Raw genomic sequence first — 72,089 nt, 5'->3', positions numbered from 1 at the left:
GCATTACTGTGTATGCATGATTAAGAGACTGCGGTCTCGAAACGTCGCATACCTGTCTTGTATGCTTTTAAACATTTAATAAAGAAGATTCCTTTTACTTCACTGGTGCTGTGGACAGTTTTGTTTGTTATACATTGTGGAGCTGGAGGTCGCCAGCTCGACCAATTTGCATCAAAGCCTAGGAAGGCATTGCCCTGTGCCGGTCTCATCTCACAGTGCTATACTCATAAGGGGGGATTATTGATATCCACTGATCAGTATAACATGGATCAGGCTCAGTACTAGCAACCTAAGTAATATATATGTGACTAAGCTTTAAGTTCCATCTAATAATAAAAGTTAGCGTATGTATGGAGTCCAGTCAAAATTTACCATAGTTCCACTTGACATATTTAAAGAAAAAGAAGTTAGTTAGGTAAGTCAATTACTGGTTTGAAAAGAAAATATTGGAAAAGACCTCAGCAAAACTCTGCCTAACCCCACAATCCCCTGTGCATATAAACATTAAGAAGTATCCACGTGTCTAAACATATGATTTGGTGAAAACCTTTTATAAAGCTTTTGCAAAAGTCCAGGGCATAACAGAAAATAACTTTAAACTTAAATCATATATAAACAGAGTGCAAACACGTCCCATATAAAGCAATAGTCAAATATAATTGGAATCATGTGACAACAAAGGAATAAGTAGATTAATGGAGCAAGTATCCAGGGAGGTGTAAGAGTAACCCCATTTCTTTCATGTAATTAACAAGAGTCCATGAGCTAGTGACGTATGGGATATACATTCCTACCAGGAGGGGCAAAGTTTCCCAAACCTTAAAATGCCTATAAATACACCCCTCACCACACCCACAAATCAGTTTTACAAACTTTGCCTCCAAGGGAGGTGGTGAAGTAAGTTTGTGCTAGATTCTACGTTGATATGCGCTCCGCAGCAAGTTGGAGCCCGGTTTTCCTCTCAGCGTGCAGTGAATGTCAGAGGGATGTGAGGAGAGTATTGCCTATTGAATGCAGTGATCTCCTTCTACGGGGTCTATTTCATAAGGTTCTCTGTTATCGGTCGTAGAGATTCATCTCTTACCTCCCTTTTCAGATCGACGATATACTCTTATATTTACCATTTCCTCTACTGATTCTCGTTTCAGTACTGGTTTGGCTTTCTACAAACATGTAGATGAGTGTCCTGGGGTAAGTAAGTCTTATTTTCTGTGACACTCTAAGCTATGGTTGGGCACTTTATTTATAAAGTTCTAAATATATGTATTCAAACATTTATTTGCCTTGACTCAGAATGTTCAACTTTCCTTATTTCCAGACAGTCAGTTTCATATTTGGGATTATGCTTTAAATTATCATATTTTGTCTTACCTCAAAAATTTGACTTTTTTCCCTGTGGGCTGTTAGGCTCGCGGGGGCTGAAAATGCTTCATTTTATTGCGTCATTTTTGGCGCGGATTTTTTTGGCGCAAAAATTCATTTCCGTTTCCGGCGTCATACGTGTCGCCGGAAGTTGCGTCATTTTTTGACGTTATTTTGCGCCAAAAATGTCGGCGTTCCGGATGTGGCGTCATTTTTGGCGCCAAAAGCATTTAGGCGCCAAATAATGTGGGCGTCTTATTTGGCGCCAAAAAATATGGGCGTCGCTTTTGTCTCCACATTATTTCAGTCTCATTTTCATTTGCTTCTGGTTGCTAGAAGCTTGATGTTTGGCATTTTTTTCCCATTCCTGAAACTGTCTTATAAGGAATTTGATTTATTTTGCTTTATATGTTGTTTTTTCTCTTACATATTGCAAGATGTCTCACGTTGCATCTGAGCCAGAAGATACTACAGGAAAATCACTGCCTGCTGGATCTACCAAAGCTAAGTGTATCTGCTGTAAACTTTTGGTAGCTATTTCTCCAGCTGTTGTTTGTATTAATTGTCATGACAAACTTGTTAAAGCAGATAATATTTCCTTTAGTGATGTACCATTGCCTGTTGCAGTTCCCTCAACATCTAAGGTGCAGAATGTTCCTGATAACATAAGAGATTTTGTTTCTGAATCCATAAAGAAGGCTTTGTCTGTTATTTCTCCTTCTAGTAAACGTAAAAAGTCTTTTAAATCTTCTCTCTCTACAGATGAATTTTTAAATGAACACCATCATTCTGATTCTTTGGACTCTTCTAGTTCAGAGGATTCTGTCTCAGAGATTGATGCTGATAAATCTTCATATTTATTTAAGATGGAATTTATTCGCTCTTTACTTAAAGAAGTACTAATTGCTTTAGAAATAGAGGATTCTAGTCCTCTTGATACTAATTCTATACGTTTGGATAAGGTTTTTAAAGCTCCTGCGGTTATTCCAGAAGTCTTTCCTGTTCCTAATGCTATTTCTGCAGTAATTGCTAAGGAATGGGATAAATTGGGTAATTCATTTACTCCTTCTAAACGTTTTAAGCAATTATATCCTGTTCCGCCTGACAGGTTAGAATTTTGGGACAAAATCCCTAAAGTTGATGGGGCTATTTCTACCCTTGCTAAACGTACTACCATTCCTACGTCAGATGGTACCTCGTTTAAGGATCCTTTAGATAGAAAAATTGAATCTTTTCTAAGAAAAGCTTATCTATGTTCAGGTAATCTTCTTAGACCTGCTATATCATTGGCTGATGTTGCTGCAGCTTCAACTTTTTGGTTGGAAACTCTAGCGCAACAAGTAACAAATCGTGATTCTCATGATATTATTATTCTTCTCCAGCATGCTAATAATTTCATCTGTGATGCCATTTTTGATATTATTAGAGTTGATGTTAGATTTATGTCTCTGGCTATCTTAGCCAGAAGAGCTTTATGGCTTAAGACTTGGAATGCTGATATGGCTTCTAAATCAACTCTACTTTCCATTTCTTTCCAGGGAAACAAATTATTTGGTTCTCAGTTGGATTCTATTATTTCAACTGTTACTGGTGGGAAAGGAACTTTTTTACCACAGGATAAAAAATCTAAAGGTAAAAACAGGGCTAACAATCGTTTTCGTTCCTTTCGTTTCAACAAAGAACAAAAGCCTGATCCTTCGTCCTCAGGAGCAGTTTCAGTTTGGAAACCATCTCCAGTCTGGAATAAATCCAAGCCTGCTAGAAAGGCAAAGCCTGCTTCTAAGTTCACATGAAGGTACGGCCCTCATTCCAGTTCAGCTGGTAGGGGGCAGGTTACGTTTTTTCAAAGAAATTTGGATCAAATCTGTTCACAATCTTTGGATTCAGAACATTGTTTCAGAAGGGTACAGAATTGGTTTCAAGATGAGACCTCCTGCAAAGAGATTTTTTCTTTCCCATGTCCCAGTAAATCCAGTGAAAGCTCAAGCATTTCTGAATTGTGTTTCAGATCTAGAGTTGGCTGGAGTAATTATGCCAGTTCCAGTTCCGGAACAGGGGATGGGGTTTTATTCAAATCTCTTCATTGTACCAAAGAAGGAGAATTCCTTCAGACCAGTTCTGGATCTAAAATTATTGAATCGTTATGTAAGGATACCAACGTTCAAGATGGTAACTGTAAGGACTATATTGCCTTTTGTTCAGCAAGGGAATTATATGTCCACAATAGATTTACAGGATGCATATCTGCATATTCCGATTCATCCAGATCATTATCAGTTCCTGAGATTCTCTTTTCTAGACAAGCATTACCAATTTGTGGCTCTACCGTTTGGCCTTGCTACAGCTCCAAGAATTTTCACAAAGATTCTCGGTGCCCTTCTGTCTGTAATCAGAGAACAGGGTATTGTGGTATTTCCTTATTTGGACGATATCTTGGTACTTGCTCCGTCTTTACATTTAGCAGAGTCTCATACGAATCGACTTGTGTTGTTTCTTCAAGATCATGGTTGGAGGATCAATTTACCAAAAAGTTCTTTGATTCCTCAAACAAGGGTAACCTTTCTGGGTTTCCAGATAGATTCAGTGTCCATGACTCTGTCTTTAACAGACAAGAGACGTCTAAAATTGATTACAGCTTGTCGAAACCTTCAGTCACAATCATTCCCTTCGGTAGCCTTATGCATGGAAATTCTAGGTCTTATGACTGCTGCATCGGACGCGATCCCCTTTGCTCGTTTTCACATGCGACCTCTTCAGCTCTGTATGCTGAACCAATGGTGCAGGGATTACACGAAGATATCTCAATTAATATCTTTAAAACCGATTGTTCGACACTCTCTAACGTGGTGGACAAATCACCATCGTTTAATTCAGGGGGCTTCTTTTGTTCTTCCGACCTGGACTGTAATTTCAACAGATGCAAGTCTCACAGGTTGGGGAGCTGTGTGGGGATCTCTGACGGCACAAGGAGTTTGGGAATCTCAGGAGGTGAGATTACCGATCAATATTTTGGAACTCCGTGCAATTTTCAGAGCTCTTCAGTTTTGGCCTCTTCTGAAGAGAGAATCGTTCATTTGTTTTCAGACAGACAATGTCACAACTGTGGCATACATCAATCATCAAGGAGGGACTCACAGTCCTCTGGCTATGAAAGAAGTATCTCGAATTTTGGTTTGGGCGGAATCCAGCTCCTGTCTAATCTCTGCGGTTCATATCCCAGGTGTAGACAATTGGGAAGCGGATTATCTCAGTCGCCAAACGTTGCATCCGGGCGAATGGTCTCTTCACCCAGAGGTATTTCTTCAGATTGTTCAATTGTGGGGGCTCCCAGAGATAGATCTGATGGCCTCTCATCTAAACAAGAAACTTCCCAGGTATCTGTCCAGATCCCGGGATCCTCAGGCGGAGGCAGTGGATGCATTATCACTTCCTTGGAAGTATCATCCTGCCTATATCTTTCCGCCTCTAGTTCTTCTTCCAAGAGTAATCTCCAAGATTCTGAGGGAATGCTCGTTTGTTCTGCTAATAGCTCCGGCATGGCCTCACAGGTTTTGGTATGCGGATCTTGTCCGGATGGCATCTTGCCAGCCATGGACTCTTCCGTTAAGACCAGACCTTCTGTCACAAGGTCCTTTTTTCCATCCGGATCTGAAATCCTTAAATTTAAAGGTATGGAGATTGAACGCTTGATTCTTGGTCATAGAGGTTTCTCTGACTCCGTGATTAATACTATGTTACAGGCTCGTAAATCTGTATCTCGAGAGATATATTATAGAGTCTGGAAGACTTATATTTCATGGTGTCTTTCTCATCATTTTTCTTGGCATTCTTTTAGAATACCGAGAATTTTACAATTTCTTCAGGATGGTTTGGATAAGGGTTTGTCCGCAAGTTCTTTGAAAGGACAAATCTCTGCTCTTTCTGTTCTTTTTCACAGAAAGATTGCTATTCTTCCTGATATTCATTGTTTTGTACAAGCTTTGGTTCGTATAAAACCTGTCATTAAGTCAATTTCTCCTCCTTGGAGTTTGAATTTGGTTCTGGGAGCTCTTCAAGCTCCTCCGTTTGAACCTATGCATTCATTGGACATTAAATTACTTTCTTGGAAAGTTTTGTTCCTTTTGGCCATCTCTTCTGCTAGAAGAGTTTCTGAATTATCTGCTCTTTCGTGTGAGTCTCCTTTTCTGATTTTTCATCAGGATAAGGCGGTGTTGCGAACTTCTTTTGAATTTTTACCTAAAGTTGTGAATTCCAACAACATTAGTAGAGAAATTGTGGTTCCTTCATTATGTCCTAATCCTAAGAATTCTAAGGAGAAATCATTGCATTCTTTGGATGTTGTTAGAGCTTTGAAATATTATGTTGAAGCTACGAAATCTTTCCGTAAGACTTCTAGTCTATTTGTTATCTTTTCCGGTTCTAGGAAAGGCCAGAAAGCTTCTGCCATTTCTTTGGCATCTTGGTTGAAATCTTTAATTCATCTTGCCTATGTTGAGTCGGGTAAAACTCCGCCTCAAAGAATTACAGCTCATTCTACTAGGTCAGTATCTACTTCCTGGGCGTTTAGGAATGAAGCTTCGGTTGACCAGATCTGCAAAGCAGCAACTTGGTCTTCTTTGCATACTTTTACTAAATTCTACCATTTTGATGTATTTTCTTCTTCTGAAGCAGTTTTTGGTAGAAAAGTTCTTCAGGCAGCGGTTTCAGTTTGAATCTTCTGCTTATGTTTTTTGTTAAACTTTATTTTGGGTGTGGATTATTTTCAGCAGGAATTGGCTGTCTTTATTTTATCCCTCCCTCTCTAGTGACTCTTGTGTGGAAAGATCCACATCTTGGGTAGTCATTATCCCATACGTCACTAGCTCATGGACTCTTGTTAATTACATGAAAGAAAACATAATTTATGTAAGAACTTACCTGATAAATTCATTTCTTTCATATTAACAAGAGTCCATGAGGCCCACCCTTTTTTGTGGTGGTTATGATTTTTTTGTATAAAGCACAATTATTCCAATTCCTTATTTTATATGCTTCGCACTTTTTCTTATCACCCCACTTCTTGGCTATTCGTTAAACTGATTTGTGGGTGTGGTGAGGGGTGTATTTATAGGCATTTTAAGGTTTGGGAAACTTTGCCCCTCCTGGTAGGAATGTATATCCCATACGTCACTAGCTCATGGACTCTTGTTAATATGAAAGAAATGAATTTATCAGGTAAGTTCTTACATAAATTATGTTTTTCCCTTTACTGAGTGTTCCCATTAGTAATGAAATACCAATAATAAAGAGTTAATCCACTTTCACAAGCCCATAGGGGACTAATAGGGTTTTGAGGAATACAGTCCGCTGCGTCACACATCAACAGAAAAGGTTAAACGATAATTTAAAGTGCAAACAATTAAAGCTGAGTTAGTTCAAGAGAAACCCAGAACCAGACTTCACCAATTGACTGTATTAGCCTGCTTCAAAGTAGGTCAAAGGCAGCCCAAGACCTAGCATTAGTCCTTCGCCCTGAAACACCTGATCACCAAAGCCATCTCGGTCACACAACGGAGCATAATGGAGCTGCAAGCTCCCCGGTAGCAAAAAAATGCCTTCTGTTGTCCCACTCTGTAGTAGTCGCTCATCAAGCCTATCCGAGTGTAAAGCGTAGCCTCCCCGATTCGGCACAGCTTTAGCCCCTGCAAAAGACACTGACACTTCTTGCTCGGTCCTGCCGACACAGAGCTGAGGGGAAACTGCCCGAGCATTGCTGCCATCTGTGGAGACCGCGCACATTGCACTCAAAGGTAGGTTCATCAACAAGTTCAGGTCCCTTCTAAGATATGCCGGGTCAATAATCAAGCTGGAAACAGGATTTGTAGTAAGGGAACCCCCATAACCAGCATCAGAGTTCAGCCCCTCTTTGCTGCAGTGATGATAAACGTCTTCCTGCTGTGGGAGATCAGCATGGCTGCGCGAGATCTCTGGAGTCGACGCTGTAATACAGTCATTCTGGGAAATAGTAGAAGCTGTAGGGTTCACAGTATGGGTAATATGGCAATTAGCTGACTGCATAATATTATCCTCTCTCACCACTCTACTAGCGAAGCACTCATATAAAGTCTGTTTTAGGTTGTCAAAGTGAACTTGTAAAAGCTGCGTCACAGCTAGCTGCCAGCCATGTGTAGCCTCCATTATAGCCCGACTTCTAAGTAACTGAGAACGACCATCCAAAAGCTCCAAATGTCACCATTGACGTTGCGCTTGATAGGGGTCCCTTTTATTGCAGTAGTAGTTGCTTTAAATATCGGTCATAACATATGAAAGCCAGGAGCTCTCGACACACACTTCTGGTTCCCTTGAAAGCTGGCTCCGCCCCCCAAGTGTAGTTAATTTTAAATGTACAATACATTACCATTACCCTCCCTTATTATACCAGTTTGCAGTCCAGTAGTACTGTACCATCATCCATAACACAAATATTTTTAAAAAATTAATCAAAAATAAGATATTGATCTCTATTCTATTCTGTAATTTATGTTCCCAAAAAAAGTCATTTTTGTTTAAGAAAATTTTAATTTTGTCATTCTTTATGGATGGATGCTGCTGCAGTGCAATGCAAGTATTTTTTTTTTTTTTAACATTTTTAAGAAAAAAAAATTGGAAAGGGAATTATTTTTTAATGTAAGCTGCAATGCAAGTCAGTTTGTTTTCTTTATCATTGCTGCTAGGCTAGTGCTGCAAGATTAAAAAATCATTAATGCATTTTGGTGATCCAAAATAGCATGATGCTTATATGTTCAATCTGCATTCATTGTGTCAGGTGTGCAATGCCCTATTAACCTGTCCATGTGCATTGTGCATCCACAAAATAGCAGCCCTGAATGAATTTTGCCTAACCAATTGTGTTTAAGAAATAAGAAAATAGCTAAGCTAATATAAGCCAATTCAAGTGCGAATGTTGTTTAAAATTGCATGCTCTATTGCTCTTGATTGATTCAGAACCCAAAATAAATTAATTAAATTAAGAAAAAAAGTTTTTTTTTACTTGATGTCTCTCCCAGTCCATTACTGTTTCTGTGACTGTGTTTGTTTGTTGTCTTTACAAAAAGTAGAACTTGTCTCCCCTGACCACCCCTATTTTATGTTGTCTATTTTTTCCTCCCTCCCATCACCTTATTCTAAAAATATTTCATGTTCATTGTTCAACCAACAGCAAAGACTGCCTGTGTGTCGTCTTCTACTAGTATCAAGTTTAACAAAATCAGCCAGCAGCTGTTGTTACAGATTGCAGCCTGTTTCTTCAACAACAGCAAGGTCATCCACATCCTGCAGCCTGTTTCTTCTTCTATAACAGCAAGGTCATCCATATCATGCAGCCTGTTTCTTCTTCTACAACAGCAAGGTCATCCATATCATGCAGCCTGTTTCTTCTTCTACAACAGCAAGGTCATCCATATCATGCAGCCTGTTTCTTCTTCTACAACAGCAAGGTCATCCATATCATGCAGCCTGTTTCTTCTTCTACAACAGCAAGGTCATCCATATCATGCAGCCTGTTTCTTCTTCTACAACAGCAAGGTCATCCATATCATGCAGCCTGTTTCTTCTTCTACAACAGCAAAGGCATCCACATCCTGCAGCCGGTTTCTTGTTCTTCAACAGCAAAGTCATCCTGCAAGTGCACTGCAACTCTACAAGCCTATGTCTTCTACAACAGCAAGGTGAGCCATTCAGCCAGTGTCTTCTACAACAGCAAGGTCAGCCATTCAGCCAGTGTCTTCTACAACATCAAGGTCAGTCATCCAAAGCCAGTGTCTTCTACAACAGCAAGGTCAGTCATCAAATCAAGTGTCTTCTACAATAGCAAGGCCAGTCATCCAAAGCCAGTATCTTCTACAACAGCAAGGTCAGTCATCCAAACTAAGCCATTGTTTTCTACAACAGCAAGGTCAGTCCTCCAGAGCCAGTGCATTCTACAACTGCAAGGTCAGTCTCCTCCAGTGAAAGCCAGTGTTGCCTCAGTCTCAAATAAACATGATGATGAGCAAGCCCATTGTTGTCTTCTTTATATTCAATAAGTAATTTCAAGTGTAAGCCTGTGGTCTCCTGTCTCTTCACTATCAAGATGACTGCATCATCATTAAGCCAATTGTTGTCTTATTTATATTCAAGTGCAAGCCTGTGGTCTCTTGTCTCTTCACAATCAAGGTGACTGCATCATCATTAAGCCAATTGTTGTCTTATTTATATTCAAGTGCAAGCCTGTGGTCTCAATTCAGGTGATGTCACTACATCATCAAATTCATTGTTGTCTTCTTTATATTCAAGTGCAGCAAGCCTGTGTTCTCTTCAATCAAGGTGACTGCTTCATCAAGCACATTGTTGTATTATTTATATTCAAGTGCAGCAAGCCTACGTGTGTTTTCTTCCATCAAGGTGACTGCTTCATCAAGCCCATTGTTGTCTTCTTTATATTCAAGTGCAGCAAGCATGAGTGAACACTCATTTCTAAAATGTTCTAAAATAGTTTTATTTTTGTAGGCATTCATTGTTATCATCATGTTATCAATATGTTAAGTTGATGGTAGACCTATGTGTTCATGAGTATGTATCTACACTATTCTCTATGTTTGCCATATCTTGAAAGCTTGTGGTAGTCGATATTCGCATGAATCTGTATTTATATTGAGACCTGTATAAGATTATATATTAGATTTAGAACTGGACTCAATGTACTCATGCACAATCTGTTTATGCACAGTCTCTTTCTATCTGTTTCACTTTTTTGCCTAATCTCTGTCAAATGGCTTAGCTTCTTTCATCACTGTATTAGCATTAGTCCACCTTTAGCCAAGTTTCCTATGTAGAGATCCACACGATTTATTTGATCCAATTAGATGCGAGTATACAATATAAATTCCAGTAATGTGTTAAGCAAGATCACGCTTATGAATAAAGCAATGTAGCGAAAACATGTAAGGCGTGATTTCTTTCATGTAATTAGCAAGAGTCCATGAGCTAGTGACGTATGGGATATACATTCCTACCAGGAGGGGCAAAGTTTACCAAACCTTAAAATGCCTATAAATACACCCCTCACCACACCCACAATTCAGTTTTACAAACCTTGCCTCCCGTGGAGGTGGTGAAGTTTGTGCTAGATTCTACATTGATATGCGCTTCGCAGCAGGCTGGAGCCCGGTTTTCCTCTCAGAGTGCAGTGAATGTCAGAGGGATGTGAAGAGAGTATTGCCTATTTGAATTCAATGGTCTCCTTCTACGGGATCTATTTCATAGGTTCTCTGTTATCGGTCGTAGAGATTCATCTCTTACCTCCCTTTTCAGATCGACGATATACTCTTATATACCATTACCTCTACTGATTCTCATTTCGGTAGTGGTTTGGCTATCTGCTATATGTAGATGAGTGTCCTGGGGTAAGTAAGTCTTATTTTTTGTGACACTCTAAGCTATGGTTGGGCACTTTATATGTAAAGTTCTAAATATATGTCTTTAAACTTATATTTGCCATGATTCAGGATAATCAGTATTCTTTCTTTCAGACTGTCAGTTTCATTATTTGAGAAAATGCATATGAATAAATATTTTTTTCTTACCTTAAAGAAATTTTCTAATTGACTTTTTTCCTTGCGAGCTGTTAGGCTCGCGGGGGCAGAAAATGCTTCAATTTATTGCGTCATTCTTGGCTCGAACTTTTTTGGCGCAAAATTTTGTCATTTCCGGCGCCATAGTTGACGCCGGAAGTTTACACGTGGTTGCGTCATTTTTGACGCATGTGTGTTACAGACTTTTTTTGCGCCAGAAAGTGTGGGCGTCATACTTGGCGCCAAAAAATGTGGGCGTCATACTTGGCGCCAAAAAATGTGGGCGTCATACTTGGCGCCAAAAAATGTGGGCGTCATACTTGGCGCCACTTTTTTCACATTATATTTAAGTCTCACTTTTTTGTTGCTTCTGGTTGCTAGAGGCTTGTTTGTTTTGCATTTTCCCCATTCCTGAAACTGTCATTTAAGGAATTTGATCATTTTGCTTTATATGTTGTTTTTTTCTATTACATATTGCAAGATTTTCCATAAATTATTCCTGGATCAGAACATACTGAGGGATTCCTGTTGACTAAGAAGTCCTACCAAAGCTAAGTTCATTTATTTTAAATGTTATGAATCTTTATCTTTAGCTATGGTTTGTAATAAGTTATCATCATAAACTTTTACATGCAGAATCCATTAGTATTTATGCTTTATGTATTGCTATTCTTTTTACATCTTATGTACAAGATATACTTAGAAAATTTATAAGAATATTTTTCTGATTCTAGGTTAAAGGCTTTGTCTGACTTTGCGCCTTCTATTAAAAAATTTTTGTTTTTTTTCAAACTTCTTTTTGATGAAGTTTCAAATGACCAACAACATACTGAATTATCCTTCTCTGATGATGTTTTTTCTCTTTCAGAACTTTTCTTCATCAGATATTGACACTAACAAATCTACTTTTTTATTAGAGTACATTTGTTTTTTGTTGAAAAGGTGTTGATTATTTTGGATATTGAGGTAACTAGTTATTTTTCAAAACTAGCTAACATTTTATTTCTGCTTATTTTATCTTCTGTGTCTTTAGAGGGTTTTTTCCATTCCTTCATACTAGGGAATGGAATAGGCTGACAATTTTCTTCAAAGGTTTTCAATTATATTCTTTGCCGGCAGTTAAATTCAATTTTGAGGGTTCTCAAATTTAATGGGGCTATCTCTACTCCTGCTAAATTATGCTATTGTTTCTATAGCAAAATTAGTATTTATTTTCTTTTTAAATGGTTGTATCCTATTTAAGGAAATTTTTTTATTTTCAGGTACTTTTCTTGGACCTGTAATTTATTTGGATGATGTTGCTTTTGCTCCTTTTTTTCTGTTTACTTTAAAGATCAAGTATCAGATTATGTATTATTTAGCATTGTTAAGGGACAAAGTATACTGCTCATTTGAGGTTCAGACTGGGTGCTGTTGCATTTGTCTTGTTGTCTTGCATTTTTGTTTATGCAAGTCCGGTGTGTTGGCTGGTCCCTTAACTGGATTAACATGCTAATAATTTTATTTGTTTCTTCATTTTTATTGAATATTTTCACAAATGAGGTTTAATCTATGTCTTCAGCTGTTTTTAGCTAGAAGAAATTTTGTGATTTCTAAAAAATCCTTATTTCTTTTTTTCCAAGATAATCAATTATTTGATTCATATTGGATTAAATTCTTAACTGTTACTCTGGGTTTCAAGATTAAGTTCTTAGACTAAAACTTTAAGCTTATTTTAGTTTGGTTGTTCTTACTAAAGAACAAAATTCTAAATTCTTACCCAAGTAACATGTTTTTAATTAGAAGTTTTTTTGGTTCTATTCGGTCCAAAATTCTTAGATTTTGGGTACAAAATTAAATTTGAAGTAAAACCGTCTGTGAGAAGTATTTTTCTCTCTATTATATTCCAGCTATTCCAGTAAGGCTAACACTTTCCTTAATGTGTTTCAGTCCCATATATTTTGGGTAATGTTGAAGTGCGGTTGATCACCTGTTGAGGATCAAGCGCTGCTCAGATCTGGAATCTTCTGGGGTATTTATTCCAGTTCCATTTTTAGGATCTGGGTTTTGGGGTTTTATTCAAAACTATTCATTGTTCCAAAGATAGAAAATCTTTTTATTATATAAATGTACCAACTTTTAGATTGGTATCTATATGGTCTATTCTGACTTTTTTTGGTCAGTGATAGCATTATTTGTTTTCATTAGATACAATAGATGCATATCTTCATTTCTGTTTTCATTCAGATTATTTTTATTTTCTGAGACTACGGAATCTCATATAATTCAACTTTGTTTTTTCAAGACATGGTTAGAGGATCTTTTTTATCAAAAGCTCTTGATTCCTCACACAAGGGTCACCTTTTTTAGGTTTCCAGATAGATTGTGTCACTGTCTTTGTCTCTAACAGATAAGTGATTTTTTTCTTTTTTGATTTGGGTAGTGGATTAATTTTTCAGCGGAATTGGCTGTCTTTATTTTATCCCTCCCTCTCTAGTGACTCTTGCGTGGAAGTTCCACATCTTGGGTATTTATTATCCCATACGTCACTAGCTCATGGACTCTTGCTAATTACATGAAAGAAAACATAATTTATGTAAGAACTTACCTGATAAATTCATTTATTTCATATTAGCAAGAGTCCATGAGGCCCACCCTTTTTTGTGGTAGTTATGATTTTTTGTATAAAGCACAATTATTCCAATTCCTTATTTTTTTTATGCTTTCGCTCCTTTTTTATCACCCCACTTCTTGGCTATTCATTAAACTGAATTGTGGGTGTGGTGAGGGGTGTATTTATAGGCATTTTAAGGTTTGGGAAACTTTGCCCCTCCTGGTAGGAATTTATATCCCATACGTCACTAGCTCATGGACTCTTGCTAATATGAAAGAAATGAATTTATCAGGTAAGTTCTTACATAAATTATGTTTTTCTGTTTTAAAAGTGACTCCAATAAAGACTCTGCATTTTAACCGAAAGGGTGCCGGCTATACTTCCTTGTGATTGCATTTTCAACTTTCCCTAACAGCCAGGCAGCTTTCTGTTCCTTAGTGGTTCAGCCGTTGCTGATTGGAGCGTGACCCGGCATTTGGTGGAGGAGTGTCTGTGACGTCATCAAGTACCGGGAAGACAGGGCACATGGAGCAAGCGGCTGATTTATGCCGCTAGGGATGAGGTGTACCAGCTGTGGAACAAGCAAGACTTCCTCTCTGCAGCACGGATGTCCAGCTACAAAGGGCGTTGAGTAAACGACCTGGTTCTAAGGGTATCCTGTTTTGCTGCTGATGGGGAACCGGATTACTATTTGCTGTGTTTGCGGGACTGCCCTCAATTAACCATAAAACTCATTTGTGGACACTGTGTATCTATACCACCTAGGCATATTTGTGGCTGGAGCTGGCCCTTACTGCTTTTCCTGACTGTTCTACTCTATTAAGGAAACTAAGGATGATGTATAACTTGAGAAGAGAAGGGGACCAAGGACAGAGCCTTGTGGTACCCTCGCAGAAAGTGGTAAAGGGTCAGAGGATGTGACGGAGAAGGTAACACTAAAGGTCGGTTAGACAGGTAAGAGGAGAGCCACGAGAGAGTTTCACAGATGCCAGAAAATTTAAAGGTTTGGAGCAAGAGAGGGTGGCCAACAGTGTCAAAGACTGCAGACATATCAAGAAGGATTAACAAAGGAAAGTGGGCTTTTGACTTTGCTGTAATTAGGTAAATACTAACCTTAATGATTGCAGTTACTGTGGTGTTGGGGGCAAAATTCAGATTGCAATGGAAATGTGATAAACAAGACTTTCCAGAAGTTTTGAGGCGAGGGGGAGTAGGGAAATAGGTTGATAGTTGGATGGGGATGATGGATCGAGAGATTTTTTTGAGGATAGGTGTAATTAGTGCATGTTTAAGGGATGAAGGAAATATAGAAAGAAAGTACAAAGTCCGGAATTTGCAGTAAAAGTTTTCAATGCTTTATTATCCTTTTAAAAGTGTACATGTACAAAAGACAAACATATGCCCTCAGTGCAAGCTTACGCGTTTCGGCTTAGTTGCCGTACTCATAGCTTCCTATCCACCTTCTCACTAGGGGGGTATTTAAGAGAAGTAAAACCATTTGATTGGCTGAGGTTACATGTTGGGTTTTAACTATTTCATTGCTGACTTGTATTGCTATTAGGCTTAATTAGCCTTACTCCTTAGAATTTAGCTAAACATATTGACATTAGCAATTTACATGTTACTTTTAAAACCTCCATGCATAGTTCACAACAACAATTTTTTATTTTCTTAAGTTCTTATTGTCACAAAAAACATATTTTCTTCCATTTATATTCCTTCTTTATTTTTATACAGAGATTAAACCATTTGTGATTAGGTAAAAAGGTGCTGTTTTGTTTAATACACTTTTCATAATATATTCCGCACCTTATGACCTTAATTATAGATACATAACTACTCTTACAGCAATTAATCTAACTCAGTATGATATAATTTCAATACTCTATGGCTTGCTTATAAATGTTTGTATCTTAGCTTTTCACAAATGGACACCTTAAATCCTGCATTATACATAAATTCTCTGTAACTTCAAAATTTGAATTTTATAATATAGTAAGTGTAATGTGTACTGGATATACTGTAATTTTAGATTAATATTCTCCCATATTCAATAAAATATATAACAAGACAATACCTTACCAATGTGCACTGAAGCTTAGAGACTGCAAGTCTTTTACTCAGTGTCACATTAAAGTAAGGTATTTACTTCCAAAAATTAATGAGGTCATAGGAAGAGTTCAACCCCTTTGGATATCTCGTTTGGAGATGGAATATCCAAAAGACCTCACGTTTCCCTAGTGCCTGGTCCCTATCCCCCCCTCTTTGATTGTTATTAACCACTTCTATAATGGTCCATTTAAAGCTTTCTGCCTGTTTGTTATGGAATAAATTGAAGTGCTGCACCAGGGGGGTGGTCACGACACCCATCTTAATATCTGAAAGGTGTTCCCTAATTCGTACGCGTGTTTCTCTAGATGTCATACCTACATATTGTAGGTGACATGTTTCACAACCTGCTAGGTATATGGTATACTTGCTTCTGCAATTCATACACCTGTTGTGTCGATATACTTTATTCGTTACTTCACTTTTGAAGCCTTCACCTGTAATCACATGCTCACATGCCTTGCAGGAATGGTTATTGCATCTAAACACTCCCTTGAAACGTAGCCAGGAACTTGAGTCTCCTCTTTGTATTGTTTTTAGCTGTGTGGGTGCCAAGATGTTACCTAGAGAAACTCCTTTTCTGTAGGAACATCTACATCCCTTCTTTACAGTGTCCTCCAAAGCTGCATCAGCTGCCAATAATCTAAAATTCTTCTGTATTATATGACAGATCTTATGATACTGTGTACTGTAGTCAATGGTAAAAAATATTTTCCCTTGATTGATAGACTTACTATATACTGATTTCTCTAGTAAGGTCCCTCTTTCAATGATTGAAACTTCCTGTCTCGTTTTCTCTACTTCATGTTTATTGTAGCCTCTATTAATGAGTCGTTCTGTTAATTGATGTGCATGTGTCTCATAGGCCTGGGGGTTGCTACAATTCCTCTTTAGTCTTGAAAACTGTCCTTTAGCGACAGACCTAAAGACCTGCTTGGGATGGCTGCTCCTGGCGTGAAGAAGGGTGTTACCTGTGATCGGTTTTCTGTAAACCTCAGTTTCAATTCCTACATTTGGTATACCAGTTAGGGTTAGGTCCAGAAAATTAATTCTGGAATTATTGAGTTCAAAAGTGAACTCTAGCCCCATGTCATTAGTGTTAATCCAGGTTACAAATTCAATTGCCATTTCTTCAGTCCCTTCCCACACCAGGAGCAGATCGTCTATATACCGTTTATAAAAACGGATGTACTGTCGAAAGGGATTCCCATCCCCATAGATGCGGGACAGCTCCCACCAACCCATATATAGGTTGGCGAAAGAGGGCGCAAATTTTGCACCCATCGCCGTCCCGCATCTCTGGAGGTAGAAATCCCCCTCGAAAGTGAAGAAATTGTGCGTCAGTAAGAACCTGAGTATCCTCAGTATATATTGCACATATTCATCCGTATATCCTGTTCTTTGCAAGAAAAACTCAACAGCCACCAGACCTTTGTCATGGGGTATCGAAGTATACAGTGCCCTGACATATATGGTGAGCCACAGGTTTGAGGCCTCCCAGTCTAAATCTTTCATCAGATTCAATACATGAGTGGTATCCTGAAGAAAACTGGCTAAACCACTCACCAAAGGCTGCAGTATACTATCTAGCCACTGGGAGGTTCTCTCTAGTAGGGACCCAATACCACTTACAATGGGTCTACCTGTGACCCCCTCCAGGGACTTGTGAACTTTTGGCAGGTGGTTAAAAATTGGCATCACTGGATTTTCTACCAGGAGGAAGTCACAAGTAGACTCATCCAGGATCCCCAACTCCTTGCCATCGTCCAAAATTTGTGCCAATTCCCTTTTGAACCTGATGGTGGGATCCCCACCTAGTCTTAGATAGAATTTTTCATTTCCCAATTGCCTCTCTGCTTCAGCAATGAACTGGGATCTGGACATCACCACAACAGAACCTCCCTTGTCAGCATTCCTGATTACCAGGTCCTTGTTTTTTTGTAATTTCATCAAAGCCTTTCTCTCTTTTGCATTTAAGTTATGTTGTCCTGAATGGGTGGTCTGGTGTAGTGATGTCAGATCCCTTTCAACCCGTGCCTGAAAGGTTTCCAAGATACTACCCCTACACTGTATGGGGTAAAATCTGGATTCCTCCTTGAATTTAGGTGTATTTGCCAAAACTGGATGCTCTTCCACAGTACCTTCCTGCCACAGATCATCCAGTATTGCAATATCACATGCTTCAGAGAATGATGCAGCATTTTCTGCTGCTATCCTATTGTAATGTTCCACCCCACTTGGATGTTCAGTCTCCTCAACACTTTTATTGTAAAAGAATTTCTTTAAGGTTAGACCTCGAATAAGTTTGTTAAGATCTATTAAAGTGTTGAAGAGGTTGAAGCTCTGTGAGGGAACAAAGCCCAAGCCTAAATTCAGCACTCTTGTTTCCATGTCTGTGAGTGTATAATGTGACAAATTTATAACATTATTCACTGGTATTTGCTTCTGAATCTCCCTCTTCGAGTGGGATATCTGTTCTGTCCCGGAGGCCCTTCTAGACCTCCTCTCCCTCGCCCCCCTCCTTCTGGTTTGGTATGGGGGAGGGAAAAAACCTGTTCTAAACCTATCCTTTCTTCCTGGTTTATACTGGGAAGAACCCTCTCATTACCTTGAGTGTTGTCAGTAGTGTATGTAGAGTCTAATGTTCTCTGTTGTTAAGGGCTTTTGTTTTAAAATGGACCAGTAGTAATATCAAACAAAGGGAGCAATCGGAAAGGATAATGTTCCATTCATTGATAAATTTCACATCATCCGTCTGGAATGTGGGGAATTTATTCACCCTAAGTTCCCTGGGGATGATTTTTAGTTTGTGGTACTTATTTAATGTCATAATATCCCATCTTAACTTATTTTCTTTAATAAGTAAAAATTCCACCTCCTCAAATAGTTTTGCAAGAGTGAACTTAGATCTATCAGTACAAAAAATTTCATCCAAATCCTGTGTGTAACTCCCTCTCTCTTGAGTAGTGATTAGTGAAAAGAAATTCTCCTTCATTGTTCACAGAAACTACCTCCATATTGGGCTGTTTAGTGTAAGACTTACAGGAAACCTATATGGAACTAGCATAAGGTGCAATCTTAACAAGGATTAATTTATGTGTTACTCCAAAAATCTATATACATATCCTGTTCTACCCATATCTATTAAACTGTTAGTTTCTGATTTTAAAAGGATATCATATAGTTAATTCTCAGTGGATAATACATAAGACCATAGACTGTTAAATATAGTGTTGGGGCTGGATATCAAAGTAGCGGGTCTTCCGTTCCAGAGTACCCTAGATACTAGTAGTGAGAGTCCAGTTATAACAGTCTGTACAGTTGGGAGAGTCAGTGTTATAATGAGAGTTCAAAAGTTGCTGTAAACCAAATCCACATGGAAACTTAGGTGCTAAAAATCAAGAAAGCAAAAAACTCGGGTACTCCAACTTGGGCTATGTAGTGGATACCATGGTGTATAAGTTCCGAAAATCCCAAAATAAGACTCTCAGTCTCAGAGTCCGGTGTAGCCGCCACCGACAACAATATACAAAATTACCCTAATGAAAGGGAGACCTATGTAGGTATGACATCTAGAGAAACACGCGTACGAATTAGGGAACACCTTTCAGATATTAAGATGGGTGTCCTGACCACCCCCCTGGTGCAGCACTTCAATTTATTCCATAACAAACAGGCAGAAAGCTTTAAATGGACCATTATAGAAGTGGTTAATAACAATCAAAGAGGGGGGGATAGGGACCAGGCACTAGGGAAAAGTGAGGTCTTTTGGATATTCCATCTCCAAACGAGATATCCAAAGGGGTTGAACTCTTCCTATGACCTCATTAATTTTTGGAAGTAAATACCTTACTTTAATGTGACACTGAGTAAAAGACTTGCAGTCTCTAAGCTTCAGTGCACATTGGTAAGGTATTGTCTTGTTATATATTTTATTGAATATGGGAGAATATTAATCTAAAATTACAGTATATCCAGTACACATTACACTTCCTATATTATAAAATTCAAATTTTGAAGTTACAGAGAATTTATGTATAATGCAGGATTTAAGGTGTCCATTTGTGAAAAGCTAAGATACAAACATTTATAAGCAAGCCATAGAGTATTGAAATTATATCATACTGAGTTAGATTAATTGCTGTAAGAGTAGTTATGTATCTATAATTAAGGTCATAAGGTGCGGAATATATTATGAAAAGTGTATTAAACAAAACAGCACATTTTTACCTAATCACAAATGGTTTAATCTCTGTATAAAAATAAAGAAGGAATATAAATGGAAGAAAATATGTTTTTTGTGACAATAAGAACTTAAGAAAATAAAAAATTGTTGTTGTGAACTATGCATGGAGGTTTTAAAAGTAACATGTAAATTGCTAATGCAATACGTTTAGCTAAATTCTAAGGAGTAAGGCTAATTAAGCCTAATAGCAATACAAGTCAGCAATGAAACAGTTAAAACCCAACATGTAACCTTAGGCAATCAAATGGTTTGACTTCTCTTAAATGGCCCCCTAGTGAGAAGGTGGATAGGAAGCTATGAGTACGGCAACTAAGCCGAAACGCGTAAGCTTGCACTGAGGGCATATGTTTGTCTTTTGTACATGCACACTTTTAAAAGGATAATAAAGCATTGAAAACTTTTACTGCAAATTCCGGACTTTGTACTTTCTTTCAAGTTTTCAAGCCCTTAACGGAATTATTTGCAGCGGGTACACCCCTGGAGGTTACCTACTCAAGGGGTGAGGATTGGCCGTGCAGCCTGGATGCCAACGCTGTCCTTCCATTTGGATTTGTCCTTGTCCGGATGCCAGTTTATTCTTCACTGCTTAAAGTGGTACCTACGGGTGTTTTAGGGGTCTCCCTTTCATTAGGGTAATTTTGTATATTGTTGTCGGTGTCGGCTACAACGGACCCTGAGACTGAGAGTCTTATTTTGGTTTTTCGGAACTTATACACCATGGTATCCACTACATAGCCCAAGTTGGAGTACCCGAGTTTTTTGCTTTCTTGATTTTTAGCACCTAAGTTTCCATGTGGATTTGGTTTACAGCAACTTTTGAACTCTCATTATAACACTGACTCTCCCAACTGTACAGACTGTTATAACTGGACTCTCACTACTAGTATCTAGGGTACTCTGGAACGGAAGACCCGCTACTTTGATATCTATTTATGCTTAGTTACTGTCCTTCTTAGTAATATCAAGGTTTCATCTTATTTACTGATGTGATGTCTGTATACTGTTGATTGTAATAGTTATCGCTATAGCAATATACGAATGTTAATGCAACCAGGTCTTTTGAATAATGAGCAATCTATTTGCAAGTAGAGCTGCAGATTGTTCTGTTTACATTAAGCAGCAACCAACAACGCAACAGTAAGGGATATTGGTCCATATACTTTGCTAATTATATATCATTATGACAGTTTTATTGGCAGACATTATGTCTAGAGGGCTCTAGAGGTCTGAATAATCATCACTGAATATACATCCAGCTTTTGAGTAGCAGTTTCTTTTGTGACGCCATCAGCCCTTAAGACATTAATGCCTGCTATATACATATTGTATAGAATATATATACTCTAGATAAGGCCAACCCCAACACTATATTTAACAGTCTATGGTCTTATGTATTATCCACTGAGAATTAACTATATGATATCCTTTTAAAATCAGAAACTAACAGTTTAATAGATATGGGTAGAACAGGATATGTATATAGATTTTTGGAGTAACACATAAATTAATCCTTGTTAAGATTGCACCTTATGCTAGTTCCATATAGGTTTCCTGTAAGTCTTACACTAAACAGCCCAATATGGAGGTAGTTTCTGTGAACAATGAAGGAGAATTTTTTTCACTAATCTCTACTCAAGAGAGAGGGAGTTACACACAGGATTTGGATGAAATTTTTTGTACTGATAGATCTAAGTTCACTCTTGCAAAATTATTTGAGGAGGTGGAATTTTTACTTATTAAAGAAATAAGTTAAGATGGGATATTATGACATTAAATAAGTACCACAAACTAAAAATCATCCCCAGGGGACTTAGGGTGAATAAATTCCCCACATTCCAGACGGATGATGTGGAATTTATCAATGAATGGAACATTATCCTTTCCGATTGCTCCCTTCGTTTGATATTACTACTGGTCCATTTTAAAACAAAAGCCCTTAACTCTGTAGTCTAACAAATAGAATCACTACAGATAGAGCTTAACCTCAGAAGAAGTGCTCAGGAGTTTGCAAAATATGACAATATTTTGAAAAAAACTATTGCAGAAACGAGAGCACTTCTAATAGAAGTTAAACATAATAAATACCTAAGGGACCAGTCGGATTATGACAATAATCGCATTTTTGTATGGAATAGAAAAGAAAGGTCAGAAGGTAGGCGAACTTACAATAGGACTAGAGGCAGAGGTAGGGGCAGAGGACACAGGAATACCAGCAATAAAAATACTGGGGGTGCTCTCAACTCTGATCATAATGAACAAGATTCTGTGAAAAATAAAAAAGTGACTTTCTCTGAAAGTGAGGCTGAATCTTATGATGAGAGTTCAGCGTCAGGTGGGGAAGAGACAGGCGTTGGATCTTTCCCTTTAGCAATTAATGCCGAGGGGGAACAAGTAGTAAAATCCAAGATTATAACAAAAGAAATTATGCCTATTCTGAAAAAACAACAGAGAACATTAGACTCTAAATACACTACTGACAACACTCAAGGTAATCAGAGGGTTCTTCCCAGTATAAACCAGGAAGAAAGGATAGGTTTAGAACAGGTTTTTTCCCTCCCCCATACCAAACCAGAAGGAGGGGGGCGAGGGAGAGGAGGTCTAGAAGGGCCTCCGGGACAGAACAGATATCCCACTCGAAGAGGGAGATTCAGAAGCAAATACCAGTGAATAATGTTATAAATTTGTCACATTATACACTCACAGACATGGAAACAAGAGTGCTGAATTTAGGCTTGGGCTTTGTTCCCTCACAGAGCTTCAACCTCTTCAACACTTTAATAGATCTTAACAAACTTATTCAAGGTCTAACCTTAAAGAAATTATTTTACAATAAAAGTGTTGAAGAGACTGAACATCCAAGTGGGGTGGAACATTACAATAGGATAGCAGCAGAAAATGCTGCATCATTCTCTGAAGCATGTGATATTGCAATACTGGATGATCTGTGGCAGGAAGGTACTGTGGAAGAGCATCCAGTTTTGTCAAATACACCTAAATTCAAGGAGGAATCCAGATTTTACCCCATACAGTGTAGGGGTAGTATCTTGGAAACCTTTCAGGCACGGGTTGAAAGGGATCTGACATCACTACACCAGACCACCCATTCAGGACAACATAACTTAAATGCAAAAGAGAGAAAGGCTTTGATGAAATTACAAAAAAACAAGGACCTGGTAATCAGGAATGCTGACAAGGGAGGTTCTGTTGTGGTGATGTCCAGATCCCAGTTCATTGCTGAAGCAGAGAGGCAATTGGGAAATGAAAAATTCTATCTAAGACTAGGTGGGGATCCCACCATCAGGTTCAAAAGGGAATTGGCACAAATTTTGGACGATGGCAAGGAGTTGGGGATCCTGGATGAGTCTACTTGTGACTTCCTCCTGGTAGAAAATCCAGTGATGCCAATTTTTAACCACCTGCCAAAAGTTCACAAGTCCCTGGAGGGGGTCACAGGTAGACCCATTGTAAGTGGTATTGGGTCCCTACTAGAGAGAACCTCCCAGTGGCTAGATAGTATACTGCAGCCTTTGGTGAGTGGTTTAGCCAGTTTTCTTCAGGATACCACTCATGTATTGAATCTGATGAAAGATTTAGACTGGGAGGCCTCAAACCTGTGGCTCACCATAGATGTCAGGGCACTGTATACTTCGATACCCCATGACAAAGGTCTGGTGGCTGTTGAGTTTTTCTTGCAAAGAACAGGATATACGGATGAATATGTGCAATATATACTGAGGATACTCAGGTTCTTACTGACGCACAATTTCTTCACTTTCGAGGGGGATTTCTACCTCCAGAGATGCGGGACGGCGATGGGTGCAAAATTTGCGCCCTCTTTCGCCAACCTATATATGGGTTGGTGGGAGCTGTCCCGCATCTATGGGGATGGGAATCCCTTTCGACAGTACATCCGTTTTTATAAACGGTATATAGACGATCTGCTCCTGGTGTGGGAAGGGACTGAAGAAATGGCAATTGAATTTGTAACCTGGATTAACACTAATGACATGGGGCTAGAGTTCACTTTTGAACTCAATAATTCCAGAATTAATTTTCTGGACCTAACCCTAACTGGTATACCAAATGTAGGAATTGAAACTGAGGTTTACAGAAAACCGATCACAGGTAACACCCTTCTTCACGCCAGGAGCAGCCATCCCAAGCAGGTCTTTAGGTCTGTCGCTAAAGGACAGTTTTCAAGACTAAAGAGGAATTGTAGCAACCCCCAGGCCTATGAGAGACATCTATCAATCAAGGGAAAATATTTTTTACCACTGACTACAGTACACAGTATCATAAGATCTGTCATATAATACAGAAGAATTTTAGATTATTGGCAGCTGATGCAGCTTTGGAGGACACTGTAAAGAAGGGATGTAGATGTTCCTACAGAAAAGGAGTTTCTCTAGGTAACATCTAAAAACAATACAAAGAGGAGACTCAAGTTCCTGGCTACGTTTCAAGGGAGTGTTTAGATGCAATAACCATTCCTGCAAGGCATGTGAGCATGTGATTACAGGTGAAGGCTTCAAAAGTGAAGTAATGAATAAAGTATATCGACACAACAGGTGTATGAATTGCAGAAGCAAGTATACCATATACCTAGCAGGTTGTGAAACATGTCACCTACAATATGTAGGTATGACATCTAGAGAAACACGCGTACGAATTAGGGAACACCTTTCAGATATTAAGATGGGTGTCGTGACCACCCCCCTGGTGCAGCACTTCAATTTATTCCATAACAAACAGGCAGAAAGCTTTAAATGGACCATTATAGAAGTGGTTAATAACAATCAAAGAGGGGGGGATAGGGACCAGGCACTAGGGAAACGTGAGGTCTTTTGGATATTCCATCTCCAAACGAGATATCCAAAGGGGTTGAACTCTTCCTATGACCTCATTCATTTTTGGAAGTAAATACCTTACTTTAATGTGACACTGAGTAAAAGACTTGCAGTCTCTAAGCTTCAGTGCACATTGGTAAGGTATTGTCTTGTTATATATTTTATTGAATATGGGAGAATATTAATCTAAAATTACAGTATATCCAGTACACATTACACTTACTATATTATAAAATTCAAATTTTGAAGTTACAGAGAATTTATGTATAATGCAGGATTTAAGGTGTCCATTTGTGAAAAGCTAAGATACAAACATTTATAAGCAAGCCATAGAGTATTGAAATTATATCATACTGAGTTAGATTAATTGCTGTAAGAGTAGTTATGTATCTATAATTAAGGTCATAAGGTGCGGAATATATTATGAAAAGTGTATTAAACAAAACAGCACCTTTTTACCTAATCACAAATGGTTTAATCTCTGTATAAAAATAAAGAAGGAATATAAATGGAAGAAAATATGTTTTTTGTGACAATAAGAGCTTAAGAAAATAAAAAATTGTTGTTGTGAACTATGCATGGAGGTTTTAAAAGTAACATGTAAATTGCTAATGTCAATATGTTTAGCTAAATTCTAAGGAGTAAGGCTAATTAAGCCTAATAGCAATACAAGTCAGCAATGAAATAGTTAAAACCCAACATGTAACCTCAGCCAATCAAATGGTTTGACTTCTCTTAAATGGCCCCCTAGTGAGAAGGTGGATAGGAAGCTATGAGTACGGCAACTAAGCCGAAACGCGTAAGCTTGCACTGAGGGCATATGTTTGTCTTTTGTACATGTACACTTTTAAAAGGATAATAAAGCATTGAAAACTTTTACTGCAAATTCCGGACTTTGTACTTTCTTTCAAGTTTTCAAGCCCTTAACGGAATTATTTGCAGCGGGTACACCCTTGGAGGTTACCTATTCAAGGAGGTGAGGATTGGCCGTGCAGCCTGGATGCCAACGCTGTCCTTCCATTTGGATTTGTCCTTGTCCGGATACCAGTTTCCCCCTCACAAGCCGGCCGCGTCCTTTGACGTCATTTTGCAGAGCCCGGGGTGTTTGGGCGGACGCCAGCGCAGCGTGTCTGCGGTTGTTTGCTTGTGGGAGTTCGCTCCAAGCTGGAGTGGCGGTCCGCAGTAGAGCCTAGGAGGAAGGCCTCCCGAACGGCTCTCCACCCAGCGAGCACGAATAAGGCCGTGAAGAGAGGGTAAGCTTTTTCCCCTTTTCTTAAAGGTGATAATCAGGACAGCTTGTTTATACATACTTCCAGGATTTGAGTGTGGCCATTACAAACCAGTGAAGATTTCACAGAGCTTTATTCTTCACTGCTTAAAGTGGTACCTACGGGTGTTTTAGGGGTCTCCCTTTCATTAGGGTAATTTTGTATAATGAAGGAAATATACCAGTGCTGAGGGAGAGATTAAAAATATGTGTAAGGATAGGAGTAAGAGTAGGAGAGAGGGCAGTAATTTTGAGGGGATGGGATCAAGGGGACAGGTAGTGAAGTGATAAGGGCAGAAACTTCTTCGTCAGTAGCGGGAGCAAAAAAGCTGAGTCTGTGGCTTTGTGGGTTTTGGACATTGGTGATCGGTTGAGGGGGTTGGAGACTGGTAGTGTGTTGAGAGATGCTTTTGTTTCTGATGGCATCTATTTACATGGCGGAATGTAGGTTCCTGAGCAGAGCCTTCAGTTTTGCGGCCATCTTGAGCCATAGCCCAAACACACCCTGTCCTAGAACCTTTTAGCCAATACTATTGGACACCACAAAGCGTGTGCATGAAAGGCTCACACATGTGCGGTAAGGACAGAGGGCGGTCCACAATGAGGCTATAGTAAACACTGAATAGTAGTTTTTATTAGGATTCAGTGTTTACTTGGAATCTCGCCAGAAGTTTCCAGATTGGGAACATGCGGAAATTTTGTATGCAGCAAGAACTTAGTAAATCATAATGTAGCAGCAACTTACATTCATGGGATTCTCAAAATTCACTGTTTACTTGTGTGATGTAGCTGACAGATTAGAGCATATGTGGTAAATCGGCTGCACGTGAGCATGCCTATTGTCCTGCCAATCATGTACCTTCTCTCCACCCAATTTTGTGACGTGTAGAACTCCAACCCGCTTTAAACATCACTGCAGACTTGAAATTATTTTTCTTATATATAAATAACTTAAAGGTACATGAAACCGAAAAAAAATATTTCATGATATAGACAAAGTATACAATTTTAAACAACTTTCCAATTTACTTCTATTATTTAATGTGCTTCATTCTCTTGTTATCCTTTGCTGAAAGGTTTATCTAGGAAAGTTCAGGAGCAGCAAGGAACTTAGGTTCTAACTGCTGATTGGTGGCTGCATATATATATATATATATATATATACTCGTTGTCATTGGCTCACTCTTTTGTTCAGTTAGAAACCAGTAGTGCATTGCTGCTCCTTCAACAAATGATACCAAGAGAAATAAGCTTATTTGATCATAGAAGTAAATTGGAAAGTTGTTGAAAATTGTATATTCTACCTAAATCATTAAAGAAACATTTTGGGTTTCATGTCCCTTTAATATACATAGCATTTACCATAACTCACTGTTTTTTTAGATTTACACTTTCTTGTGCACCAACTCCTACTGAGCATGTTCACAAGCGTTCACATTGCATGCGTATTATATGCCTGGCTGATGACTGTCACATGATACATGGAGCTGGAAAATTGAAGAAAATGTTGAAATCTCAGAAACAAAAATCTTATTTAAAATGCAAACTGCTAGCACATTAAATATAGCACAGAACTCGATAAAGAAATTATACTGTATTTAATGAGCCTCTAACTATAGACCAATATTAAAGTTTGTTCCAACTGTATATTTTAGAGCACGTTTGCACAGCTATAATACTCGGCTGCCAAAAGGTTAATATTTTTTTTAAAGGGTACTTTCCCATTATACGTAAAACAAATATATCGTTGTCGGTTTTAATCTGCGTCACATCACACTAAGGTGCCTAATTGGTTTAGTTACACGAGCATAGTCATTATGCCTCTCAGGTGAAAAGCGAGACACCGGCGCACGTTTACGACGCACAACTGACGTCACTCCCTTCCCTTACAATCTCTTTTGTGTTGCCGCGAGAATGCGCGCCACGCCACCCCCCTCTTTGGAGAATGAGCTTGAGCCCTGCCTCTTCTTCTTCTCCGCCGCCCGGTGACGTCACGCAGCCCCGGAGAGTGAGCGCGAATAGCTGTGGCAGGAGCAAGTCGTCACGTTAGTTAGGAGTAACGCAGCAACATGTGAGTATCGAAGAGTGGGTCTGGGGTGTTTTTGTTCTTGTCTAGAAAGTATGGCATGTGTGGTGCATTAGGAGACCCAGGGTTTATTTCTGTGTCACTGACTCGTCGTATGAAATAATTATGACACTGAATTATATAGCCCCGGGTCAGAGAGAATGTTTCGCAAGGTGCGTCTCTTTATGTGCATGAAGAAGGAGCGTTGGTTAGAGGGTCTTGTTGGGCGCACTCCCGCGGGCGTAGCCTGCACCTTGCCCTCACCTGCCAGGCTGTTTGTTGCCCGCAACTGGCATGGGTTACAGCTCCTCACGATCGCCCTCCTATGAAAATGTATTTCTTGTCTTTATATCAACCTCGGTCAACACTCCATCTGACACGTGCAAACACCGGCAAAGTGAAAGAGGTGGAGCTGTCCTCCTCTAGGCACCGCGGCCTCTCCAGAAGCTTCTCTGAGGCGTGCCAGTTATGCGTGTGCGGCCTGTGCCACTCACCGAGCTGCTTAAACTAATATTAATCCTCTTATCTTGCCTCGGTTGCAGTTCACGTATTTGTTTAGCTAATAATTAGTGGTTCTCTTTCATTAAAATGTTATGTTAAACCCAATGTGCTGCAGAACATTGTGGTGTTAGCCACGGAGTAAAAAAAATCTTTTGTTTCACCCAATATGTTTTCAAATTGCAGTGGTCCACATTTTTAAAGGTATGCGGCTCCACTTATTTGTTTTTTATTTACTTAAAATCTAATTTTTGTTTGTCGGCTAATAAATCTGAAATTGCTGGCGTCTTTGCAATGATTGACAGCGTGATTGCGAGGGTGACGCTAGCCACGATTGTTAATTTGCATAAATGGATCAGGCAGATCATATACTGTAGGTGGGCTTCAGAACTTACATCACACAGTACTTGGTCAAAATAACACATTCTTTACCGGTAAATAGCAGATCTCAAGCTACAAAGGGGTTCCACAAATTGTAAGCTTCATAATAATGTACCTTCATATATGAGAATTTTGCAACGAATAATGCAACTTTAATTTGTGAAATGAGCAAAATATTTTGTTTTTAGTTTACGCTGATTTCCCTGTCCTCCTCCAGAACATAACCCTTACTAACCAATAACAAGGTAATACAGATAGCATAAACTATTTTTGCACATGTGCAGTTAAAGGGACAGTTACTCCAGAACTATATACGGGTGTGGAACACACACTAATATTCACACCTAAACTACCTTGTATGCTCAATGTCATTGCAAAGAATGTTTTCCTATCATGATTATTGATGCAAAACTGATAATCCACCTAAAAAAAGGAAATTAGTACAGAAATTGTGAGGTAGAAGAAGTGGAGGGTGGTAAACAAAATCTAACACTTAAATTAGTTAAAAGTATTGATCCAAGCTCCTGTGGGAGAAAGTGGAACAAGTATAATTTTCAGATGTATTTTACAGAACAAGGAAGCAAAAAAAAAATCATGAATGTGTATTGCAATAATGTTTCATTTTCAGTAGTGTAACATTTTTATGTATTGTCGAAATGCAGAGATTAAAATGGCATGCTCTATCTGAATCATTAAAGAAAAAAAATGGATTTCATATTCCTTTTTAAAGGGCCGCTCAATGCAGTAGAATTACATAATTAAAGGCATACTAAACCAATGTTTTCCCTTTTTTTTTTTTTTTTTTTTCCTTTTATGATTCGGATAGAGCATTCAATTCTGAACAACTTTCTAATTTACTCCTATTAAATTTTCTTTGTTCTCTTGGTATCTTATAAGCTTTCATTCCAGCTTTTCAAAAACGACCCAATTTAGGTTCAACACCTGGGTAGAGCTTGCTGATTGGTGGCTAAATGTAGGTGCTATCCAGGGTCTGAACCAAAAATGGGCCGGCTATTAAGCTTTCATTTCTGCTTTTTTAAATAACAAAGAAAAAATTATAAAAGGAGTAAATTAGAAAGTTGCTTAAAGGGACACTCAAGTTAAAATTAAACTTCATGATTCAGATACAGCATGTAATTTTAAACTTTCCAATTTACGTCCATTAACAAAATGTGCAGTCTTTTTATATTTACACTTTTTGAGTCACCAACTCCTACTGAGTTGGTGACTCAAAACTCCTAACTTAGCGCTGCGGAATCTGTTGGCGCTCTACAAATAACAGATAATACTGAGCATGTGCAAGAATTCACAGCATATACGTATATGCATTTGTGATTGGCTGGCTGTCACATGGTACAGGGGGAGTGGAAATAGACATAACTTTTCAATTTATTTAACAAAAATGTACTAATTTGAAGTTCAGACTAAGTTCTATTGCATTGTCTTTTCATGCCTTTGATTATGCAAATCTATAGTGTTGACTGGTCCTTTAAAATTGCATGCTTTATTTGAATCGTAAAAGAGAAAAATTGTGTTTTTAATATCCATTTAAAGACAATGCAATAGCACTTTTTTTATATATATATATATATATATATATATATATATATATATATATATATATATATATATATATATATATATATATCCCACTTGCTAGTTTTGTCATGTATATGTAATATGCACCATGCACATACATGCTTTATAGGGGGATAGAGAATTGTTCTTTCACAAGAATAAATGTGGGTTAGTAAAGAGCCAAATGCAGCAAGCGGCCACCTACTTCATTGTTTGGATGCTACCAAAGCATCCAAATGCACACACTTAATGCTTTACATGCTCTGAGATTGGTATATTCCCCTTCACAGTTTTAAAGAGGACAAAATACTTTTTTTTTTTTTTTTTTTTTTTAGACGGCGAATGCAATTTTAAACAGCTTTCCAATTTACTTCTGTTATCAAGCTTGCTTCATTCTCTTAATATCCTTTGTGAAGGAGAACCTAAATGTACTTCCATTGTTAGCAGCTAGCTCCCAGTAATGTGTTGCTGCTCCTGTCTAAGTATGCTTATCTACAAAGGATACCAAAAGAACAAAGCAAATTAGATAACTGAAGTACATGGTTTAAAATTGCATGCTCTATCTGAATCGTGAGTGAGAAAAAAAGTGGGCCACATGTGGGTTGGTGGTTTTTTTTTTTTTTTTTTTTTTTTTTTTTTAAATATATATTTAGTACTATAGCTACTGGTCAAAGTAATCTCCCCCCCCCCAAAAAAAACACAAACTATTTTCTGGAATACTAAAACCATTTATTGCTTTCCCTAGTCAATGCTTGTATCATTCTTTATAGGCAGCCGGCATCTGCAAAGTGGTACGACAGAAGGGACTATGTCTTTGTTGAATTTTGTGTTGAAGACAGCAAACAAGTGAAAATAGATTTTGGAAAAAACAAACTAACTTTCAAGTAAGTGCATAAACACATTAATTTATTACAGTACGGCAGAAAAGCTTTGCAGTTATGAGGTGTTGCGCGCATTTAATATTACAATCTTCCATTTTTTTTTATGAATAAATAACATAGCATTTTATAGTAACAAAACATGTAGTAAACTAAGGTTGAAACGGGTTTGTAGTGTTTTTTTTTTTTTAAACCCCTTAACGACAAAAAAGGTCAGTTAACAACCAAAGACGTTCCCTGTACTTCCTCAGGGATTTCAAGCGGTGGAAGCGATCCTGATCGCTTCCAGCCTCTTTCAAGGTATTGCAGAGATGCCTTGATATTGAGGCATCACTGCAATACCTTTCTTGGCACACCGATGCAGAGAGAGAAACTCTGTGGCCCTCTCTGCATCGGCCAGCGATGGTGCAGGTCATTGGTGGGTAGGAGCCATCGCAGGGAGACGGGTGGGTGGCCCATTGCTGGCAAATTTCCGGCCAGCAGTGGGAAATGTCTATCGTGCGTGCCCGCGATCTGGCCATATAAACTTTTTTTAAGTGGTGGGTGGCAGAGGAGGGAGGAATAAGTTTGAAAAGAGGTCTGGGAGGGGGGTAGGTTATTGCCCTATAACTTGCAAAGAACATGTAAACATTGGGTATTTCTAAACTCAGGACAACATTTAGAAACTATTTAGCATGAGTTTTTTTGGTGGTTGTAGATGTGCAACAGATTTTCGGGGTTAAAGTTAGAAAGGGGGGGTGTTCTTTTTTTTTTTTTTCTTTTTTTTTTTTTTTTTCATCTTATTTTATAAAAAAAATATAGTAAATTATAAAATATTATGAAAATAATGCTTTAGAAATTCCATTTAATGGCCAGAAAAACAGTATATAATGTGTGGGTACAGTAAACGAGTAAGAGGAAAATTACCACTAAACACACACACACCACAGAAATGTAAAAATGGCCGTAGTCCCAAACGGCCAGAAAATGGAAAAGTGCTGTGGTCAGTAAACCTAGTTTAGTAAAACCTAAAAAATAATATATATTTCTGCACATAGTGCAGAATTATATTAGTGTTATCGTTATAAAACTTAATATTCCCTTTGAATTTTTTTATAATATGGCTGTTTTTCTGAGCGGGTCTGTTTTTATTACACAGTGCATCAGGCCAGCTGTATAGTCGCAGCCTGGCCCGAACGCGCCATTACACTAAGTGCAGCTCGCTCCTGCTCTGTCTGACAGCAGGAGCGAGCTGCACTTAGTGTAATGGCGTGGTCGGCCGGGCTGTGACTATACATCTGGCCCGATGTGCTGTGTAATAAACAGATCCGCTCAGAAGAGCACAGAGCGGGTCTGAAAAACAGCCATATTTTAAAAAAATTTCAAAGGGAATATTAAGTTTTATAACAATAACACTAATATGTTATATAATTCTGCCCTATGTGCAGAATTATATAACATTATTTTTTAGGTTTACTGGCCCTTTAAGGGGTTAAAACGGGAAGATGCTCATTGAGGTCGCTTTTATCACCCCTTTTAAGTATGATGGCATTTATATTGTGAATCTATGGATATTTGTGCAGTAATAAAAATATTCTAACAAATTATTTTTATTGAACAGGAGCTTTTCTCTTTATTGTAAATGATCTTCCAAGTTTTCTCACACTGCATTGGTTCTATGACTATGCTAATGTTTCAGATATTGATGTGTAACAGTTAACATGGGTGATCTATGTGTTAGAACTGAGGGGTATAGCCCTAGTAGAGTAATCTACATTACTGAAATATTTCATCTAGATATTTTGCATTTATTGAATATCCCCCCCCTTTTTTTTTTTTTTATAAAGGAGTTTCATTTTAATGGTGCCCTGTCCTATTGATGCTTAATGTCCCTTTAAAAGGACACTGTACCCAAATTTTTTCTTTTGTAATTCAGAAAGAGCATGCAATTTTAAGCAACTTTCTAATTTACTCCTATTATAAATTTTTCTTCATTCTCTTGCTATCTTTATTTGAAAAAGAAGGCATCTAAGCTTTTTTTTTTTGTTTCAGTACTCTGGACAGCAGCAAGGGCAACCCAGGTTGTTCACCAAAAATGGTCTGGCATCTAAACTTACATTCTTGCATTTCAAATAAAGATACCAAGAGAATGAAGAAAATTTGATAGGAGTAAATTAGAAAGTTGCTTAAAATTTCATGCTCAATCTGAATCATGAAAGAAAAATTTTGGGTACAGTGTCCCTTTAAGTGAAAACTGTTAAGTGTTATTTTTGTTTATTAGCTTATCTGTGGTCATAGGGATTTAATTGAAGCAGTGATTCATCTCTGCCATGCGTTTCTGATAGTAATTTTTACACAGATGTGAGTGCCTGTAGTGATTTATACTGGATGTTTTATATTCACAGTTGCCTTGGGGGATCAGATAGTCTTAAGCATCTAAATGAAGTTGAACTTTTTCAAGCCATTGATCCTAATGTAAGTATTCCTTCCCTAACTTGTTTCCTATTAGAAAGAAATGTTTTGAGGCTGTATGTGTGATTTATTGATCATTAATATAGTGAATTCAGTAGTATTACCTGATGCTGCTTCATGAAGCCTCTCTTAGTTTTAAATCTTAGCAACGGCTTTCTTTCTACTGCTCGACTTGTCAAACCTGTTAAAGACTTGTCTTCAAGTTGAAAGTAAGACTCTTACTTCACCAAGTGTTAAAGGGACAGTCAACCATAGAATTGTTATTGTTTTAAAAGATAGATTATCTCTTTATTACTCATTCCCCAGTTTTGCATAACCAACACAGTTATATTAATGTACTTTTTACCTTTGATTATCTTGTATCTAGGAACCTTCTTCCAGCCCCCTGATCACATGACTGTTTATCATCTATTGTCTTAAGTTTAGCATTGTGTTATGCTAGATCTTAAATAACTTTCTGTGCCTGAACACAGTGTTATCTATATAGCCCACGTGTACTTTCTGTCTTTGTGTTGAAAAGAGATTTAAAAAGCCTGTGATAAGAGGCAGCCCTCAAAGGCTTAGAAATTAGCATATGAGCCTACCTATGTTTAGTTTAAAGTAAGAATACCAAGAGAAAAAAGCAAATTTGATGATGAAAGTAAATTGGAAAGTCGATTAAAATTAAAAGTCCTATCTGAATAATGAAAGTTTAATTTATACTAGACTGTCCCTTTAAGCTGTACTTGATGCTGTTGTCCTATGAGCCGCCTATCATGCAAGCTGTTGACTCTTAAACTGTCTTCTGTTTCTGTTGTGGCTTTGGATCTACAAGACCTTTTCCTGTAAGTTTCCATCATTTTCCAAGTGACTTGATTGTGTAGGAAGCTGTGCTCATAGTTACATTGGCTTCCTTTGCAATTTCTTTAAAGGCAAGACCTACATTTGTAAAGGTTATAGTCTAAATACATTATTTATGAATTGTTGATGATCTAAACATATTACTTTAACGTGAAATGTTAAAGGTTATTTCGGCAAAAACCAGGGAAAATAGAGGTGTTATAAAACTTATGACTACCAGTTCAGGTGGGTATAGTATAATACTTTGCAATATAATAAAATGTTCTCTTATTTATAAATGTTACATAAAGGGGGCATAACCTCACATTTTTCTTTCTGGTTTCATATAGAACAACTTTCCAATTTACTTTATCAAATTTTCTTGTTAAGCTTTGTTGAAAACCAGGAAGCTAAGTTCAGGACTGTGCACGTGTCTGCAGCAGTTTTTGCAACACTAGATGGTAGCACTGTTTTCTGTCATGTAGTGCTTCAGGCATGTTCATGCAACCTATCTAGATATCTCTTCAGCAAAGAATAACATGAGAACGTTGCAAATTTGATAATAGAAGTAAATTGGAAACTTTTTTTTTTTAAAAAAAGTTGTTTTCTCTATCTGAATCGGGAGGGGGGGGGGGTTTGTTTATTGTCCCTTCAAGTTATCCAAAGCACAAAATAGCATGAGTTAACATTTTAATAATTTATGAAACAAAAACATTGAAAACAAAAATTAGCTAGTTTTAGCTTGAAAGGGTCATGAAACGCTTTTTTTCCCCCCCTGATTCAGATAGAAGTAAATTAGAAAGTTTAAAATTGCACGCTCTGTTTGTTAAATTGTCTTCCATCTTTTGATGTATCTTGTTGAAAAGCAGCGAGGTAAGCTCAGGAGCGTGTTGTCTGTTGCACTATATGGCAGCAGTTTTGCAAGAATGCTATCCATTAGCAAGACTATTAGATGGCAGCACTGTTTCCTGCTATGTAGTGCTCCAGATACCTACCTACGTATCTCTTCAACACAGGATACCATGGGAACTAAGCACATTTGAAAGCAGTAATTTTTGCAATTTTTTTTATTATATGCTCTGTCTGTATCACAAGAGGGCATTTTTGGGTTTCAGATCCCTCTTTTAATATTGCCTCAAATTTTAGCTGGTTGTTCAGTAAAATCAGTTGGGTAATAAAAATTTTTTATAAATCTGATCAAAATTTCATAGAAAATATATCAATTTTTAAATGAGCAACAAAACAACTTACTATTTGAAAACTAAGCTTCTCTTTAAAATAAGTACTTTTATTTGCAATTTTACGACAGCCCACGAAAAAGGGCTGTTCCACAAGAAATATGTGCAGCCAATCCTTTTTCTTAAAGGGACATGAAACCCAATATTTTTTTCTTTCCTGATTTAGATGGAGAATATGATTTCAAACAACTTTCCAATTTACTTCTATTTATTTTGTTTCCTAATGAGGCATACATGTGCAGCCACCAATCAGCAGCTCCTGAGCCTATTTAGATATGCTTTTAAAAAAATGATACCAAGAGAACAAGAAATTAGATAGAAATATTTTGGAAAGTTGTTTAATATTGCATGCCTTATCTAAATTACAAAAGTAAAAAAAATTGAGCCTCATGTCCCTTTTTTAAATTTTGCATGTTAAAATCTGTAGTGTGCGCTTGATCAGCATTTCTAGTTGCTCAACTCGGCTGCGTCACTAAAGATAAAATTACATGCTCTAATGAATTAGAGCAAGCTTTTTTTTTCTCACTATAATAGTCCTTTAAACAATGCTTATAGCAACATGACACTAGTTTATTCAAGGTACATGTTCACCAAGTTAATAAAAAAAGAAAGGTATGATTTGATTATAGAAACTGTTAAAGCCACATGAACGTCAAAAAGAAAAATAAATCCTTTTTTTTTCTTATGTTTATGCACTTTTTTACCTGCGTGAGTCGTTGGCCTTGGAAGGTTGCCTGTTAGGTAGTACATGTTACATAGGTTCTAAAAGGGGTGGACTAAAGGACAAGTATTTTTACTACACTTATCCTTTTTGCTAATCTAAAGGGAAACTTTATTTAAAGCATTGTGGGGTTTTTTTTTTGTGTTTTTTTTTTTTTTTTTTTTTTTTTTTTTTCCTACTACTTTTTTGGACACGGACAAAGCTAAGACTCCTGCTTCTGCCCATGTTCATTATATGCTTAAGAAAGCTTGGATAGACAGAAATATCTTCAGTACCTGTATTGGTCTACTGTTTTTTGTTTTGCATGTCCAGCCTGTCACTGATACGTGTTTAGAGACTGAGTTTTATGTAATCTTAATGTGGCAAGTACAATATTACTCCTGTATCCTCCGCTGGCATATCTATGGCAAATACTCATTTTATTTTTTATTGGGAGCATAAAAAGGGTCTCTCAGCCTGAATATGTCCGTTCAGTCTACTTCAAATTTGATTGATAGAAATCTGAAGGTTCTGAATTTTACTTATTCACATGTCGTCTTAGAAGTAGTTCAGCCTGAGCTCAAGAAAGCTGAAAAATGTTTGCTCTTGGTAATCTGAATCCATTGTCCTGGTGTATGATTTGGTAACATCTGCAGCTAGACAAACTGACAGTCCTTAAAATCCTAATGGTCTCTCCTTTCGATCAACTATTAGAAGAATCCATTTTGTACAGTTCCATTTTGTACAGTTCCCTTTATTTAGCCTTCTGTTGTTTCTCTAGCAGATATGAGTTCCTAACTGCATATTTTCCTCTTTAGGTAAAGAGCAGATGAATGGGGAAATAGCTTTACACCTTGTATGTGGTTTGTCTTCACATATTGAAACAAGATTAGAGTCATGTCACCTCCAAAGACTGTTTCCAAAGTAGAAATTACAAAGCTTCCCTTAGTTTGGGTTTTTTTTCACTAAGATGGTTTGTAGATGATGGGGGGGGGGGGTTAACCTCTAAATGTGGGGTTTCTTTTTTTTTTTTTTTTTTTTTTTTTTTTTAGGTAACTTTTTATTTGGTTTTAAAAACATAAGTAACAATTGGGGACACGCAGGTCCCCTGCTCTAATAGGTACAAACAAGGAGTTTGGACACGCAGGTCCGAGATAAATGAACACACATACTGAAAGGGTGCAATGAATAGGGCCTATGAGTACCTTGGAAAGGGAAACATGAAATAAATGAATAGATCCCCAAGGGTCTAAATAAGGACATACAACTTCCCTTAAGCACATTGATGAATAGCATTATATGGAACCATAATTCCCCATTCAAGGAACACACAAGTTAGGTCTAGTCGATGAGGAAGCTTATACTTCCGTGATATCAAAGGGTTTGCGGCGAAAATAGTTCGTCTGATTTGAACCCTGGAGTGGGCTCTGTATATGGGGGGGGGAGGGAGGTGAGCAAGCACATAATATCTAATGTAAGTAAACATAGAGGCGATTAGACATTGCACAATATAATAGATAAAATGAAGTGTTGCATGATCTGGGCATAATATAAATCCCATAACTTTCTTTATGGTATAATATGATATAACGGGCCCTAGACTCCTATGGGTTACATGAAACTAGTCACCTGCAGGACTGAAAACCCACCTATCATGCTATGGGGTCTTGTTGCACAACCTCACCAGATTGAGTAGTTAAAGCTTGCATATATCCTGTGGGAGTAAGTTATCTCACAGAAAATACATCAAAACAGGATACCTGTGTTAGTGAAATTCAATTCCCCTCACAGCACTTCATCTCGCTGTATAAGAAGAATTTATATCAATTGATCTTAGGTTGTCACCTTCTAGGTTTAAACTTCCTTTATGTGTACTCCCTCAAGGCCCTGGCCACTGGTCCAGAAGGAGAAACACAGATTATGAAAGGATAGTCTTGAACAATAATGAAATAATGATACACATAAGCACAGTAGTAAATTGTAATTGTCCTTGTCAGGGGCCCCCTCTAACCCCCAGACAGGACAGACACACTATCATTAGAGGCCTCATATCAGTGACCCAAGATCAATACAATTGTAAGGTAGCTGCTAAGACATCTGTTTCCCGGACACTTATGCAGATGTCTCTCCTGAGGCTCCCCACTAACCCACAGGTGAGGTATAAAGACAAGATGTCCGCAGCCACTATTATAGAAACACTCAGCAAGCTATATAATAAAAGCAAACAGTAAGTTAAATTAACATTGAGGTCCCACAGCATAAATATCCAGAAATGGCTCTATATCAGTACCATTGGAGCTTCATTCAAGAGAGAAGTGAAATGGCCCAGATGATGGGTTTCTGGTTTTTAGTTCATCCAGCTCACTACAAAAAGACCAGTCTTGAAAATGAAGCCTGTGCTCAAGTAGTAATCATTTACTCCTTTTTATTGAACTGTAGAGCAGGCAGCAATTGATACCTTGACCTACATCTATAGATTAAAGTTTTAATTTGTTTGTTTTATCCTTTCAGGAATCCAAACATAAAAGGACAGATAGGTCTGTTCTGTGTTGTTTACGAAAAGCAGAATCTGGCCAATCATGGCCACGTTTGACAAAAGAAAAAGCAAAGGTATTGTATGGATTTAGTAAATTCATATATTTGTCATTGTAGAGTGGTGGCACTTTTTTGTGTGCTTTTTTTTCACCTTTGAAATGGGCTATAAAGTGGAAACTTAAATATAATTGCTTTTCAGTCACCTTCTTTCGTAAAGGAGTTACTATTGTTTAATCTTGCATTTACTCACAAACTCCTCAGTCTTAAAGGGACACTATACCCAAACATTTTCTTTCATGATTAAGATAGAGAATATAATTTTAAACAACATTCCAATTTACTTCTATTACCTAATTTGCTTCATTCTTTAGATATACTTTAATGAAGAAATAGCGATGCACATGGTGAACCAATCACAGGAGGCAGCTACCAATCAGCAGCTACTAAGCATATTTAGATATGCTTTTCAGCAAATAATATCAAGAGAATGAAGCAAAATAGATAATAGAAGTAAATTAGAAAGTTTATAATTGTATGCTCTTTCTAAATCATGAAAGAAAAAATTTGGGTTTCATGTCCCTTTAAGATGTATTTTTTTTATTTTTCAGCTCAACTGGCTTAGTGTGGATTTTAACAACTGGAAAGATTGGGAAGATGACTCAGAGGAAGACATGTCAAATTTTGATCGCTTTTCAGAGGTAAATTTTTTTTTTTTTTTTTTTTTTTTTTTTTTTATTTATTGTTAGCACCTTATTCTATATGTATGTGTGTATTCTGCAAATGGTAAGGATGTCTTGAAAACAACCACCTTGGTGCCAATGCTTTAATAAATGTAAATCTTCTGAAATCCCAAAAGTAAGAATGAAAGGGGAGGCATCACTCACTGCTATCTGTGGTGGCACAATACATTTGGTTTAGCACTTAGAAATGGTACAATAAATTGTGCCACCTCACAGGCCAGTATATATGCGTCTCAATATAAATATATATAGTTTTACACTTACAAAGATTAGTATAATTTTTTTTAATTTTTTTTATTCGATAGATGATGAACAACATGGGAGGAGATGAGGATGTAGATTTACCAGAGGTTGATGGTGCAGATGATGTAAGTAAAGGTCATTATCTACAGTGTTTGATATGTAATATGAAATACTTCAGCATATGTACATATCCTTTCTTTCATGTAATTAGCAAGAGTCCATGAGCTAGTGACGTATGGGATATACATTCCTACCAGGAGGGGCAAAGTTTCCCAAACCTCAAAATGCCTATAAATACACCCCTCACCACACCCACAATTCAGTTTTACAAACTTTGCCTCCGATGGAGGTGGTGAAGTAAGTTTGTGCTAGATTCTACGTTGATATGCGCTCCGCAGCAAGTTGGAGCCCGGTTTTCCTCTCAGCGTGCAGTGAATGTCAGAGGGATGTGAGGAGAGTATTGCCTATTTGAATGCAGTGATCTCCTCCTACGGGGTCTATTTCATAGGTTCTCTGTTATCGGTCGTAGAGATTAATCTCTTACCTCCCTTTTCAGATCGACGATATACTCTTATATATACCATTACCTCTGCTGATTCTCGTTTCAGTACTGGTTTGGCTTTCTACAAACATGTAGATGAGTGTCCTGGGGTAAGTAAATCTTATTTTCTGTGACACTCTAAGCTATGGTTGGGCACTTTGTTTATAAAGTTCTAAATATATGTATTCAAACATTTATTTGCCTTGACTCAGAATGTTCAACTTTCCTTATTTCTCAGACAGTCAGTTTCATATTTGGGATAATGCATTTGATTTAATCATTTTTTTCTTACCTTCAAAAATTTGACTCTTTTTCCCTGTGGGCTGTTAGGCTCGCGGGGGCTGAAAATGCTTTATTTTATTGCGTCTTTTTTGGCGCAAAAATTCTTTTCAGTTTCCGGCGTCATACGTGTCGCCGGAAGTTGCGTCATTTTTTGACGTTATTTTGCGCCAAAAATGTCGGCGTTCCGGATGTGGCGTCATTTTTGGCGCCAAATAATGTGGGCGTCTTATTTGGCGCTAAAAAATATGGGCGTCTCTTTTGTCTCCACATTATTTAAGTCTCATTTTTCATTGCTTCTGGTTGCTAGAAGCTTGTTCTTTGGCATTTTTTCCCATTCCTGAAACTGTCATTTAAGGAATTTGATCAATTTTGCTTTATATGTTGTTTTTTCTCTTACATATTGCAAGATGTCTCACGTTGCATCTGAGTCAGAAGATACTACAGGAAAATCGCTGTCTAGTGCTGGATCTACCATAGCTAAGTGTATCTGCTGTAATCTTTTGGTAGCTATTCCTCCAGCTGTTTGTATTGATTGTCATGACAAACTTGTTAATGCAGATAATATTTCCTTTAGTAAAGTACCATTGCCTGTTGCAGTTCCTTCAACATCTAAGGTGCAGAATGTTCCTGATAACATAAGAGATTTTGTTTCTGAATCCATAAAGAAGGCTATGTCTGTTATTTCTCCTTCTAGTAAACGTAAAAAATCTTTTAAAACTTCTCTCCCTACAGATGAATTTTTAAATGAACATCATCATTCTGATTCTGATGACTCTTCTGGTTCAGAGGATTCTGTCTCGGAGATTGATGCTGATAAATCTTCATATTTATTTAAAATGGAATTTATTCGTTCTTTACTTAAAGAAGTTCTAATTGCTTTAGAAATAGAGGATTCTGGTCCTCTTGATACTAATTCTAAACGTTTGGATAAGGTATTTAAATCTCCTGTGGTTATTCCAGAAGTTTTTCCTGTTCCTAATGCTATTTCTGCAGTAATTTCCAAAGAATGGGATAAATTGGGTAATTCATTTACTCCTTCTAAACGTTTTAAGCAATTATATCCTGTGCCGTCTGACAGATTAGAATTTTGGGACAAAATCCCTAAAGTTGATGGGGCTATTTCTACCCTTGCTAAACGTACTACTATTCCTACGTCAGATGGTACTTCGTTTAAGGATCCTTTAGATAGAAAAATTGAATCCTTTCTAAGAAAAGCTTATCTGTGTTCAGGTAATCTTCTTAGACCTGCTATGTCTTTGGCTGATGTTGCTGCAGCTTCAACTTTTTGGTTGGAAACTTTAGCGCAACAAGTAACACATCATGATTCTCATGATATTATTATTCTTCTTCAGCATGCTAATAATTTTATCTGTGATGCCATCTTTGATATTATCAGAGTTGATGTCAGGTTTATGTCTCTAGCTATTTTAGCTAGAAGAGCTTTATGGCTTAAGACTTGGAATGCTGATATGGCTTCTAAATCAACTCTACTTTCCATTTCTTTCCAGGGTAACAAATTATTTGGTTCTCAGTTGGATTCTATTATTTCAACTGTTACTGGTGGGAAAGGAACTTTTTTACCACAGGATAAAAAATCTAAAGGTAAAAACAGGGCTAATCGTTTTCGTTTCAACAAAGAACAAAAGTCTGATCCTTCATCCTCAGGAGCAGTTTCAGTTTGGAAACCATCTCCAATCTGGAATAAATCCAAGCCAGCCAGAAAGGCAAAGCCTGCTTCTAAGTCCACATGAAGGTGCGGCCCTCATTCCAGCTCAGCTGGTAGGGGGCAGGTTACGTTTTTTCAAAGAAATTTGGATCAATTCTGTTCACAATCTTTGGATTCAGAACATTGTTTCAGAAGGGTACAGAATTGGTTTCAAGATGAGACCTCCTGCAAAGAGATTTTTTCTTTCCCGTGTCCCAGTAAATCCAGTAAAAGCTCAAGCATTTCTGAATTGTGTTTCAGATCTAGAGTTGACTGGAGTAATTATGCCAGTTCCAGTTCAGGAACAGGGGATGGGGTTTTATTCAAATCTCTTCATTGTACCAAAGAAGGAGAATTCCTTCAGACCAGTTCTGGATCTAAAAATATTGAATCGTTATGTAAGGATACCAACGTTCAAGATGGTAACTGTAAGGACTATCTTGCCTTTTGTTCAGCAAGGGAATTATATGTCCACAATAGATTTACAGGATGCATATCTGCATATTCCGATTCATCCAGATCATTATCAGTTCCTGAGATTCTCTTTTCTGGACAAGCATTACCAGTTTGTGGCTCTGCCGTTTGGCCTAGCTACAGCTCCAAGAATTTTTACAAAGGTTCTCGGTGCCCTTCTGTCTGTAATCAGAGAACAGGGTATTGTGGTATTTCCTTATTTGGACGATATCTTGGTACTTGCTCAGTCTTTACATTTAGCAGAATTTCATACGAATCGACTTGTGTTGTTTCTTCAAGATCATGGTTGGAGGATCAATTTACCAAAAAGTTCATTGATTCCTCAGACAAGGGTAACCTTTCTGGGTTTCCAGATAGATTCAGTGTCCATGACTCTGTCTTTAACAGACAAGAGACGTCTAAAACTGATTGCAGCTTGTCGAAACCTTCAGTCACAATCATTCCCTTCGGTAGCTTTATGCATGGAAATTCTAGGTCTTATGACTGCTGCATCGGACGCGATCCCCTTTGCTAGTTTTCACATGCGACCTCTTCAGCTTTGTATGCTGAATCAATGGTGCAAGGATTACACAAAGATATCTCAATTAATATCTTTAAAACCGATTGTTCGACACTCTCTAACGTGGTGGACAGATCACCATCGTTTAATTCAGGGGGCTTCTTTTGTGCTTCCGACCTGGACTGTAATTTCAACAGATGCAAGTCTCACAGGTTGGGGAGCTGTGTGGGGATCTCTGACGGCACAAGGAGTTTGGGAATCTCAGGAGGTGAGATTACCGATCAATATTTTGGAACTCCGTGCAATTTTCAGAGCTCTTCAGTTTTGGCCTCTTCTGAAGAGAGAATCGTTCATTTGTTTTCAGACAATGTCACAACTGTGGCATACATCAATCATCAAGGAGGGACTCGCAGTCCTCTGGCTATGAAAGAAGTATCTCGAATTTTGGTTTGGGCGGAATCCAGCTCCTGTCTAATCTCTGCGGTTCATATCCCAGGTGTAGACAATTGGGAAGCGGATTATCTCAGTCGCCAAACGTTGCATCCGGGCGAATGGTCTCTTCACCCAGAGGTATTTCTTCAGATTGTTCAAATGTGGGAACTTCCAGAAATAGATTTGATGGCGTCCCATCTAAACAAGAAACTTCCCAGGTATCTGTCCAGATCCCGGGATCCTCAGGCGGAAGCAGTGGATGCATTATCACTTCCTTGGAAGTATCATCCTGCCTATATCTTTCCGCCTCTAGTTCTTCTTCCAAGAGTAATCTCCAAGATTCTGAAGGAATGCTAGTTTGTTCTGCTGGTAGCTCCGGCATGGCCTCACAGGTTTTGGTATGCGGATCTTGTCCGGATGGCCTCTTGCCTTCCGTGGACTCTTCCGCTACGACCAGACCTTCTGTCACAAGGTCCTTTTTTCCATCAGGATCTGAAATCCTTAAATTTAAAGGTATGGAGATTGAACGCTTGATTCTTGGTCAAAGAGGTTTCTGACTCTGTGATTTATACTATGTTACAGGCTCGTAAATCTGTATCTAGAGAAATATATTATAGAGTCTAGAAGACTTATATTTCTTGGTGTATTTCTCATCATTTTTCTTGGCATTCTTTTAGAATACCGAGAATTTTACAGTTTCTTCAGGATGGTTTAGATAAAGGTTTGTCCGCAAGTTCCTTGAAAGGACAAATCTCTGCTCTTTCTGTTCTTTTTCACAGAAAGATTGCTATTCTTCCTGATATTCATTGTTTTGTACAAGCTTTGGTTCGTATAAAACCTGTCATCAATTTCTCCTCCTTGGAGTTTGAATTTGGTTCTGGGGGCTCTTCAAGCTCCTCCGTTTGAACCTATGCATTCATTGGACATTAAATTACTTTCTTGGAAAGTTTTGTTCCTTTTGGCCATCTCTTCTGCCAGAAGAGTCTCTGAATTGTCTGCTCTTTCTTGTGAGTCTCCTTTTCTGATTTTTCATCAGGATAAGGCGGTGTTGCGAACTTCTTTTGAATTTTTACCTAAAGTTGTGAATTCCAACAACATTAGTAGAGAAATTGTGGTTCCTTCATTATGTCCTAATCCTAAGAATTCTAAGGAGAAATCGTTGCATTCTTTGGATGTTGTTAGAGCTTTGAAATATTATGTTGAAGCTACTAAATCTTTCCGAAAGACTTCTAGTCTATTTGTTATCTTTTCCGGTTCTAGGAAAGGCCAGAAAGCTTCTGCCATTTCTTTGGCATCTTGGTTGAAATCTTTAATTCATCTTGCCTATGTTGAGTCGGGTAAAACTCCGCCTCAGAGAATTACAGCTCATTCTACTAGGTCAGTTTCTACTTCCTGGGCGTTTAGGAATGAAGCTTCGGTTGATCAGATTTGCAAAGCAGCAACTTGGTCCTCTTTGCATACTTTTACTAAATTCTACCATTTTGATGTATTTTCTTCTTCTGAAGCAGTTTTTGGTAGAAAAGTACTTCAGGCAGCGGTTTCAGTTTGAATCTTCTGCTTATGTTTTTCATTAAACTTTATTTTGGGTGTGGATTATTTTCAGCAGGAATTGGCTGTCTTTATTTTATCCCTCCCTCTCTAGTGACTCTTGTGTGGAAAGATCCACATCTTGGGTAATCATTATCCCATACGTCACTAGCTCATGGACTCTTGCTAATTACATGAAAGAAAACATAATTTATGTAAGAACTTACCTGATAAATTCATTTCTTTCATATTAGCAAGAGTCCATGAGGCCCACCCTTTTTTTGTGGTGGTTATGATTTTGTATAAAGCACAATTATTCCAATTCCTTATTTTATATGCTTTCACACTTTTTTATCACCCCACTTCTTGGCTATTCGTTAAACTGAATTGTGGGTGTGGTGAGGGGTGTATTTATAGGCATTTTGAGGTTTGGGAAACTTTGCCCCTCCTGGTAGGAATGTATATCCCATACGTCACTAGCTCATGGACTCTTGCTAATATGAAAGAAATGAATTTATCAGGTAAGTTCTTACATAAATTATGTTTTTTAAAGGAAGGATACTTGGAGAATAAAGTAAATTTGAAGATAGAAGCGATTTGTCTCAAAATTACATGCTGGGTTTGAATGATACCATTTTAATTTTGACTTTACTATCCCTTTAAAAACTTGCCTACAAAAAACTGACATTGCTGTACAGTTAAAGTAATGGCACTATCTAGTGGATATATGCATTATTACATCATCCTATAAATTTAAAGGGACATGAAACCCAAAAATTCTTTCATGATTCAGATGGAGAATACAATTTCTTTTTAAAGACACGAGTCCATGGATCATCATCCTTGTGGGATATTCACCTCCTGGTCAGCAGGAGGAGGCAAAGAGCACCACAGCAGAGTTGTTAAATAGTTCCTCCCTTCCCTCCCACATCATTCTCTTTGCCTACGTTAGTGATAGGAAGAGGTAAAGTGAGGTGTTAGTATAGATTCTTCAATCAAGAGTTTATTATTTTTAAAGTAGTGCAAGATTGTGCTTCTTTGTTCTAGGGTGTAGCCGTAGTCCATATCAGTCTCTTCAGTAGAGCTTTTGGTGGCTTTAGAGCAATAGGAACTGGTGGGACATAATTCTCACTGTGCCTCCCATACCTTTCTGCTGCCCTTATCCTGATGGCCTAAGCAAGTTCTAACTCAGGCCTTATCATTTTCCACAGGGCTATAGGAGGGAGAGGACCTCTTAAACCTGTTGCACTGTCCTGCTGTCAGACAGCATTAAGGTAAGTGCAGACTTTTTATTCTGGGGAATACTAAAACTCAGAGGAAAGTGGGTACTTCAAATATACCTTTAATTTATAAGGCAAATAGAGCCTTTGACATGGGACTTCTGGCTCTCTATGTATGGCGGGTGCTCTTTTATGACTGCTTAATGTACAGGCACTGGGGCAGCGAGTAAAGCTGGTGAATAGTTTGCTTTTTGTCACTATCGTTATATTTTTTATTGCATGCTAAGCCGGTCGGGCTGTGTAGTTAACGCCCACGAGGGGTGGAGCCAGCATTTTGCGCGCTTCATACTTCCACTGCGCAGTTTCATATAGCCGGGCATCCGGAGACGTTCCGGTTTAGCTGTGGGGCTAATCGGCTATCAGACTTGCAGGACAGTGACGTCTTTTCTTGCTCTAGAACCTTATGGTTTTTCATAAATAAGCAAGCAGTTGTTAGCGCTACTGAGTCTCTTCCTTCTGCACCGCTGGGAATTGCAGTGAGACCAGTCGGCAGGTAGGCACCTCGGCAAAGCTGCTGAGGCGTAAAGGTGTCTGATGTGATTTAAAAACGTTTTATTTAGCTAAATGTGATACATTTTTATTTTAAACAGGAAAATAGTTGTCATTTAAAGGCACAGTATCCTGTTAATCATTCAAGTTTAAGTACTCTGTTTACAATTTGGCTTCCATTTTACAACTCTGCAGTAAAAGTTTTTTTTTTAATTTAAAGGGCCAGTAACAATTTTTTTTATTAAAAAAATTTACAATATTTTCTGTTCTCTAAAATGGATTTAGAAGCTGTGCAAAATATTACTTGCGCCATGTGTTTGGATGCCAATGTGGAACCACCAGTTCCTTTTTGTCCCTCATGTGTTGAGAGGGCTTTAAGCTATAGAGAGAATTTTTCATGATCAAAATCGGGTATTCCCTTCTCTCCTATTTTCAAAAAGATGTTTCCTATAGCTGACGCTGTCAGGGAAGCTTGGCAATCGGTTCCTAAGGTGGAAGGGACTATTTCCACTTTGGCCAAACGAACTACTATTCCTATTGAGGATAGTTGTGCTTTTAAAGACCCCATGGACAAGAAGTTGGAGGGTCTACTTAAAAAGATTTATATTCACCAAGGTCTGCTGTTGCAGCCGGCTGCGTGCATTGCTACTGTCACCAGTGCGGCAGCTTATTGGTTTGATGCTCTGTCTAAATCTCTTAAGACTGAGACTTCTTTAGAGGAGATCCAAGATAGGATTAAAGTTCTGAAATTAGCCAATGCTTTTATTATGGATGCCTCTCTGCAAATTACTAAATAAAAACCTTGGTCTGCGGACATATCATCTAAGTCTAAGCTTCTAGCAATTCCTTACAAGGGGAAGACCTTGTTTAGGCCTGGCCTGAAGGAAATTATCTCGGATATTACAGGAGGGTAAGGGTCATCGCCTTCCTCAAGATAAGAGATGTAAACAAAAAGGACAAAATAGTTTTCGTTCCTTTCGAAATTTCAAGGGAAATTCATTCTCTTCCTCTTCTAAGCAGGAAGGAAACTATTCACAATCCAAGCCTACTTGGAGACCCAACCAGTCTTGGAACAAGGGTAAGCAATCCAAGAAGCCTGCTGCTGATCTGGATCTGGTAGGGGGCAGACTTTCTTTCAGTCAGGCTTGGGTGCGGGACGTTCAGGATCCCTGGGCTATAGAAATAGTGTTTCAGGGATACAAACTGGAGTTCAAAAATTCCCCCCCCCCCCCCCGAGGAAGATTTCTTCTTTCAAGATTATCTGCAGACCAGATTAAAAAGAGGCGTTCTTACATTGTGTAAGACCTCTCCTCCCTGGGAGTAATTTTTCCCGTTATCTGTTTGTAGTTGCCAAAAAAGAGGGAACTTTCAGACCTATTCTAGACCTAAAGGGTCTAAACAAGTTTCTCAGTTCCATCATTCAAGATGGAAACTATTAGTACAATTCTTCCATTGATTCAGGAGGGTCAATTTATGACTACAGTGGATTTAAAGGATGCTTACCTTCATGTTCCTAAGATTTGCTTTTCTGGACAAACACTTCCACTTCGTGGCTCTTCCTTTCGGTCTGGCCACGGCACCCAGAATTTTCACAAAGGTTCTGGAGTCTCTGCTGGCGGTTCTAAGACCGTGGGGCATTGCAGTGGCTCCTTATCTGGACGATATTCTAATCCAGGCACCATCTTGTCAACAAGCAAGGTTCCATACCGACGACGTGCTATCCTTCCTGAGATCTCATGGGTAGAAGGCAAATCTGGAAAAGAGTTCCTTAATCCCGAAGACAAGGGTGACCTTCTTGGGTACTCTAATCGATTCTATATCTGAGGATTTTTCTGACAGAGATCAGAAAATCGAAGATTCTAGATACCTGTCAAGCCCTTCAGTCCAATTCTCGGCCGTCGGTGGCTCAGTACATGGAAGTAATTGGACTGATGGTGGCGGCAATGGACATCCTACCATTTGCTCGGTTTCCCCTCAGACCTCTGCAGTTAAACATGCTCAGGCAGTGGAATGGAGATTATGCAGATTTGTCTCCTCGAATAATCCTCGATCAGGAGACGAGGGTCTCTCTTCAATGGTGGTTGTCTCTGGATCATCTATCCCAGGGGACCTGCTTTCGGAGACCTTCCTGGGTGATTGTGACAAGATGCCAGCCTTTTAGGATGGGGAGCGGTCTGGGGCTCCCTAAAGGTTCGGAGTATGGACTCGGGCAGTTCTTCCTATAAACATTCTGAACTAAGTGATCTTCAATGCTCTTCTGGCCTGTCCTCGGTTGGCTTAGGCCCAGTTCATCAGATTCCAGTAGGACAACATAACGACAGTGGCTTCCATCAATCAGGCTGGAACGAGGAGTTCCTTAGCGATGACCGAGGTAGCCAAGATAATCCGGTGGGCGGAGGCCCATTCTTGCCATCTGTCAGCAATACACATCCCAGGGGTGGACAACTGGGAGGTGGACTTTCTGAGCAGGCCGACTTTTCATCCGGGAGAGCGGGAACTGCACCCGGAAGTATTCTCCAACCTGATTCTCAAATGGGGTCGGCCCGAGTTAGATCTCATGTCATCTCGTCTGAATGCCAAGATACGGGTCGAGGTCCAGGGATCCCCAGGCGGAACTGATGGATGCTCTGGCAGTTCCTTGGTCCTTCAGCCTAGCATATCTATTTCCCCAGTTTGCACTTCTTCCTCGGGTCATTGCTCAAATCAAACAGGAGGAGGCATCAGTGATCCTCATTGCTCCTGCGTGGCCTTGAAGAATTTGGTATGCCGATCTGGTGGACATGTCATCCCTGTTACCCTGGAGACTTCCATTGAAGAAGGATCTTCTCATTCAAGGGCCCTTCCTTCACCCAAATCTAGTTTCTCTGAAGCTGACTGCTTGGAGATTGAACGCTTAATTATGATTCGGTCATAGAGACCTTGATTCCGGCGTGTAACTAGAAAGATTTACCATAAGATATGGCGTAAATATCTTTATTGGTGTGAATCCAAGGGCTACTCGTAGAGTTAGGATTCCCAGAATGTTGTCTCTTCTCCAAGAAGGTTTGGAGATGGGTTTATCGACTAGTTCCCTTAAGGGTCAGAATTCTGCCTTATCTATTTTGTTACACAAACGTCTGGCAGATGTTCAATATTTTTGTAAGGCCTTGGTTAGGATCAGGCCTTTGTTCAAACCAGTTACTACTCCATGGAGTCTGAATTTAGTTCAAGGGGCTAGTTTATTTCTTGCTATTTCTTCAGCTCGAAGAGTATTTGGACTTTCGGCGTTGCAATACAATTAATCTTAAAAACAAAACAATACTAGGGAGCGCTCAAAAAGATCCAAAGAGTATTTGCAAATCTAAGAAATATCAGACAATAAATCCGATGTATTAAAATGATTATAATTTAGTATTTAAAACTTACAGCTGCAGAAGATTAACCGCCAAAGTAAGAAATACAACTATAATAGACTAAAAACAAATAATCCGTTATAAAAATTAAATCTTATGCAAGATTCATGTGAAATTGAAGGTGCCGGTTTACAGATAGAAAAAATAAAATATATATATATATAATTTAACAGTAATAATTTAATCAATACAGCTTAAATACATATAACATGACAAACAAATGTACTTGTCGACCTAGTACAGAATCAGCAAACAATAAAAATAACAGTACCATCTGATACCTGCGGATATACATAATATACAAATACAATGTTATTAGAGCGTCAAGTCAGAGACACAGAATAATATATTGTGCCTCTATAACTAATAGAGAAAAGCAGTCCAGTAGCGTTCTAATTAGGCACAGGTGGAACGCTGACTAGCAGTCTCCCGCAGCATAGAATTTAGAATAGCAGTCTTTAAGCAGCGTCAATAGTGAGCCGGTGTTAGTAGCAAGAGTCTTTTAGCAGCAAACAGGCCCTCAGCTTAGACTGTTATAATAGGCAACAAACACACAGTGCACCGATCGTGCTATGTAATTTCCACAGGTTCCAATTGAGTGATCTCAGGTGGCAAGCAGAAGTGTTCAAAATGATACAAATAAAAGTACCTACAGAATCTGCTAGAAGCCCAGTGATAACACAGTAATTACTCCTACGGGTTAGGTCGTATAAACACGAATCTTAAACACCTTAGGATTCACTTTTGGTTGTTAGTTACTGTATCACCTTAACGGGCTATTGCGCCAATATCCGATAACATACATGAATACAGGTGCTCCACTAACTAAAGAAATTCATATGTATCGGATATTGGCGCAATAGCCCATTAAAGTGATACAGTAACTAACCACCACAGGTGGATCCTAAGGTGTTTAGATTTGTGTGTATACGACTTAACCCGTATGAGTAATTACTATGTTATCACTGGATTTCTAGCTGATTCTGTAGGTACTTTTATTTGTATAATTTTGAACACTTCTGCTTGCCACCTGAGGAAATCACTCAATTGGAACCTGTGGAAATTTCATTGCACGATTGGTCCACTTTGTGTTTGTTGCTGATTAGAACAGTCTAAGCTGAGGGCCTGTTTGCTGCTAACACCGGCTTACTATTGACGCTGCTTAAAGACTGCTATTCTAAATTCTATGCTGCAGGAGACGGCTAGTCAGCGTTCCACCTGTGCCTAATTAGAACGCTACTGGACTGCTTTTCTCTATTAGTTATAGAGGCACAATATATTATTCTTTGTCTCTGACTTGACGCTCTAATAACATTGTATTTGTATATTATGTATATCTGCAGGTAACATCAGATGGTACTATCTGTTATTTTTGTTTGCTGATTCTGTACTAGATCGACCTACAAGTACATTTGTTTGTCATTTTATATGTATTTTTTTTTAAGCTGTATTGATTAAATTATTACTGTTAAATCAATTGTATATGTTTTATCTGTAAACAGGCACCTTCAATTTCACATGATTCTTGCATATAAGATTTAATTTTTAGAACTGATTATCTGGGTTTTTTTTTGTTTGTTTTTTAGTCTATTTATTATAGTTGTATTTCTTTTGCGGTTAATCTTCTGCAGCTGTAAGTTTAAATACTAAATTATAATCATTTTAATATCTGATTTTATTGTCTATTTCTTAGATTTGCATTTACTCTTTGGCTCTTTTTGAGCGCTCCCTAGTATTTGTTTTTAATTGGTGTCTTTTTATAAGTTTAGTGAGAGATTCCTATATTCTAGTTGGAGTGTGTAGTATTAGATTTTCTGGCGCTAGTCACTTCATTTTGTGTGCTTAATACAATTCGTCTTACATTATTTTCCATTCGGATAAGGTAGTTTTACGTACCAAGCTAGGGTTCCTTCCTAAGGTTGTTTCAGACGGGAACATTAATCAGGAGATTGTTGTTCCTTCCTTGTGTCCTAATCCTTCTCAGAACGTCATCTGCACAATTTGGACGTAGTCCGTGCTTTAAAGTTTTTTTACTTACAAGCGACTGACTTTCGTCAGTCTTCTCTGTTTGGAATTTTCTCTGGAAAACGTAAGGGTCAGAAAGCTACGGCTTTTTTTTTTTTTGGTTGAAGAGTATCATCTGTCTTGCATATGAGACTGCTGGACAGCAGCCTCCTGAAAGAGTTATGGCTCATTCCACTAGGGCTGTTGCTTCCTCATGGGCATTCAAAAATGAAGCTTCTGTAGAACAGATTTGCAAGACTGTAACTTGGTCTTCTCTTCACACTTTTTCTAAATATTACAAATGTGATACTTCTGACTCGGCTGGGGTTGCTTTTAGGGAGACAGGTTCTTCAAGCAGTGGTGCCTTCAGTTTAGGTTCCCTGTCTTGTCCCTCCCTTATCAACCGTGTACTCTAGCTTTGGTATTCTATCCCACAAGTAAGGATGATCCGTGGACTCGTGTCTTTAAAAAGAAAATGTATGCTTACCTGATAAATTTGTTTCTTTTTAGACACGATGAGTCTACGGCCCGCGCTGTTCTTTTAAGACAGGTGGTTAATTTTTGTACACTTCAGACACCTGCAACTTGGCTTTTCCTTTCTCTTCCTAACTTCGGTCGAATGACTGGAGTTGGAGGGAAGGGAGGAGCTATTTAACAGCTCTGCTGTGGTGCTATTTGCCTCCTGCTGACCAGGAGGTGAATATGCCACAAGTAAGGAGGATGATCAGTGGACTCATGTCTATATATAAAAAAAAAAAAAAAAAAAAATCAGGTAAACATACATTTTTCTTTTTAAACAATTTTCCAATTTACTTCTATTTAATTTGCTTCCTTCTCTTGTTTGCTGAATGGTTTATCTAGGCAAGTTCATGAGCAGCAGAGAAACTAGGTTCTAGCTGTTTGGTGGCTGCATATACAGTGGATATAAAAAGTCTACACACCCTGTTAAAATGGCATGTTTCTGTGATGTAAAAAAAGAGACAAAGATAAATCATTTCAGAACTTTCTCCTCCTTTAAAGGAGCAGTAAACACAGTAGATTTGCATAATCAACAAATGCAAGATGATAAGCCAATACAATAGCTTTTACTCAGAATAGAATCTACTACTCATTTGAAATTCAAACACATTTCAAAGTTATGTATTTCCACTCCCCCCTGTACCATGTGATAGCAATCAGCCAATCACAAATGCATATACGTATAGTCTGAGTTCTTGCACATGCTCAGTAGGAGCTGGTGACTCAAAAAAAAGTGTAAATATAAGAGTGCTTTTTTTTTTTTTTTTAATGGAAGTAAATTGGAAAGTTTAAAATTACATGCTGTATCTGAATCATGACAATTTAATAAAACCTGAGTGTCCCTTTAATGTGACCTATAAACTATGCAACTCAATTGAAAACAAACTGAAATATTTTAGGTGAAGGAAAGTAAAAATAAAAAAAATATGGTTGCATAAGTGTGCACACCCTTAAACTAATACTTTGTTGGAGCACCTTTTTGGTTTTATTACAGCACTCAGTCTTTTTGGGTATGAGTATCAGCATGGCGCACCTTGACTTGGCAAGATTTGCCCACTCTTCTTTGCAAAAACACTCCAAATCTGTCAGATTGCGAGGGCATCTCCTGTACACAGCCCTCTTCAGATCACCCCACAGATTTTCGATTGGATTCAGGTCTGAGCTCTGGCTGGGCCATTCCAAAACTTTAATCTTCTGGTTAAGCCATTCCTTGATTTGGATGTATGCTTTGGGTCGTTGTCATGCTGAAAGATGAAGTTCCTATTCATGTTCAGCTTTCTAGCAGAAGCCTGAAGGTTTTGTGCCAATATTGACTGGTCTTTGGAACTGTTCATAATTCCCTTTACCTTGAATAAGGCCCCAGTTCCAGCTGAAGAAAAACAGCCCCAAAGCATGATGCTGCCACCACCATGCTTCATTGTGGGTATGGTGTTCTTTTGGTGATATGCAGTGTTGTTTTTGCGCCAAACATATCTTTTGGAATTATTACCAAAAATTTCAACCTTGGTTTCATCAGACCATAACACCTTTTCCCACATGCTTTTGGGATACTTCAGATGTGTTTGCTAAATTTAGCCAGGCTTGGATGTTTTTCCTCCTAAGAAAAGGCTTCCGTCTTGCCGTCTACCCCAAAGCCCAAACATATGAAGAATACGTGAGATTGTCACATGTACTTGCTAGATATTCCTGCAGCTCCTTTAATGTTGCTTTAGGCTTCTTGGTAGCCTCCCAGACCAGTTTTCTTGTCTTCATCAATTTTAGAGGGACATTCAGTTCTTGGTAATGTCATTGTTGTGTTCCATGGTATATCTAATGCCTTGGAAATTCTTTTGTACCCTTCTCCTGACACCTTTTTTAACAATGAGATCCATCTGATGCTTTGGAAGCTCTCTGCGGACCATGGCTTTTGTGTAGGATGCGACTAACAAAATGTCAGGAAAGACCTACTAGAACAGCTGAACTTTATTCAGGGTTAATCAGAGGCACTTTAAATGATGGCAGGTGTATGCTGACTCCTATTTAACATGGTTTTGAATGTGATTGCTTAATTCTGAACACAGCTACATCCCCAGTTATAAGAGGGTGTGCACACTTATGCAACCACAGTGTTTTTGTTCTTTTTTTTTTTTTTTTTTTTTTAACTTCCCTCCACCTTAAAGATTTCAGTTTTGTTTTTCAATGGAGTATAGTCTATGTAGTTTATAGGTCACATTAAAGGTGGAAAAAGTTATGAAATGATTTATTTGTCTAATTTTTTTTTACATCACAGAAACCTGACCTTTTAACAGCGGTGTGTAGACTTTTTATATCCACTGTATATATTGAATGTGATTGGCTCACCTATGTGTTTAGTTAGAAACTAGTAGTGCATTGCTGCTCCTTAAACAAATTATATCAAGAGAATAAAACAGATTAGATAATAGAAGTAATTTAGAAAGTTGTTTAAAATTGTATTCTCTATCTGAATCATGAGAGAAATTTTGGGTTTCATGTACCTTTAATGTGGCAGGATATTCTACAGTGCATTGTGATGCTGTAAAAAAAAAAAGCCATATTTATCACTTTGCTTTACAGTGATATTTGATTTCACAGAAATCCAGATTTTTATAGTCAACTTCCTCAAACGGGTGGGGGAACATGACTGGCTGATGCACACTCCCTTGCAAGGTGTGCTGCGTCTGATTCAACATTTAGTCATAATGTATGTCCCTTTAACTCTTATAACCTACCTTTTAAAGGGATACTAAACCCAAATTGTTTTCTTTCATGATTTAGATAGAACATGTAATTTTAAGCCACTTTCTAATTTACTCCTATTAAATTTTCTTCATTCTCTTGCTATCCTCATTTAAAAAGCAGAAATGTAAACATTAGGAGCCGGGCCATTTTTTGTTCAGCACTTGGGTTACGTGTGCTTATTGGTGGCTAAATGTAGCCACCAATAAGCAAGCGCTATCCAGGGTGCTGAACCAAAGATGGGCCGGCTCCTTTGCTTTACATGCCTGATTTTCAAATAGTTTAGCAAGCAAACAGATAAAAATTGATAATAGGAGTAAATGAGTTGCTTAAAATTGCATGTTCTATCATCTGAATCAGGAAAGAAAACATTTGGGTTTAGTGTCACTTTTTAAAGTAACAGCACTACAATTTATAAACATACTCTAGTATAACCTAGTACAAAAGAGGGGGTCCACAAACTTTAAATTGATTTGTTTTTTTGACATTTTCATAGAGGTTTTGGGAACGTGTTTTTTTTTTTTTTTTTTTTTTCCTTCTCATTTTAAAGGTAACCATACTTTCTTTGTCAATATTATTCTTCCCCCCCAATATTGCAGTATTCTAAATTGGTTGTGCTGTACAAGAATGCCATACAAAAATATATTTTTTTTTTCGTTTGTTTTGTAGGACTCGCCAGATAGTGATGATGAAAGTAAGTGACTGCTTTTTTTTTTTTTTTTTTTTTTAAGTGTGGATCTAACATATTTTATGAATGCACTCCATCAAATAGATGTGAGGGAGAGGTTTGGACAACCTATTTTACTAACTACAATTGAGCAAGGAACTAGAAGTGGGCCATGTGTCACAGACTGAGTGATGTAATGGATTTATTTGAGCTCATCCAAATGTTGCATTATATAACCATGCATATGCAGTTCCAGTGAAATTCCTCAGTAGTTCAGGAACAAACATAATACAATTTGGTAAGGTGATGAGCAAAATATGGCTTTTTAGCATTAATGTTGCAACAGTTAAAATATTGCAGATACTAAAAAGCACAGTACTGAAATACCACTGATCACATTGTCACAACCTTAGAAACCGCTAGTTGTCTGTGATAGTGCTGTATGCTTTAATTAGGGCTCCTGGTTGTCTTCATTCAGAGATCATCATATCTGTAGACCAAAACATGGTACAAAGTCAACCTTTTCTAACATTTTATTCTTTCTTTCCAGAAATGCCTGATCTGGAGTAAGAAGACTTCATGGGCAGGGGTGGGTGGTTGGATGGATGGAAAACAGATTTCAACATATTTGGCAAAAGTTGCCAATACCCAAGTTGTACATACAGTTACTAAGTACTTCCAGTCAGCCTTGTTCATTTTGTTATCACGGAATGGCTTTCATCAGGAGTTGGAGCTTAAAACTGTACATGGCATCCTTTTACCATTTATCCCCAAAGAGCTTCAGCTAAAAAACTTCCATGATTTGCAAGCTTCTCTGGAACACAGTTGTATGTTGATGTCATATGTGGCTATAATGGAACAGCATGGATTGTGTTTACATTTTAAATTTTGTTTTCCTACCCCAGATCTTCATTAGATGGAGTTTCTTGTATTAGTACATGCACAAAGACACTGGCAAAACTGACATACATATAATAAACCATGCAAGAAAGCTTATTTTTTATAAAAGGTTTTATAAACTATAGTTAAGCTATAGCATACAAAATCAATCTGCTTGATTGAAAAATGTCATCTAGTCTTACATTGTCCTTTGTTGTAAAGTATTAGTTTTATGGCTATACAGAGACATAGATGTCAGCGATTATTAAAACTAAAGTTTTCATGGGCTTTGTTCCTGTTTTTTAAATCATGCCTCACTGCATTATTACTAGATGTCCACACATCTATGGACCTCTAATGAAAAATGTACTGTCCACTCTACTTTATGCCCCACAGAGCACTACTTCATCTCATTTTGCAGAGGAATGAGGGGTTTTATAAGGGTTGTGGACATGTTTGTCTTTGGTACTGTAGAGTAACCTCTTAAGATGTGTGTATTAGCTACTTTGCCAGTAATTTTCTCTTCAAATTGTTCGTTATGAACCACATTAACAATTGAGGACTTGCATCCTTAAAGGCACAATAAAGTCAAAAACAAACTTCCATGATTTAGATAAAGCATGCAATTTAAACAACTTTCCAACTTGCTTCTATTTGTATTTTATTGGTATCCTTTGTTGAAAAGCATCCCTAGGTAGGCTCAAAAGCAGCAATTTACTACTAGGAGCTAGCTGCTGATTGGTGGTTGTACGTTTATACCTCTTGTCATTGGCTCACCCAATTGTGTTAAGCTTCCAGTAGTGCATTGCTGTTACTTGAACACGAGATACCATGATAATTAATCGACTCAAAGGATATAATAGAAACTTCAGACTCATTAAAACCAAACAAGCTGTGATGTTTCTTTTATAAATCAAGTTTATCAATAAAAATGCTCCTATGTATGTTTTAAAGGCTTCCAGTAGTGCATTGCTGTTACTTGAACACGAGATACCATGATAATTAAGCGACTCAAAGGATATAATAGAAACTTCAGACTCATAAAAGAAACATCACAGCTTATGTTTGGTTTTAATAAATCAAGTTTATCAATAAAAATGCTCCTATGTATGTTTTAAAGGCCTTACACATTTCAGCAAAAAACAAGTTTAAAAAGCTAAGTATTTTCCATTGGGTGTTCTTGAATTCCTGGATGAGGTTCACCTATGTCAAGTCTTTTGAAGCCCTTCTCAAAGAGTTCAGCGTTGCTGAATAAATATGTTTTAAGGGAACTTAAAACCTCCTTTTTGTTTTTTTTAAAGCCGTGCATAATTCAGTTTCAACCTGATTTGATTGGCCACAGCAAGATAAACCTTTGAAACATATATATTTAAGAGATGTATGTCCTGAACCGCTTTTAATTTTGAAAATCCTGCACGTATTTACTTACAAAACAAGTTTCAAATGGTTGTATAATACATTGCTTAAAGGGACAATACATCATTTTGATTACTCATTGTTATATACCAGAGAAGCATCTTGCAATATTAAGAAGTAAATTACATTTTAAGTATTCATAGTTTATTAGGAGCCGAAAATGGTGCCAAGCTCTGCCCACCTGTTGCATGTATATGTTGGTATGTTAAGTTTCTCCAATCACGCTCAACTTTTATATACGTTTTCCTACTCGCACATTCTGATTTTGTGCATGTGCAATTTTCAAATAGCTAACACAAAAATATTAAATGTGCACAAGAAAACAGCTAACTGGACAAGAAAGCTGTGGGCGGAGCTTGGTGCCCATTTTCAGCTGCTAACAATGATTAAGTTTACAAGATTTATAGATGTAAAACCCACTGGAAGAAGCTTGTCTGGTATGTTACAATTGGTAATAAAGAATAAGTGTTGGTCTAGACTGTCCCTTTTTTATGATTTCTATAAATGCATAGTACAATCTCCCTTAAAAAGCAAAATCAAGAGATGTTTTCATGCCCACCCCGGATATAAAGTTGTTGCACTAAATTAATTAATTCTCCCACATCTAGCCCTGAAGTGAAGAAATGTGATCTAACCATGCAAAATACTTGCAAGGCTTTTATTTTACAGCTAAATGCACTAGTTTCTAAAATCTTGGATACTAGAATGACGTTATGCTGAAATTTCTTAAAGGGACAGTTAACACATTTTTGTTCTTTAAAAAGAAAGCTAGTCCCTTTATTACCCATTCCCCAGTTTTGCATAACCAACACTGTTAAAGAAATACTTTTTACCTCTGATTACCTTGTATCTAAGCCTCTGCAAACTGCCCCCTTATTTCAGTTCATTTGACACTTGCATTTTAGCCAATCGGTGCTCACTCCAGGGTAACTTCACAAGCTCAATGTTGTCTATATGAAACACATGAACTAATGCCCTCTAGTTGTCAAAATGCATTCATATTACAGGCAGTCTTCAAGGTCCAAGAAATTGGCATATGAAACTCCTTGGTTTAGCTTTCAACTAAGAATACCAAGAGAACAAAGCAAATTGGTGATAAAAGTAAATTGGAAAGTTGTTAAAAATTACATTCCCTATTTAAATCATGAGGGTTTTTTTTTGGACATGACTATCCCTTTAAGTGCCTGAGTTTCAGAATAACCTTATGTGACATCAACTTGTATCATGTTTCACAAGGGCTTTTAATAGGGTTAGTTGATAATTAGGGTCATGTGGACACTGAGTGGTGATGAAGAAATTGCCACCCTCCCAGCCATGTTTAGCCAGTATAATTGATCTAATTTAACACTTTTGTCTCTGGCTTTGGAAGAAAATAGCCAGCTGTATATTGTTCTCATCAGTTTGTACATTTAGACCAAATTGTATTTGCACTGTCACAATATATATTAAAGAGAGATTAACAATGTTAATACACTATTCAGTTTGTTTTTGATTTATTTCTATAATGAGGTGAAGAAGCTTAGTTGTGTTCAGTGGTGTTTTTTTTCTCAATTGTCTGCATTATTTTTTAATAAACTGCTAAGATGAATTGCATTTAATATTCTTTCTATTTTGTTGGTCCAGAGTTTGTATATGTTGTAAAGAAGCGGAACTAACATCCACAGCAAACTGTAAATGCGCATACATGAAATCAACCTTATTTATGGAATATAACATAATATGGACGCAGTTTGCTACAAATTAGTTGCATTAAAATGTCTTTGCAGACTGTTTACACTGAAGACTTGCTTGTGCTAACTTGCTTCTTTACTTTGTCACAGGTCATTTTTAGGCCTAGCCTATTCAAGTATGTATTTCATGTAATTGGCAAGAGTCCATGATCTAGTGACGTATGGGATATACAATCCTACCAGGAGGGGCAAAGTTTCCCAAACCTCAAAATGCCTATAAATACACCCCTCACCACACCCACAATTCAGTTTTACAAACTTTGCCTCCTATGGAGGTGGTGAAGTAAGTTTGTGCTAAGATTTCGACGTTGATGTGCGCTTCTCAGCTTTTTTGAAGCCAGTTTCCTCTGAGTACAGTGAATGTCAGAGGGATGTGAAGGAAGTATTACCTTTGAATGCAATGGTTTTCCTCAAGGGGATCTATTTAATAGTTTCTCTGTTATCGGTCGTAGATTCATCTCCTACCTCCATTTTTTCAGATTGATATACTCTCATATTCCATTACCTCTACTGATAACCGTTTCAGTACTGGTTTGGCTATCTGCTTTATGTGGATGGGTGTCTTCAGGTAAGTATGTTTTTACTACTTAAGACACTCTCAGCTATGGTTTGGCACTTTATGTATTTATATAAAGTTTTAAATATATGTAATGTACTTATATTTGCCGTGATTCAGGTTTCAGCATATTTCCTTTTGCAGACTGTCAGTTTCATATCTGGGAAATGTATTTTTTCTGGAAAATTTATTTCTTACCTGGGGTATAGTTTTTTGGGTTTTTTCAAATTGACTCAATTTCAAATTTGCGGGCAGAATTAGGGTCGTAAGGGCGCAAAATGCCAAAGTTTATTGCATCATTCTTGGAGATTTTTTTTTTTGGCACAGTTACGTTCATCGACTCAAATTCGTCATTTCCAGGCTTAGTTGATGCCGGGTCCTTTCACAAGGTTGCGTCACACGAGTGTGTCGTTGACGGACGTTTTTGACGGCAAAAAATATTTTCTTCTACTAGATACAAGTCCGCGGATTCATCGTTGGGGGATATTATCCTCCTGCTAACAGGAAGTGGCAAAGAGCACCACAGCAGAGCTGTATATATAGCTCCTCCCTTCTCTCCACCCCAAGTCATTCTCTTTGCCTATACTAGTAATAGGAAGAGGTGAAGTGAAAGGTGTTAAAATGATAGTTTTTATTTTCTTCAAGCAATACTTTATTTTAAATGGTACCGGTGAGTACTATTTTTCCTCAGGCAGCATATGGAAGATTTCTGCCTGGAGGTTGATGATTTTAGCAGTTGTCACTACGATCCAGATGAGTTCCCACAGAATGGCTGAGGAGTACTAGAGAAACTTCAGTGTGGGAACGTTTTTCATGCTACAAGCATTGAGGTATGTTCAGTCATTTATTTCTGAAGAGACTGATATTTCAGAACAGGCTGACATAGTTCCCAAGAGGGAAGGGGTAAGCAGTAAACCTATAGATAAGAAAGGGGTATTACTGGAGACCTGTGTATGAATTGTTATGGGCTAAATGCAGCAAGAAAATGATGGCGGCATGGTTAGACACTGGGGCAGCATAACGTTTTTATTGGCACAAACTGTTTGATATTCACTGTTGCTGTGCATTGTGCTGGGGGTTTTCACATGGCTTTAAGGTACATTTGGGATACTTAAAGGGACAGTAAACCTTAAAAATGTTATATAATTCTGCCCATAGTGCAGAATTGTATAACATTATTTAAGTGCTATAGTTATAAATGGCGCTTTTACAGACCTGCTCTCTGCTGAGCGGGTCTGTTATATTTAGTCAGCGCATCGGGCCAGCTGTATAGTCACAGCCCGGCCCGACCGCGCCATAAGACTAAGTGCAGCTCGCTCCTGTCACAGGAGCGAGCTGCACTTAGTGCTATGGCGCGGTCGGGCCGGGCTGTGACTATACAGCTGGCCCGATGCGCTAACTAAATTATAAGACCCGCTCAGCAGAGAGCAGGTCTGTAAAAGCGCCATATTTTTAACATATTAAAAGGTAAAAAAGGCATTTATAACTATAGCACTTAAATAATGTGTTATAATTCTGCACTATGTGCAGAATTCTATAACATTATTTTTAAGGTTTACTATCCCTTTAAACCCACATGGCTAGTTTCTATACCGCTTCATTGCGGTTTTTTAGGCTGAGAGTACATTGCATATGATGGGCGGGGCCTAATTTTCGTGCCTCAGATGCGCAGTTGATCTTCACAAGAAGGCAGCAAACTTCAGCTTCGGTTGGGCCCAAACTGAGATAACTAAATAGAGATAAACTGAGAGGCTAACGGAGTCATAGTGAGACTTGTCAGACCCCTGAGGGCAGGTAGGCGCCACAGCAGAGCTGTGGCAAAGTGCAGGGGGTTGTTAAGTTATTTTTCATAACTTTTTGGGAATAATGTTTTTTTTTATAGGGGGTTAATTTGTCCCTTACTTGTGGTGCAATATTAGGCTACAATATAAGAAGGATATATGCTAAAATTGTGAACGTTATAGCATTTTGAGACAGATTTGCAAAGATTGTGCGCTTTTTTACTTCTTAAAGGCGCAGTACCGTTTTTCAAACTTGGTGTTTTTTTTTCAATAAATAAAGTGTTTTCAAGACTTTTTGTGGTTATTACTAGCCTGTTCAACATGTCTGACATTGAGGAAAGTCAATGCTCTATGTGTTTAGAAGCCATTGTGGAACCCCCACTTACATTGTGTCCCTCTTGTACCGAAAGGGCCTTACATTGCAAAGAACATATTTTAGGTGATAAGTGTCACAACCTTTAACGCCCACTCAAGCGACGCCAAGTACTTCTAGTGCGTCTAATTCTTTTACTCTACAAGATATGGCTGCAGTTACGTCTACTACCCTTACAGAGGTATTATCTTACTGCCAGGTTTACATGGTAAGAGCAGTAGGTCCGGTATTAAGGTAAATGCTGAGCCCTCTGATGCTTTATTGGCCATTTCCGATGTACCCTCAGTGTTCTGATTTGGGGGTCGGGGAATTGTTGTCTGAGGGAGAGCTTTCAGATTCAGGAAATGTTACCTCAGACAGATTTGGATGTGATGTCCTTTAAATTTAAGCTTGAACACCTCCGCCTGTTACTCCGGGAGGTTTTAGCGACTCTGGATGATTGTGACCCTATTGTAATACCACTAGATAAATATCTAGAGGTACCTACTTACACTGATGTTTTTCCAATCCCTAAAAGAATTTCGGACATTGTTACAAAGGAATGGGATAGACCAGGCATTCCGTTCTCTCCTAATTTTAAGAAAATGTTTCCCATATCTGACACCATTCGGGATTCTTGGCAAACGGTCCCTAAGGTGGAGGGAGCTATTTCTACCCTAGCTAAGTGTACAACTATACCTATTGAGGACAGTTGTGCTTTCAAAGATCCTATGGATAAAAAATTAGAGGGTCTTCTAAAGAAATTGTTTATTCATCAGGGATTTCTTCTACAACCTATAGCGTGCATTGTTCCAGTTACTACTTGAAGTTTTACTTACAAACGACCAAGGATTTCCGTCAAACATCTTCTCTATTCGTTTATTCTGGAAAGCGTAGGGATGAAAAAGCTGCTGCTACCTCTTTTTGGCTGAAAAGCATCATCCGCCTGGCATATGAGACTGCTGGACAGCAGCCTCCTGAAAGGGTTACGGCTCATTCTACTAGAGCTGTGGCTTCCACATGGGCTTTTAAAAACAATGCTTCTGTTGAACAGATTTGTAAGGCTGTGACTTGGTCCTCCCTTCATACTTTTTTACAAATTTGATACTTTTGCTTCTTCTGAGGCTATTTTTGGGAGAAAAGTTCTTCAAGCAGTGGTGCCTTCCGTTTAGGTATCTGTCTTGTCCCCCCGTTCATCTGTGTCCTGTTGCTTTGGTATTGTATCCCACAAGTAAGGATGAATCCGTGGACTCGTATCTAGTAGAAGAAAAGGAAATATATGCTTACCTGATAAATTGATTCCTTCTACGATACGACAAGTCCACGATCCTCCCTGTCATTTTAGACGGATTATATTTTTGTTTTTCAAAACTTCAGTCACCTCTGCACCTTTTAGCTTTTCTTTTCTCTTCCTATACCTTCGTTCGAATGACTGGGGGTGGAGAGAAGGGAGGAGCTATATATACAGCTCTGCTGTGGTGCTCTTTGCCACTTCCTGTTAGCAGGAGGATAATATCCCACAAGTAAGGATGAATCCGTGGACTCGTCTTATCATAGAAGAAATAAATTTATCAGGTAAGCATAAATTTCCTTTTTTCTGTTTGTTGTGTGTCATACTTGGCGCCAAATATTTTTATTATTTAAGAACCCATTCTTTTTCTATGTCGGAGGGCTATGCTGTTTGCATTTTTTCCCTATTCCTGAAACTGCCATATAAGGAAATTTATAATTTTGCTTTATATGTTTTTTTTTTTTCTTACATTTGCAAGATGTCTCAATCTGATCCTGTCTCAGAAATCACTGTTGGGACCCTGTGACTTGATAACAGTTTACCAAAGCTAAGTGCATTTGTTGTAAACTTGTGGAGGTTATACCTCCCAGCTGTGGTTTGTAATAGTTGTCATGATAAACTTTTATATGCAGAGAATGTATCCATCAGAAGTAGTTCATTACCTGTTGCTGTTCCCTCAACATCTAATGCACAAGATATACCTGTAAATTTAAAATAATTTATTTCTGATTCTATTCAGAAGGCTTTGTCTGCCATTCCACCTTCTAATAAACATAAAAGGTCTTTGAAAACTTCTCATAAGCTTGATGAAATTTCAAATGACCCGCAACATACTGAATTATCCTTCTCTGAGGATCTATCTGATTCAGAAGATCCTGCCTCAGATATTGACACTGACAAATTTTCATTTAAATTGGAGTATATTCGTTCTTTGTTAAAAGAATTTATTACATTGGATATGGAGGAAACTAGTCCTCTTGATATTAAAACTAGTAAACGTTTAAATTCTGTTTATAAACCTCCAGTGGTTATTCCAAAGGTTTTTCCAGTTCCTGATGCTATTTCTGATATGATTTCTAAGGAATTGAATAAGCCTGGTACTTCTTTTATTCCTTCTTCAAGGTTTAAAAAATTGTATCCTTTGCCAGAAGTTAGATTGGAGTTTTGGGAAAAGATCCACAAGGTTGATGGGGCTATCTCTACTCTAAAAGAAGTACTATCTTCCTTAGGAATAGTAGTACATTTAGCAAAAGATCCTTTAGATAGGAAACTTGAATCTTATCTAAGGAAAGCTTATTTATATTCAGGTCATCTTCTTAGGCCTGCTATTTCTTTGGCTGTTGCAGCTGCTTCAACTTTTTGGTTTAGCACAAGTAGTATCGGATCATGATTTATCTAGCATTGTTAAAGGGACATGAAACCCCAAAATTTTCTAGCATGATTCAGACAGATCACACAAATGTAAACAACATTCTAATGTACTTCTTTTATCTAATTTGCATCATTCTCCTGGTTCTTTGCTGAAAAGCATATCTAGATAGGCTCAAAAGCTTGGATCTAGCTACTGATTGGTGGCTGAACATATATGCCTCTTATGATTGGCTTAAAAATGTGTCCGTGTCCAGCTAGTTCCCAGTAGTGCATTGCTGCTTCTCCAAGAAAGGATTCCAAGAGAATGAAGCAAAATTGATAATAGTTTATTTCATGATTGAGATAGAGCATACATATATAAACAACTTTTCAATTTAATTCTGTTTGGGTTTAATGTCCCTTTAAGTTGATTCAACATGTTAATAATTTCATTTGTGGTGCCATTTTTGATATTATCAAAATTGATGTTACATTTGTCTTTAGCTATTTTAGCTAGAAGAGCTTTGTGGCTCAAATCTTGGAATGCTGATATGACTTCTAAGTCCAGATTGCCATCTTTCTTTCCAAGGTAATAAATTATTTGGTTCTCAGTTGGATTCAATAATTTCAACTGTTACTGGGGGGAAGGGAGTTTTTTTGCCTCAGGATAAAAGACCTAAGGGTAAATCTAAAGCTTCTAACCGTTTTCGTTCCTTTCGACAAAATAAGTAACAGAAACCTAATCCTTCCCCCAAGCAATCTGTTTCCAATTGGAATCCTTCTTCAAATTGGAATAAATCCAAGACATTTAAGGGATCAAAACCAGCCCCCAAGTCTGCATGAAGGTGCAGCCCTCATTCCAGCTCAGCTGGTAGGGGGCAGATTAAAATTTTTCAAAGATGTTTGGATCAATTCGGTCCAAAATCATTGGATTCAGAGTATTGTCTCTCAGGGGTACAGAATATGATTCAGAGTAAGACCGCCTGTGACGATTTTTTTTCTCACGCATTCCAGTAAAGGCTCAGGCTTTCCTGAAGTGTGTTTCAGACCTGGAGTTATCAGGGGTAATCATGCCGGTTCCGTTTCAGGAACAGGGTCTGTGGTTTTATTTAAATCTATTCATTGTCCCAAAGAGAGAAAATTAATTCAGACCAGTTTTGGATCTAAAGATTTTGAATCAATATGTAAGAGTACCAATTTTCAAAATGGTGACTATAAGGACTATTCTGCCTTTTGTTCAGCAAGGGCATTATATGTCCACAATAGACTTACAGGATGCATAGCTTCATATTCTGATTGATCCAGATCACTATCAGTTCCTGAGATTCTCTTCTAGACAAGCATTACCAATTTGTTGCTCTTCCTTTTGGCCTAGCGACAGCTCCAAGAATCTTTTCAAAGATTCTAGGTGCCCTACTCTCTGTAATCAGAGAGCAGGGTATTGCGGTGTTTCCTTATTTGGATGATATCTTGGTACTTGCTCAGTCTTTACGTTCTGCAGAATCTCACACAAATCAACTAGTGTTTCTTCGAAGACCTGGTTGGAAAAATCTATTTACCAAAAAGTTATTTGATTCCTCAGACAAGGGTAACCTTTTTAGGTTTCCAGATAGATTCAGTGTCCATGACTTTGTCTCTGACAGACAAGAGACGTTTGAAGGTTCCGACAGGCTGCAACCAATTTCAGTCTGTCATGACTCATCCCCTTTGCTCGTTTTCATATGAGACCTCTCCAGCTTTGTATGCTGAACCAATGGTGCAGGGATTATACAAGGATATCACAATTAATATCCTTAAATCCCAATGTTCGACTTTCTTTGACTTGGTGGTTAGATCACCATCGTATAATTTTAGGGGCCTCTTTTGTCCGTCCAACCTGGACTGTGTACAGAACAGATGTGAGTCTTTCAGGTTGGGGATCTCTGACAGCAACAAGGGGTTTGGAAATCTCAAGAGGCGAGATTACCAATCAATATTTTGGAATTTCGTGCGATTCTCAAGGCTCTTCAGTTTTGGCCTCTGTTGAAGAGAGAGCCGTGTATTTGTTTTCAGACAGACAATATCACAATTGTGGTATATGTCAATCATCAGGGTGGGACTCAGTCCTCAAGCTATGAAAGAAGTATCTCGGATACTTGTTTGGGCGTAATCCAGTTCATATCCCAGGTAAAGACAATTGGGAAGCGGATTACCTCAGTTGTCAGACTTTACATCCGGGAGAATGGTCTCTCCACCCTGATGTGTTTTCTCATATTGTTCAGATGTGGGGGCTTCCAGAAATAGATCTGATGGCATCTCATCTAAACAAGAAACTTCCCAGGTACCTGTCCAGGTCCAGGGATCCTCAGGCGGAAGCAGTGGATGCATTGACACTTCCTTGGGGTTATCAACCTGCTTATATTTTCCCGCCTCTAGTTCTTCCAAGAATGATCTCCACAATCACCATGGAGCAATCGTTTGTGCTGCTGGTAGCTCCAGCATGGCCTCACAGGTTTTGGTATGCGGATCTTGTTCGGATGTCCAGTTGCCAACCTTGGTCACTTCCACTAAGGCCAGACCTTCTATCTCAAGGTCCGTTTTTCCATCAAGATCTCAAATCATTAAATTTGAAGGTATGGAAATTGAACGCTTAGTCATAGAGGTTTCTCTGACTCAGTGATTAATACTATGTTGCAGGCTCGTAAATCTTTCTAGAAAGATTTATTATCGAGTTTGGAAGAATTGGATTTCATGGTGTTCTTCTCAAATTCTCTTTGCATTCTTTTAGAATTCCTAGAATTTTACAGTTTCTTCATGATAGAAAGAGCAGAGATTTGTCCTTTCAAGGAACTTGCAGACAAACCTTTATCCAAACCGTTTTATTTCACAGAAAGATTGATAAACTACCTGATATTTATTGTTTTGTGCAGGCTTTGGTTCGTATCAAGCCTGTCATTAGATCAATCTCTCCTCCTTGGATTCTTAATTTAGTTTTGAAGGCTTTACAGGCTCCTCTGTTTAATGTCCAAAGAATGGATAGGATCAAACTACTTTCTTGGAAAGTGTTTTCTTTTGGCCATCTCTTCTGCTAGAAGAGTTTCTGAATTATCAGCTCTCTTGTGAATCTCCTTTGCTGATTTTTCATCAGGATAAGGCGGTTTTGCGGACTTCATTTAAATTCTTACCTAAGGTTGTGAATTCTAACAACATTAATAGAGAAATTGTTGTCCCTTCCTTGTGTCCTAATCCTAAGAATTCTTTGGAGAGATCCTTGCATTCTTTGGATGTGGTAAGAGCTCTGAAATATTATGCTGAAGCTACTAAAGATTTCAGTAAAAACTTCTAGTCTATTTGTTATATTTCTGTTTCTAGGAAAGGTCAGAAGGCTTCTGCTGTTTTCTTGGCTTCGCGGTTAAAGCTTTTGATTCTTCAAGCTTATTTGAAGTCGGATCAAGCCCCGCCTCAGAGAATTACAGCTCATTCTACTAGATCAGTCAACACTTCGTGGGCTTTTAAGAATGAAGCTTCAGTTGATCAGATTTGCAAAGCAGCAACTTGGTCTTCTTTGCATATACTTACTAAATTCTACCGTTTTGATGTATTTGCTTCTTCGGAAGCAGTTTTTGGTAGAAAAGTTCTTCAGGCAGCTGTTTCAGTTTGATTCTTCTGCTTATGTTTTAAGTTTTTCTTTTCATTAATTTCATTATTTTTATCCCTCCCTCTCTAGTGACTCTTGCGTGGAGTTCCACATATTGGGTATTGCTATCCCATACGTCACTAGCTCATGGACTCTTGCCAATTACATGAAAGAAAATATAATTTATGTAAGAATTTACCTGATAAATTAATTTATTTCATATTGGCAAGAGTCCATGAGGCCTACCCCTTTTTTTTTGGTGGTTATGATTTTTTTTTGTATAAAGCACAATTATTTCCAAATTCCTTTGATGCTTTTTACTCCTTTCTTATCACCCCACTTCTTGGCTATTTGTTAAACTGAATTGTGGGTGTGGTGAGGGGTGTATTTATAGGCATTTTGAGGTTTGGGGAAACTTTGCCCTTCCTGGTAGGATTGTATATCCTATACGTCACTAGCTCATGGACTCTTGCCAATTACATGAAAGAAATTAATTTATCAGGTTAGTTCTTACATAAATTGTTTTTTCCCTTGAAGTGACATTACTGATGCATTCGAACAGATACTGCACTTTATAATTTCCCCTTTGTGTTTCCAGTTACTTGTACTAGCTGCAGAGTATTAAATGTATAGGACATCACTCCTTTAGATTTTTTTTTATTTGAAATAGCTGGTTGTGCTCATTAAAACCACCATCCAATTTTCTCAAGAACATTGCCATTACTGAAGTACTGAAAAGCATATTTAAAATGTGTGTATTATTTATTTTTTTAATACGCACAAAAGCCAATATATAGTTGTTTACATTTTCATAATAGGTTATTTTATTTGAAAGAATAAACCAAAAGGATCAGTTTCAATTATTTTTTTAAGCATAATGTAAAAACTTTTTTTTTTTTTGAAGACACATAAGAAAATACAAAACATACAGGCACTATAATAACTTAAATGGACAGTCAACACCAGAATTTTTGTTGTTTAAAAAGAAAGATAATCCCTTTATTATCCATTCCCCAGTTTTGCAGTGTTATAATACACGTTTTACCTCTGTAATTATCTTGTATCTAAGTCTCTGCTGACTGCCCCCTTATTTCAGTTCTTTTGACAGACATGCAGTTTAGCCAATCAGTGCTCACTCCTAGGTCACTTTACGTGCATGAGCTCAATGTTATCTGTATGAAACATGTGAACTAATGCCCTCTAGTGGTCAAAATGTATTCAGATTAGAGGCAGTCTTCAAGGTCTAAGAAATTAGCATATGAACCTCCTAGGTTTAGCTTTCAACTAAGAATACCAAGAGAACAAAGCAAAATTGGTGATAAAAGTAAATTGGGAAGTTGTTTAAAATTGCATGCCCTATTTAAATCATGAAAGTTTTTTTTTGGACTTGACTGTCCCTTTAAAGCTTATAGCAGAATTACAGTTGCATGTAAAACAAAATGAAGACATGACTGTGTAGTCCTCATTTTTATTTCACAAATCGGATCACTCTTTGGTCTTTTATGTTCATATATAAGAATGAAATTGGAAGTTTATGTTAACAGAATTGCATCATAAAAATAAACATAGAACTGTGTTTTAATGTATATCTAAAGGATAAAGATGTAAAAGCTAGAACTGGACAATTATATAATATATGGAGTAGTGCTTTATGTTTATAACCTGCAAACAAAGGAAAACAACAAGCTACAATTGCAAGCTTGTAACAAAAGGGAATTAATCTAGGTGCTAAATATAGTCTTGAATAAGGAGAGTGGATCAGTAACTGATAATAGTTGTTTCTGTACTTAAAGGGACACTAAACCCCCCAAAAAAATCTTGTGATTCAGATAGAGCATGCAACTTTCTAATTTACTCTTATCAAATTTTCTTCATTCTCTTGGTATCTTTATTTGAAAAGCAAGAATGTAAGTTTATATGCCGGCCCATTTTTGGTGAACAACCTGGGTTCTTGCTGATTGGTGGATTAATTTAACTGACCAATAAACAAGTGCTGTCCAGGGGCTAACCAAAAAATAGCTTAGATGCCTTCTTTTTCAAATAAAGCTGGCAAGATAACGAAGAAAAATTCATAAGAGTAAATTAGAAAGTTGCTTAAAGGGACACTGAACCCAAATTTTTTCTTCTGTGATTCAGATAGAGCATGCAATTTAAAGCAACTTCCTAATTTAATCCTATTATAATTTTTTTCTTTGTTCTCTTGCTATCTTTATTTGAAAAGGAAGGCATCTAAGCTTTTTTTTTTTTGGTTCAGTACTATGGACAGCATTTTTTTCTGGGTGGATGAATTTATCCACCAATCAGCAAGGACAACCCAGGTTGTTCACCAAAAATGGGCCAGCATCTAAACTTATATTCTTGCATTTCAATTAAAGATACCAAGAGAATGAAGAAAATTTGATAATAGGAGTAAATTAGAAAGTTGCTTAAA

At 37.9% G+C, this 72,089-nt stretch overlaps 1 protein-coding gene across 3 annotated transcripts; it reads left to right on the top strand.

Moving 5' to 3' along the window:
• Positions 1-27,919: 27,919 nt before the first annotated feature.
• On the top strand, positions 27,920-60,575 carry LOC128654292 (prostaglandin E synthase 3). 3 transcript variants are annotated; one of them, XM_053708148.1, is made up of 9 exons: positions 27,922-28,085; positions 31,307-31,420; positions 33,799-33,868; positions 39,134-39,232; positions 39,766-39,855; positions 40,203-40,265; positions 46,812-46,874; positions 56,690-56,714; positions 57,238-60,575. In XM_053708148.1, coding segments are annotated over exons 1-7 (465 nt in total). In that variant the 5' UTR covers positions 27,922-28,083; the 3' UTR covers positions 46,839-46,874; positions 56,690-56,714; positions 57,238-60,575. The 3 variants fall into 3 exon arrangements, with proteins under 3 accessions (XP_053564122.1, XP_053564123.1, XP_053564124.1); XM_053708149.1 differs by lacking the exon at positions 46,812-46,874 and having other exon boundaries at positions 40,203-40,275; XM_053708147.1 differs by lacking the exons at positions 46,812-46,874; positions 56,690-56,714; positions 57,238-60,575 and having other exon boundaries at positions 27,920-28,085; positions 40,203-40,417.
• The last annotated feature ends 11,514 nt before the right edge of the window (positions 60,576-72,089 follow it).

Source organism: Bombina bombina, chromosome 3 (genome assembly GCF_027579735.1).
Source record: "Bombina bombina isolate aBomBom1 chromosome 3, aBomBom1.pri, whole genome shotgun sequence".
Classification (NCBI taxonomy): Eukaryota; Metazoa; Chordata; class Amphibia; order Anura; family Bombinatoridae; genus Bombina; species Bombina bombina.
This window is presented reverse-complemented; position numbering and strand designations above follow the sequence as displayed.

Bases quoted from the DNA above. Each gene is read 5' to 3' on its own strand.
- LOC128654292 (XM_053708147.1), top strand. The intron at 31,421-33,798 runs GTAAGTGCATAA...TTATATTCACAG, and splicing joins AAAAACAAACTAACTTTCAA to TTGCCTTGGGGGATCAGATA. The intron at 33,869-39,133 runs GTAAGTATTCCT...TTATCCTTTCAG, and splicing joins TTCAAGCCATTGATCCTAAT to GAATCCAAACATAAAAGGAC.